The 69,331-nt window shown below is 59.0% G+C and overlaps 1 protein-coding gene across 1 annotated transcript; it reads left to right on the top strand.

Moving 5' to 3' along the window:
* Nucleotides 1–9,152: 9,152 nt before the first annotated feature.
* On the top strand, nt 9,153–56,810 carry LOC116150635 (tensin-3-like). Its single transcript, XM_064480478.1, is given in 20 exon segments — nt 9,153–9,195; nt 9,343–10,581; nt 11,849–11,857; nt 21,639–21,808; nt 22,618–22,744; nt 22,835–22,882; nt 27,566–27,589; nt 32,709–32,717; nt 37,282–37,453; nt 38,609–39,246; nt 39,788–39,812; nt 39,814–39,872; nt 43,154–43,285; nt 46,168–46,263; nt 46,562–46,639; nt 47,357–47,434; nt 50,958–51,126; nt 52,537–52,605; nt 52,692–52,718; nt 53,922–56,810. Coding segments are annotated over 20 exon segments (3,357 nt in total). The 3' UTR covers nt 54,067–56,810.
* The last annotated feature ends 12,521 nt before the right edge of the window (nt 56,811–69,331 follow it).

The following is a 69,331-nucleotide window of genomic DNA, read 5'->3' as shown; positions in this document are numbered from 1 at the left end:
ATCTTCCTCCTTCTGCCCAGACTAGAGAGGGAGGCCAGGTCCCTGGGAGGGAGGGGGACATGCCCCCACCCTGGGGATGCTGTATTCTGGGCTGGAAGGCTTTCCTTTGTGGAAAAGAGGGGTGAGCAGTTGTGGGCTGAACGGTCTGCCGGGCTGGTTGGAAGGAAGGTAAGCAGGGAGCCTGTGTGCATGTGTATGCATGTGTGTGTGTGTGTGCACACGCTCACACACTTCTGCTAGGCTGTGTCCTTGAGACCAGAGGGGCAGGACGGCGCCCCGGGAGGGCAGAGGGCGTCTGATGACACGCAGTGAGCTGAGGGCAGTTTTCACCTGGCAGCGGGGAGGTCAGGCGGCCTCAGGGAAGACAGTTTGCAGGTCAGGGGCGTCGGGGCTTCTTCTGCCCTTGGAGGTCAGTGATGGCCAGAAGCCTGTGGCTGCTCCATGGCTGGCTGGCTGGCTGGCTGGCTGCTGAGTCAGCCCCGGGCACCCCCATGTCCCCGGCCGGCCATGGCTCGGTGTGTTTGCTCAGTTAGGTGTGCTGTTGACGGGAGGCCCGAGCGTGGGTGTTGGGTGGGCAGGACAGGCGCCCATGGGAGCGGCCCTGCCAGCGTTCCGTTTGTGTGGGCTGTCCGGGCGTGGTCACTGGGGTGGGGACACACCTGCCCCAGCCCCGCTGTGAACCCCAGCAGCCCTCCAGCCCGTGTCCCCAGCCAGGGTGCCAGGAATCTGTGATGCTGGTGGCGCCGCCCCCCCCTTTCTGGCTGGAAAACCCCACTCTCGCCCTAGTTTTTCTAGTCTGGGTTTCTCAAGGCACTTCCAGCCTGCTTTGATTTTAGGAAACTTTTACAAGGGAGGGAGCACTTTCCATCCGCCCCCTGGCAGGCCAGGGGTCTCAGGGTGTGAGCTGGCCATTCAGGAGCAGTGAGTGGTTTCTGGAACTTGGCCCTAGCAGAGGAAGGGAGTCGAGGTGTCTGGAGGTTCCTGGCCATCCAGCACCATGTTTGGCCTCTAAGTTCGAGGAGCAGGCACTTTGCATCTCTCCCGGTCTCTGCTGCTGTCACAGGACTAAAGATCGTAGGCTCAAAGGCCCTGGCGTGGCCATCACTTCAGAGGTCTCGATTTTCTTGGGAATAGAAACTGATTCAGTCCACGTGCAGGGGAGTCTGTAATTAGCACAGAGGCAGATTCCTGCTGCAAGAAAAATAAAAGCAAACCTCGTTTCCCAAGAGGTTACAAACACCACACTTGCAAACGTCCAAGTGGAAGAAATGAGAGAGAGATCTCAGCGTGAGTGACTTGGTGAGATGACGGGTCTCCCCTAAGAGGGACACCGGCCAAGCCCAGGCGTTTCCTGTGGTTGTGAGGCGAGCCCCTCAGCCCTCCGAGGGAGGAGGCATCTCGGGACATTTCCAAAGCCACCTGCAGTTCCACACCTGGTCAGAGGGCGTGCAGGGCCACTCACCCCCTGGAACAGCCTCCTCTCTGGGCCCACACCCCTTCCAGCTGCCCGGTCGGTGATACCCCATCCACGCCTCAGAGGCCGGGACCCCTCGGTGCATGAGACTGCGGGCACTGAGATGCCTGCCTGCTTCTGGGCACCTTGCAGGGCTGGACCACTGCCACTGGGCCTGTTCTCAGAACTGAAAGGTGGGCAGTTTGTCGCTGGTCCTGCAGCTGGTCACTGAAAGCCCCAAGCCTGGGAGAAACGGTCTCTGACCCCTAGGCTGAGGGTTCCCAGGTGCACCGAGGGGGCGAAGGCGAGGCTGACACCCTCCCCCTGAGCCCTGTGGGCCGGGGCACGGCCCCATGATCCCCCGGGTCCAGCAGGGGCTGGTGAGTGTTGAAGCTGTGGACAGTGCAAAGGCCCGGGGGTCGCTCAGGGTCATCAGTCCCTGAAGAAGCAGAGATGGCAGACTATGGGGCTCAAACGGTGTCCCAGCTGGTGAGAGCTGGAGGGGGCTGTCTGGGGCCAGAGGGCCACCCTGTGCAGATGTGCAGGACAGTTGACACCTGGCAGTTTGGGTCACTAGAGACAATCAGTGACATAGAGAACTTTCCGAGAGGGTTTAAAGATTCCATTTTTTCTTTACATTTCCATGAAAAAGCAATTCCTCACCATAATCCATCCCAGCTAACGAGGCTGAGTTAAGAACAGTCATTGCCTGGACACCATGAGGCATTTTTGTTCCCGGGCTCTGGGCCAGCGGGAGAGCAGGCAGGAAACGGTCACCAGTGCAGGTGTGGGGACACGCAGGATGGGGGTCACACAGTGCCCACCCCTGCTATTCCCTTTGCCTTGGCCTCTCCAAATCGCCACGGCCACCCCAGGACAGCCCTCGTCACACACCCCGTCACCAGGCAACTGCTCTGCCAGTTAGGGGAGTGAAGCACTGAGAAGTTGAGTAACTCACCCAAGGCCACACAGCTGTGAGGAGTTTTAATCGGGACTCATGCCTGGGTGGGACTCTGCCAGAAAGTCTAGAAGGGGACAGAAGATGTGCCCATAAATCACATCGAAGAGAAAGTTAAAACTAGCTCTGTTCCACAAGGTGGGCACAAAGGGACCACAAAGCTGCCCCGAGGAAGAGAGGCATGCACTGTCTCAGGGAGTCCAGGAAGAGGAGGCAGGAAGGCCCTGGGAGGGAGGGGGAGGGTGGAGGGATGGTGGGGAGGGGGACACGGCAGGGTGGGCCCTTGGCACGGTGAGTTTCATTTCTGTCTTGAAGTCATCATCCTTTTTAAAGTCGAGGCATGGTTCACAAACAGCAAAGTTCACTCTGTTTTCCATGCACTTCCAGGAGTTCAGCATCCTCTCCTGAAACCCCCGCTACAACTAAGATACAGAATGCTTCTGTCGCCCACACAGTCCCTGATGCCCGTCTGCCACCTCCCCTCCCCTCCTGCCTTCCCGGCACCCATCTCTGCCCATGGTCGGAGCCCGCAGTAGAAGCCTTTGGAATGTGGGTGCTTCCACTCAGTGCTCTGGGGGCAGGTGCAGGTGGTGGTGTCATCTGTGTCCTCATCTCGCACTCTTTCCCTGGGAGGACCCTCCGCGGGGCTCATGGTGTCCAATATGGGCATGTCTTGCTGCTGCCTGGGTTTAGCCGGGTGGCCCCGGGCCATGAGTTATTTCAGGGGTGAGCGGGAGGCGGTGTTGTAGGACCAGAAGTGAGCACAGTGGTCAGCAGTCTGTGTCCAGAGAAACAGCCCAGCTGTGGTGAGTCAGGGCGGGCTGAGAGCCTTCCCGTTACCAGGCCCCCCCACCAGGCACGGTGGGCGCGGTGTGCGGGAACCCGGGAGCAGGCCATTCATGGTCAAGACAGAAACACGCAGCCCGCCCCGGGCTCCCAGCAGGCGGACAGTCCTGCCACCATCCCCCAGAGGCCTCACCGCCCAGACCGCTGTCCCTGGGCCATGCACCATCTCAGGATTTAGGGAGGAAAACACAGCGTGCTTAAGTGGTTTCTGAGGAGTGTGTGTGTGAGAGAGAGAGCTGCAAAGAAAACATTCAGGCAAATTCCTTTCCAAAATTAAACTGTTAATTTCACACTGAAGTGGTTGGTCAGGTTTAGAATTCCAGCGTCTTCAAAAAGGAAAGCGTGGACGGCGGAGGGTGTGGAGGCAGGCTTGAATTCCAGGTGATCTATTCAGGAGACTTTATTCTAGGGAATACTCTGTTTTCTCCTCTGAGAAATGGGCTTGTGGGTGCCTGCTTCATGAGAGGGCTTCAGGAGTTGGGTGAGGCCATCCCGGGAGCAGAGCGATCCTAGCACATCCTTCAGCAGAGCCTGGCTCCAGGACGTTGGCCACATCGCAGGAGTGGGTGTTCCCCGCGGTCCCTCTTCCTCTGATGATGGGCGTGATTCCTGCGGCCTCACCTGGATGCACCCTTTCCTGCAGTCCTGCTCCCCTTTTCTGCCTCCGCTGACCCACCAGAGGCCAGGAAGTGTCCCTGCCCCCCTCCACCTGGCCCTCCTTTCCCGGATCCCAGGCTGGTCCGCTCGCACACGGTCAGGACTCTGCTGAATATTCCGTGTCCGCCTCCTTTCCCAGCTAACTAGCAGCCGTGACCAGTGCCAGGTAAACCTTTCTGGAGAGGATTTTTCTGTTTTCCTCCATTGAAGACTTGCAGGGAGGCTGTGGTGAGCGCTTTTGAAATGAAAAGTTGCTTTTTAAGCGAACCTGTCACAAAAGTACAACATAAGCTTCGTAGACTCGATACGTAAAAGAGAGGATGGTTACAGGGAGCTTAATGAACCCCTCAGGTTTTGCATCAATTTTTTTTGTGGGAAGTGGGGCCTGGGCAGCTGAACGTATTCCAGGTCAGTTCTGCACCTTTTTAGTGGCTGAGTGGCTGGTGCATGCAAGGAGGTGGAGCTGAGATGCAACCCTTCACACACCTGTGGGCACACACCCGTGAGCACACCTGTGGGCACACACCTGTGAGCACACACCAATGAGCACACCTGTGGTCACACCTGTGAGCACACTCCTGTGAGCACACCTGTGGGTGCACACCCGTGGGTGCACACCTGTGAGCACACCTGTGGGTGCACACCTGTGAGCACAGGTGCACATTTATCAGTCTGTGTTCAGCTAGAATGGGGATTTTTTTTCATTTTCGTTGTTTTGTTTTTCCTGTCTTCCCCATTGTCTTTGCTTAGTTTTGCCGTATTTTCTGGTTGTCTCTCTCCCTCCTGGTGAGATCGCCCCCTTTCAGCAGTCATGGGATGGGGGGTGGGAGTCTGTCCTGCAGCCCCTCCTGGGGCAGGACCATCCACTGGTTCTTTTCCAGACATGAACCTCCCTGGTGGGTCATCAGCAGAAGCGGCCAGAGCTGTCACGCTGTTTGATGGTGCACTGGGCTCTGGCTGCAGGGAAACCATTACCAGACAACACGCAGGCCTCCCCTGGAAGGGCCGGGGCTCTGGTGGTGGGGGCGGTGGGCAGGGGGGATGTGGAGGGAGGGGTCCATCCCGAGCTGAGATGGGCAAAGGCTCCCGTCCTGTGTCTGCAGTGGAGAAGCTGGGGTCTTGGGCATGTCACTTCCCTGACTGGGGACCTGGGTCCTCATTTGCAGAATGGGGATCAATTCAGACTACCCTACATGCCCCTGAGCTGGACACATGGTGTTCAAACAACTCGTTCAAATGTCTGAAAGGATGCCTGGGGCAGGAGTGAACAAACCCACTTTGCAGAATTCGCGTCCTGGCCCCACACCCACACCATGGCTTCCACCTCCCCCTGAGTTCTGAGCTGGAGCAGAGCTTCGCATCCCCGAGCCTCCTTTCCCTGAGGGAAGCCCCTGGGGTGGGTGGTGGTGGCAGGGCCCCAGCCCCAGCCATGCCAGGGACCCCAGAACGGGGTTTGAAAGTTAACCTTCTGCATCAATTTTCCTGAGCTGGGCCACAGTATAAGGGGCACTCCACCATCAGGTAAACCAGGGTGCCCTTAATGACTGACCAGAGTTCTGGGGGGCTTCGCACGGCAGGAGTGGGGCTCCTGTCCCGTTTCACACGGAGGGCTTGGCAGTCGGCTCTGCAGTACCCCCCCGGACCCCCCCAGGCTCCCCGAATAAGTTGTGCTCCTGGTTGTGATTCTGGCCTCATTGCTCTCACCCTGCAATTCTCACGCGGGGGTTTCAGAAGACAGGACCCCAGCCCGGGTGGGCCAGCTTGTGCCCTGTAGGTGTGGTTAGAGGTGGGTGGGCCACGTTCAAGTGGGGGGACATGGGTGCGGGTGGGATGGGCGTGCCCCCTGCCCGCTGGCACCCGCCATGTGCCTGGGCCTGTCTGGTCCCCATCACACCCCCGGGGGCTGCACAGAGTGTCCTGACGCCCCTCAGACCCTTGGCCCCTCTGCCTGCTTGGCGGGCACACTGGGCTCACATGGCACGTACATTCACAGCGTCCATTTCCTTCGACATCTTGGAACCTCGCGTTGAGGGGCTTCAGCTCCTTTCCAGTCTTTTTCGGGGCATTTGAGTACCAGCCAGGAGGGTGGGGAGCGGTGGCATCCCTGGAAATGTAGCTGGCGGGGCTGTGCCACCCGCCGTGGGGAGAGCTTGTTCTGATGTCCGGTGGGGAGGCCCAGGGGCGGCAGGGAGAAGGGGACATGGGCGCGTTGACCTTCGGGGAGGGTGGGCTGGTTTTAGCTTCCTTTGCCCGCTGAGGCAGCTGCCCATCTTTCCATAGTGGCTCCTGGGGCTTTGCCACATGAGAACACGCTAGAATGTTCTGCCTCTCAGTGACTCGGTGCCCCCGGGCACAGGGCTGGTCCCTAATGATGGGGACACCATGGGGAGTGAAAAGGGGACTTTGCTCCAGGAGCCCACGCTCCTGTGGGGGTGACGTTGGACAAATATGTGGGATGTCACACGTCAGGGTGTGCCACAGACCAACACCCCGTGGGCGGGAAGGAAGGTCAGGAAAGCCCATCCCGAGGAGGCTCGGGAGCACACCAGGACCGCTCTGGAGGCAGGGCACGGCTCGGGCAAAGGCCCTGGGGCAGGTGCGCCCGCTGTGGTCTGGGAGCAGCAGGGTGGGCCGGGCGGCGGTGAGAGCAGGTGGGGCATGCCAGGCCTCGTCCACCCTGGGAGGAGCTTTTAGTAGTTATGGCTGGGGGCCCAGGACCTGGGGACTTCGTACGTGTCCTCTCATTCTTGTAACTGCACTGAAGGATACAAATAATCTTTCTCCATCATAACGGGAGATTTGGGGGCTTGAACATTCATGTTGTGCCCAGGAAAGCAGAGCCAAGGCAGAACAGGACCCCCCCACCCGAGGCTGTCGGGGAAATTGGGCATCTCGTTTGTCCATCGGGAAAGTCAGTCGGACTCCTTTGGCCAAGAATGCAGGGCGGGGGTGGTGGGTGCTGGAGGCCCTTTCCTCCTCTCACCCCCGAGTCCGACTCCCCCTCCCTGGGGGCGCAAAGCATGGATGAGGCCCCGACAGCCCCCGCCCCCCCTGGGGCCCTGTGAGCTCCTACAGAGAGCTTTGGAAGTTTGGGCGGGCCTGTCACGAGGGTTCCCTGATTTGGTTCACACTTTGCTGTAGATGTGACATTCACCGGGCGTTTTCTGCTACGGGCAGTGATCTGTGTGCATGGTAGGAAGTTGGGAAGAGTCCGTGGAGGCATCTGGCTGGGTCCCGAGCTCCCGGGGATGGCAGCCTGTGCCCGCCTGGCTGCGCGGTCCAGGGAGACCCAGGTCTGGACGCTCAGCCCCCTGCTTACTCCAGGCAGCATTCATGTTTTTATCCTGAGTTCACTCTTATTGTAAGATTTCTCCTACTAATGCAAATAACAAGAATGAGATTCCTCGTAGCTCCCCAGCCAAGGGACTGTCCCATCCTGTCTCCTGCAGGCTCTCCCGGGCCTGCCGTCTTTGGCCTGGGGCTGCCCTGGGGCCCCAGTCAGACTGGTGACCCTGCACTTGTGGGCACCGCCCTAACTCAGATCAGAGGCATTTTCACCCAGCTCATTCTTGGCTTATTTTTTTTCTCCTCTTAACTCATTGTGACTGTCCATTTTCATTCCAATTCAGGGAGAGGGACGTAGACGCCCAGCCTTTGTGCTATGACATCTGTTTCTAGAAATCGCAGACTCCCACTGACCCCACCCCTCACCCATCCAGCTGTGAGACCAGTGGTCTGTCCTCTGGCAGCCCGCCCTCCCAGGCCTGGCGCTGGTCTGACCCTCCGTTCTGGGGGGCCTGGGGTTCTCAGGGAGTGGAGTGTCATCCCGACTCACACTCAGCAGAAGAGACGAGAGAGGCCTGGCCCCCGGGCTGAGTGCTGGTTGCATTTTCCTGGCCACCCTAGCAGGTCCCTCTCCAAAGCCAGGTTAAGCTGGTGTTTCCTCAGGGCTAGAAGGACACTGGTTCACGAGCTGTGACCTCTCGGCCCACGCTCGGCAGACGCAGGGTGGTGGCCCCGGGGCGGGGTGGGGTCGAGCCAGGATGTGACAACGGCTGTCTGTTCTTCAGCTCCAGCCCTCCTGCATGACCCAACAGCGACCTGAGTGATGACCTGGAAACACACATGCAGGTCCACGTGGCACCTTCAAGGTGGTAGGGGTGATGCCGGCAGGTGCTTGCTCCAAGTGCTCAGTCCAGATGCTCCCCTGAGGCACGCATGTCACCAGGTGCCCGTCTATGGCCTGGTTTATGGACAGCGCTGTGTGCGCCGTTTCTCCGCCCAGCTCTCCCTGCCGGGCACGGCTTTAGGCTGAGTCACTGAGATTCCACCCCGGCCAGGACCCCAGTGTCCACTGTCTGCATCACTTCTCACCCTGCTTTCCCTGGGGTGCAGTTGAAACGGGAAGGAAGCCCGGGGTTGCGCCTGCCCTTGGCCCCTCACCCTGAAGACCCCACAGGTCTCTGTGCTCAAGTGTCACCTCAGCGCCTTCAAAAAAGCTGGGGCCACTGACGGTGCAGCACACCCAGCACACTGGGCCTCTGCGGAGTGAGCGGCTCCAGGCCCCGTGGCTGCTGGGACTCAGCACCCCCCGGGGCCCACACGGCATGGGTCAGGCCCTTGCTTGGAATGCAGTTTCATGGTTGGGGAAATGGGGACAGAGGAGGGTGGTGGGGAGGTGCTGATGGTAAGCCTCCTACCTGTGGGGCGCCCTCCCTCCCAGTTACCGGGGACTTCGGCAGCAGTTTGGGGCTTGGGGGGATGGCTGACTGAGCAGCACAGTTTCCCATCAGAGGCCGGACTCTGTTTTCCCGGCCATCCTGATGCGTGGAGGTCTGTGGTTCCAGACCTGGTCCAGTGTTCTCAGGCCCTGCCCTGTGAACATGACACCTCCGGGCCCAGAGATGCTGCACTTACAGGAAGGCCCAAGGCCTTCCACTGAGTTCCGTTTTAGATTTCAGCAGCTCCCGACTCAGAGGCTCTGTTTGCTAGGACTTTGGTACCCAGCACCTGGGGAGGCGCTCAGCAGAGTTGGCAGGAGCTCCCTCTTGTCTGACACACGCCGTCCATGCCTGAATCCGGGGGGTTTGTGAGCTGAGCTGAGCTCAGCATTCAGACGAGGGGTGACATTAATAGTGAGTCCTCCAGTCGGGTGACGCCAAGGGTGGAGAATCCCATAGCTCTCTAAGGGACCCCGTGCCCTTTGCATGAAAAGGTGGAGACGAGTCTGGGGCCGAGATGTGTGAGTATGCTAACTGCTTGGCGTTCACGTCGCAGGGGCGTATGCAGAGCTTTGGGGAGTCTCCAGCCCTGACTGTTCTGGATTGTCTGCTGTAAGATTATTTACGTCTTCAGTCAGATGAGCAGACCCCTTCCAAGAGCCTGGAGTGCCTTTCATCCCTGACTCACCTTGTTTTCTCCCCACCAGTGCTGCACACGCAGGGCCCCGTCGATGGCAGCCTTTATGCCAAGGTGAGAAAGAAGAGCAGCTCGGACCCCAGCATCCCTGGCGGGCCCCCGGCTGTCCCCACCACCAGCAGCCCGGTCCACAGTGACCACACCCTGTCCGTCAGCAGTGACTCCGGCCACTCCATGGCCTCAGGGAGGACCGACAGGACCGAGGAGCACCCAGGCCCAGGACCCAAGAGGGGCCTGAGCCCCCAGGAGAAGGCCGAGCTGGACCAGATGCTCAGTGGCTTTGGCCTGGAGGACCCCAGAAGCCCCCTGCAGGACATGAGCAATGGCCACAGCAAGTGCAGCAGGACCCGCCACGTGGTGCCGGCCCAGGTGCACGTGAACGGGGACGCTGCCCCCAAGGACCGGGAGATGGACATTCTGGATGACGAGATGCCCGGCCACGACCTGCGCAGCGTGGACAGCACAGGGACGCTGTCCTCAGAGGGCCACGCATCCACCCACCTGGGCCCCTTCACCTGCCACCAGAGCAGCCAGAACTCACTCCTGTCAGACGGGTTTGGCAGCAGCACCGGTGAGGACCAGCATGGAGCCCCTGCCCCAGACCTGGGCCTGGGCGGGGACCCCCTGTATGAGCGCGAGTGGGCCTTCAGGGGCCGCGAGCCCAGGCCGCCGCAGCCCGTGCTCAGGAAGCCCCCCGCGCCCGCCCCGACACAGGCCTACGGGCAGAGCGGCTACTCCTTGTAGACCTGGGTGCGCCAGCAGCAGATGGTGGCCGCCCACCAGTATGGCTTCGCCCCCGACGGGGAGGCCAGGCTCAGCGGCCGCAGCCCGGTGCAGACCCAGGCCAGGGTCCCGGTCACCCCGACCCGGGGGACCAGCAGTCAAGTGGACGTCCAGAGGGGCGTGGGCCCCGGGCCACATCCCCCCGACACACAGGGACCCCCTCCCGGCAGAGTGGCCTTCAAGCCCAGGGCTCCGGACGTCAGCGTCGTGAACGGCGCCATCCCGGAGCTGAGCGCAGACCCCTCCCTGGGCTCCCCAACCCTGGACATCGACCAGTCCATCAAGCAGCTGAACAGGCTGATCTTGGAGCTGGGCCCCACCATCGAGCCCATCCCCACCCACATGAGCGTGCTGGGCAGCCCAGCCAATGGCCCCGTGCCCCCAGATGGTGTGGGAGGTGGACTGCGGGCCAGCGACCACCTGCAGGACACTGGGGGAGGCCCTGGCAGGGGCCCCACGAGACAAGGTGAGCTGGCATTTCACGGGAGGTGTGCTGGTCTGCGTCTGGGTTTGCAGGATGCCCAGCTCCTTACTACGTCTGGAGCACGGGCTTGTGGGGGCAGGGGAGGAACTGCCCCAACTGGGTGTGGGAGATTCTCTGAGCCAGGACTGGGGAGGCTGTACCTGGGGCAGCAGCCTACAAGCCAGAGGAAGAGGGTCTCGGGATCGGTGACTGAGGGGCAAGTCCAGAGAGTCAGGGCTGAGAGGTGCAGTGGGAATCCAGGCCACAGAGCAGTGGGGGCCATGCTCCATGGTGGCTGGGGCTGGCAGGCTGTCACCCCTGGGACGTGGCGGTGCAGTGGCAGTGCCAGGCATTCCTGTCCCGCTGGGAGGCCTGGAAAGGCCAGGGTGGCTGTGGTGGACAAGGTGACCTGGGTGCGTGGCTGCATGGACGTGGGGGCAGGCACTGGGGTCTGAGACAGGCTCTTCATGGCGGGAGACACAGGCTGTTTGGCCCAGGAGAGGTGGCCAGGGCGGCCTGGAGGAGAGGGCACTGGGACAAAGTGGGGGTGTCTGGCTCTAGGAACGGTGTGAAGTCACAGGGGAAGGTGTGTCTAGAGGCTTCCACATGGAGGAGAATGGGGCCGGGTCGGGGGTCCAGGCATGGGTGCCCTGAGGCCTGGGGAGGTGGAGGGAGAGGGGCTGTGAGGACCCAGAGGCCACCTCAGGGCTGGGTGTGGGGTGCCCGGTGAGGCCAGGCCCTCCCTCCAGTGTCAGCTTGCCCGTATATCCCCACCTGGGGCATCACTGGTTCCTTGGTGGCCCTGCCTCTAAATCTGAGGACAGGAAAGTTGAGGAAGGAAGAGCCCCACGGCTGCCTCCTGCTCCCGAGTCTGCCTGCATGCCGGCCGAAATCCGAGCTGGGATCACCGATGGGGATGGACCGCACTGCCCTGTCCTCAGGCCCTTCGTCCTCTGAGGCCCCTCGGTGCAGGGACCTCCCATCTCACAGTGGAGCCTCCGGAGGTGTCAGTTAGTGGCCTGCCCAAGGTCACACGGGTCATTGGCAGAGAACAGGAATCGGCCCCTGTGGCTGCACCCAGGGGCCCTGCCCGCTTGGCAGTCCAATGGGGAGGATTTCAGACCCTCCCGGGTCCAGGTGGCTGGGGGAACTTCAGCTCTGCAGACCTGGGTCCTGTTTAGGGTGCCCTGTGTGACTTGAGTAAAGGACTTCTGTTCACTTCGTCTGTTAAAAGAAACCCTGTCCCATGCCCGGGTGATGGGCGGGCCAGGGAGCGCAGGTCTGCACGCAGCATCCTGCACCTGCATCAGGAGTGACATCCCGGCCCCCCGAGCACCTGCGACCCTGGGTGTTGGTGCGCAGAGCTGGGCGAAGCTGGAGGGGTCCCTGGGAGGAGCTGACCACAGCCGTGATGGCAGCAGCTGAATACAGCCGGGCCTGGGTGGGAGGGTTTGCCTTGTGGACTCGCTCGGTCAAGTACGTTCAGGAGATTCTGAGTTTAAAACATGCTTCAGTGGGAATAAAACTGTCTCAGCTTGCTGAACCTACTTAAAAGAAAGCACTTGGGAAAGTTAAAATCAGAAATCTTATTTTTCCTTCGATTGAAACCTCCTTTGAGACCTGGAGGAGGTCAGAAGCATGCGAGTGTATTGGGGGAAAGAAGTCCAAGGCTCCGGTTACTGTCTAATGGCCTCTCTCTCCCGTGATGGGTGTCAGTCCTCATGACGACCGTGAAGCAGAGAGCCCGGGGTTTGAGGAAGTCCCTCATCTCCTCCCCTTCCACATCCTCATCTCCCCTTCTAGGTCCTCGTCTCCCCTTCCAGGTCCTCATCTCCTACCCTTCCAGGTTCTCATCTCCCCCTCTTCCAGGTCCCTCATCTCCTCCCCTTCTAGGTTCTCATCTCCTCCCCTTCTAGGTCCTCATCTCCTCTTCTAGGTCCTCATCTCCCCTTCCATGTCCTCATCTCCCCTTCCAGGTCCTCATCTCCTCCCCTTCCAGGTTCTCATCTCCTCCCCTTCCACATCCTCATCTCCTCCTTTCCCATGTCCTCATCTCCCCTTCCAGGTCCTCATCTCCCCTTCCAGGTCCTCATCTCCTCCCCTTCCACATCCTCATCTCCCCTTCCAGGTCCTTATCTCCTCCCCTTTAAGTCCCTCATCTCCTCCCTTTCCACATCCTCATCTCCTCCCTTCCCACATCCTCATCTCCCCTTCCAGGTCCTCATCTCCTCCCCTTCCAGATTCCTCATCTCCTCCCCTTCCAGGTCCTCATCTCCTCCCTTCCCACGTCCTCATCTCCCCTTCCAGGTTCTCATCTCCTCCCCTTCCACGTCCTCATCTCCTCCCTTCCTGTGTCCTCATCTCCCCTTCCAGGTCCTCATCTCCCCTTCCAGGTCCTCATCTCCTCCCCTTCCAGGTCCTCATCTCCCCTTCCAGGTCCCCATCTCCTCCCCTTCCAGGTGGCCATGCTTCAGTGACTTGATAAACTCACTACTGTAATTACTGGAATTTTTATTTTGATTTTTAGATCTTCTCCAGTTCCTTTTATCATAAAAATAATTCAGTGTCATTTTTGAAATGAAAGGACTTTAATACGTCAACAGATCTGTAACACTCAGCATGTTTGGTTATTAATTATGCAGATCCAATTGGAGTGTTTCTTAATCCATTTCTTGCCTGGTAGGAATCTCGGGCATACGTTGGGCTTTTTCCCCTGTGCTTTTAGAGCTCTGGTGGTGTCTGGGGAGTAGAGGTGAGCAAATTGGATGCTCATCCTCAGAGACCTTCCTGAAGTTTGGAGGTGAGCTTCTGGTAGGAGCACGAGGGCGGCTCATGGCTCAGGGACTGGCCTCCCACCCCAGAGCCGGTGTTCCACCCACAGTGAGCTCCTGTGTGAGGGCAGTGCCAAACTGGGAGGTGCAGCACACTGGGACTCACACGGCATCTGATGCAGCTCGTGGACAGTGCAGGGGGCTCTCAGAACAGCCTGCACGCTGACTTCTGGTTCTCCTTCTGGGACATCTTGTCTTGATAGAGATCCTGCCAAGAATGCACATGTCTGTAGCTCTCAGCTATTAGAACTGAGGGGGCAGGAGACCATCCTTCCCTCCCTGGCAGGTACAGAGACATTTTTGTTTGATTTTTAAAATTTTTAAATTGAAAAGAATTTTTTAAGTATAGTCCAATTACAATGCTGTGTTAATTTCTGGTGTACAGAATAGTGATTCATTTATACAGATAAATATTCCTTTTCATGTTCTACTATTATAGGTCATTACCAGGTATAGAGTGTAGTTCTCTGTGCCGTACAGCAGGACCTCATTGTTTACCCACTTGATTTTAATACTTAAATGTCGGTATTTACATCTCTCAGGTGCAGAAAGTTAGATCAGCCAGGGAGAGGAAAAGAGTCATTGATGCAAGGGAAGTCATAAAACTGTAGAGCTGCCCTGCTGACCCTGAGGCGTGGAACATTGCAGAAGGCTTGGGGGTGCTGGAAACCTGTGCTTTGAAGGCACTCCAGCCCCAGCAGGTTTCCTTCCCCCAGATCGGGGAGCCAGGGCTGTGCAGCTGAGCCGGTCCACACATGGCTCTCAGTCCAATCTTACTGAGTTGGAGGGCGCAGCGAGTCTGAAAGGCCCCGTGACACGCCGAGGAGGGTGGCTGTCACCCCCAGAGGTGTCATTCCATGTCTGTGTGCCTGAGGCTCAGCCCTCTTAGGACGGGATAGTGTCTGATCAGAGCCACCTCCAGTCTTGCTTACAGATGGGAAATAGGCTGGAAAGTTCCAAGACGCTGGCTCTTCTGCATGAGACCCTCCCTGGCCTGCCTGGCATCTTGACCCCAGGTGCTGACTGCCACACGTGTCTTCATTCTGGCTGTAGATAAGGGGTCGTCACAGAGACCCCAGTGTCATGAAGTTAGTAAGGATCATACAGGTCATGCCCTGAGGTGATGATGATGGTGGTGATGATGGTGGTGATGGTGGTGATGGTGGTGATGATGGTGATGATGATGGTGATGGTGGTGATGGTGATGGTGGTGATGGTGATGGTGGTGATGAGGATGCTAGTGGTAAATGTGCTGGTAAGCCCTGCTGCTCTGAGCACCTGTACTACTCCAGGCATGACACTGAAGCTTGTCGGTGTCACCCTGGCCTTCACACTCACCATGATGTGTAAACTGAGCTTCTGTGTATCTGACTCTGCATCCCATGGCTGTGTCCTTATTGCACAGTCTCATGTTTTGCCACCAGCCGTATAACCCCTCAAGGGCAGTGCCAGTGACGTATTCATCTTATTTCCTGGCACGTGCTGATGTTGTGAATAGAGGGTGCGGTGCTGGCGGAAATGCAGAGGACTCTCCCGGGTCCCCTGTGGCTCCACTGGGTTGGCATGGGGACCTCAGCGAGATTCATCATGGGACAGGTCAAGGAGTCAGTCTCCCCACAGGACAAGAGAGAGGCCCTGCAGAGGTGGGGTCTGGTCTCAGAGAGCCTCGGAGGAGCTTGTAAATGGGCTGAGATGTGGGGGCATCTCACGGTGCCCCCGTGGCTACCCGGCTCTGGTCTGGGCGCCCTGGGACCTGGTGCCACCCCACACCCCAGGTCTCCCCGCTGCTCTGCCGCCCTGCCCACAGGGGTTTCTTCCATCACATCCTCTACATGGGGGGAGATTTCAATGGATGATACCCAAGAAACAGAAGAAGTCTGTGACAATTAAGGATGGATGGCAGGCAGCGCTCCGTTTCCCGCATACCTAAGGGCAACTTGCCTCCTGTTGTCCAAATACCGTGTTTCTGTTACATCAATCGCCGCCAATAGTCGCAGGGCCACGGCAGCCCTGCATTCTGCTTACAGACACTCTGGGACGTCACAGCCAGTGCTGCCTTCGAGGACCTCTGCAGACACAGGTGTCTTGCCTGCGTCCAAGGACTGATTTATGCTGCAGGCAGTTCAGAGCAGTGACAAGTACCGACTTCAGCCACTGACAGTGGGAGCCCATCAGTTTAAATTACGTAAAGCTACACGTGCCCCACCACAGGGATCCAGTGTGGAAAGCGAGGACCTCAGCCGTGGGTTCCCACCGTGTGGGTCTCCGGGGGCGTGTGGTGGGGAGGCGGAGCGCATGAGCCCCAGGTGGTGGGTGGGGCAGAGAGCCAGGGGCACTGGGGAGCAGGAAGCATGGACTTTCCCGGAGGATGGCTTCCCCGGGCTGTGCAGACGCGGGGAGAGCCGAGGTGTGGGAAGTGCACGGGTGTCCCAGGGCTGGGGGGCCAGGTGCCCGGACAGGCCCCTGACCCGGTCAGGAGATGGAACGGCTGCCCTCGGGGTCACCTCCTTTCCCCGGGGACGCAGACTCTGCAGGCATCTCAGAAAGGGCATCTCAGGCCGACCCCACAGCAGCAGGACCCCCGCCTGCCAGGGACCCCAGCCCGATGCCGCAAGACTGCGCCCCCTCTGCGGCTCTGGGGAGCAGCCTCGTGCCTGCCCAGGCAGGGGACAGAGGAGCTGGGCTGCACAGAACCAAGGAGGCGCCATGCGCGGGGCGCTCCTGGCTCCTCTGGGTAGACGCACCCAAGGATGGGCTGTCCTGTCTGTTCAGACAGGAAGCGCCAGGTCAGAGAGGGTGGGTGACTCAGGCTCAGACCCGGCCTGGGGCACTTCCTGCGTGGCCACCCTGTGTGTGTTCCCAGGCATGTCCAGGAAGAGGGTCCCAGCTCAGGGGCAGAGCCCGAGGTCTGGGGACGTGTGGGGCCAAGAGGGAGGGCTCTGGCCTCACCTCTCCACCCTCGGGCCTATCCTCCTTGCCCTTCCAAGTCCAGGGGACCAGCTGCAGACGGGGCTGCTCCTGGGTCCCGGTGGCAGGCCAGCCCGGTGTCCCCGCACGGCAGCTCTTTGTCCCGCCAGGCAGAGGCCCAATGTTGGCAGTGGCAGGCGGTCTCAGGGATGAGAGGGTGGAGGTCACGCCCCCGGTCACCCGGGAGACAGCAAGCACTCACCCCCTGGAGCCACGGTTCGGTTCTCTTGGTGGGTTTCAGACCGCGAGGGGGCCTGGCCTCAGACAGACCTGTCTTGAGATGTCAGGCTCTCAGGCCTCATGCAGCCTGGGTTTGGGCTCATTCATGCCGTTTTAAGAGCTGAGCAAGTCCTCAGGGTCAGCCCAGGGTCACGTTCTCTCTGAGATGCCTCCCGACCCGTCTCTTCCCCTTGTGCCCAGGGGTCCCAGCTCCTCCCAGACACCACTGTCCCCGCCCCCATCAGGAGCTCCTGCAGAGCAGGGGGCCCCGGGAATACGGGGGGGGCTGCTCCTGCCAGGCCCACCAGGGACCCAGGATGGGGGAGGTTGCGGGCTGAGGGCCAGCGACCAGGGCCAGGGGGTCAGTTGTGTTCCTGTGAAGGACTCTTCCCTCTGTTCGCGGCCGCAGACGAAACTGGAGTTTCTCCAGCTGAGCTCTCATTGCCTGAGATGAAGGGGCGGGTGGGGTATGCTTGTGCCGTGAGATCTAAAAAGACACTCCTGCCTGGGGTCAGGACGCCGGGCGCCCCACGTGGCTTCAGACGGATTCTTCAGGACTGTGAGCAGGGGCCATGAGTCGGGTGCCCGCAGGCACGCGGAAGCTCCGCGCTCCGGGTGGGAACTTCCTTCACGGTGGGAAGTAGGGTAGCTCTTGTTGGAGCTGCTTTCTGTTTTTCTGCAGAAACACCCTTTGAATTTGGGGTGAGTGACTCAGTTCCTTTTGCCCCCTACGACCCTCGCTCCACACATAGGGGTTTTGGGGCCCCACGAGGTCACCTTGATGGGCGTGTTCCCACGTCCCTGGATGCTGGGCTGGCCTGCAGCTCTGGTTCTGAACCCTCCCGGGCCTGCGGTCCTGCTTTTAGAACTTCTGTCTACTGGCACCATCTTCACCATCGTGAAACCAAGGTTGTGGCTCCCGTAAGCTGCTCACACACGCAGCCATCAGAGATCTGTGGACCACCCTCACATTCTCACTGCAGAAAAATACACGTGACATAAAATTGACCATTTTCACCGTTTTCAAGTGCACAGTATCGTGACATCATGTGCCTTCCGTGTTGCGTAGCTGTCCCCACTGTCTGGGTCCAGGACACTTCTGTCATTTCAGGAGGAGTCTGCACCCACTGCTGTCGGCCCTGCTCCACACTTCCCCAGATCCCACCGCCCCCGGTCTGCCTTCTGTCTCCGTGGATCAGCCTCTTCGGGGTGTTCCATGTCAATGCAGGCATAACTAACATTTGTCGGGCTCATCCCCGCTGTGCTCAGGGCTGAGTGGCATTCCTCTGCACGGCTGCACTGCGCTGTGCTCCGTCCGTGGGTGGGGACCTCCAGTGTTTGTGAGCAGGGACGTGTGAACGTTCATGCACAAGTGTTCGTTCCATCACCTCTTCTCAGTTCCCTGGGGCACACACACGGGAGTGGGGCTCCGGGCCACGTGGCAATTCCTTCTTTCCTTTTTCTTTAACAGTTCTTTTCTGCTGGGGATTGAACCAGGACCCCGTGCCTGCTAAGCTCACGCTCTACCCCTGAGCTATAACCCCCTCCCCCAGTGGCTCTTTCATTGACGTGCTGAGGAGATGCCTCCTCAGGTGCTGGCAAGCTCTCTTTGGAGACCCCGGGCGTCCGTTGTCGGGGGCATGTTTCTGGAAGCTCTATCTCGGCGTGGTGGACACGAGCTGGTCTGCACGGACGTGACCCCCGATGCACGATGGGCCTTCACGGGCGAGACATGGAATTTGCCTCATCCCGGGGTGGGTGGTGGTGAGCCCCCTGGGTCAGAACAGGGAGGAGATGATGGGAAGACGGCCCGGGACCCGAAGTCCTGTGCCGTTCCTCCTCACCGCCATCAGCTGTGTGTGCCTGGGGCTGCACCTTCCTGGCTCACCTTCTGTGGAAGGAGGCCCCACAAGTGGACAGTCCTTGTGACCGTCCTGAGGTGTGTGGTGGAAACATCATGCTTCCTCAAGTGTTTGCGGAGGCGGCCGGTGAGATCCAGGGCTCTGGGGTGGGGTCAGAGCGGTCAGGTAATGACAGAAAAGGAAGAGACTCAAAGAAGCAGAAAGGAGTGGAAAGTAGGCGCCAGCCTCTGCCGCTGGCGCCCTGAGGGCAGCAGTCCCATGGGGTCTGTGCCGTGAGTCACAGGCACGCCTGCGCAGGACACGGTCTCCTGCGCTCCTCGCAGTGCAAGGGTGCGCCTCCTAGCTTTCTGGACATGATCATTTCCATTAAAAAACGTCTTTAGAGGAGAGGCTCCCTCCTGCCCAGCTCTTCTGCGTTTCCCGGTGCGGAGGACTTCCAGTCCCACAGTCCTCAAGGCAGCTGCCCTCCCCGGGCCTCTGGGCACAGATATGCGGAGCCCACTGGCCTGGTTCCCACATCCCCTGAGGCCCTGGGGTCGGATGGGGACTAACTGACAGATGTCCCCTCTCCCTGGGAACACTCCCTGTGGGGGAGTCCGTCTGCATTTCTGCGTCAGGGAGAGCAGAGCCACTTGAATCAGTCTGGAAGCGCATTTGGGCGTTTCTTTGTCGCTCTGCCCTTCTCCCATTGACACTCGCTCTGCAGAGGAAGCACGTTTATCTGAATGGGGAGCCTGGAGCTAACTTGGGGGCAGGCCGTCTGCGTGCATCCCTGGTGGTGGCTTTTGCTCCCAGGAATGCGAGGGAGTTTCCAGAACCCGTGGGCAGGCCCCTGTGCGAAGATGCTGCCCCTGGCAGCCACCCAGGTGGAGGCAAAGGTCGTGCATCCGCCCGCTCGGCACTGCCACCTGGGATTGTGTCAGTCGCAGGAGCTTTGCACATGCCCGCGGGCTTCCCCCAGGAGGTTGGGGTAAATTGGCCTGGATCCTGCTTGGCGTCAGAGTGATTTTAAATGCTCCCCCGTACGTGACTCTATGCTGGAGACTGGCCCTGGTCCTCCCACTGGTTTGTGTGTTTGGAAACGCTGGGGAATTTTACGAAGACGCCAGCCTCCTGGCCTCACTCCGCAGGCTGTGACTTCACAGGGCAGGCTCGGCCCGAGGGTCCAGACCGCGAATGTGATTCCCGTGCGCAGCCAGGCGGCCTGAGCATCGCCGGGAGCCTGTCTGTGTTCGTCTGTGTCCTGGCCACCTGGAGTCTGGCCGCTGCCCGGGGACGGGGCACTTCTGCCTGCTGGGGGCGGTTCCAAAGCTGGGAGGACTCAGACGTCATTACCCGAAGTTCACGAGGGGTGAAGGACATGAGAGATGGAGGGGGCATCCATGGCAGCGCTGGCACGTGTGCAGAAGGAGGGGTCCCCGATCTCAGCCAGGGGTTCCCCCTACTCCGTGGTCCACATAGATCATTCCTTTTTTGTTGTATTTTTGTGTTTATTGCATTCTTTATTGAAGTGCGGTCAGTGCACAACGCCGTGTCAGTTTCTGGCACGCGGCACGGTGATGCGGCCACACATGTGCTTAATCACAGACGTGCCCACAGCCCTGCCTGGCTGTGGAGGTGTGTCCTGCCTCCCATGGGATGTTTCCGGGGCCTGGAGGAAGCCCAGGAGTGGGGCCACCCACAGCTCCGCACCAGCTGCAGGGACGGACGGCTCCTGAGACTGCCTGCTCGGCTCTGCGTGTTTCCTCATGGGCCCTGGTCCCACCCGGACATGTTTTCACAGTGGTGCCTTTGAGTGCATCCTTGAGGCTGGTCTCATACACAGGACCGCACGCTGGACGGGGCCTCAGTTCCTGAAGCCCTCTGGCTCAAAGGTCAGGGCTGAGGTCATATCACGTGGAGGTCAGGGTGCAGGTTGTCCTCTGCAGGCCAGCAGCAGACCCCTGGGGAGGACCCACACCCTGCTCCCAGTGCGCTGGCGTGGCCACAGCGGGCCACGTCCGCAGGACACCGTTTCTGCCCTGCCTGTCGGACAGAGGCCATCTCCTGTTCCCCCGTCCCTTCCGGGAAGGCCTCTGCATTTCTCAGCTTTGATGGGCCACAGGAGGCAGGTCAAGGGCCGCCCCGCTGTGCACCATTTCAGAGCAGCGCATTTGGGTGTCTCCCTGGGTGATGTGCTTCACGTGCTGTGACCCGACAGCCTTGGGGGGCATCAGTCGTCCCCTCCTGGGGTGGCCAGGCTCGCAGGGTCCTCCTGCCCATCACTGACTGACACCCACGAGCGTTTCCACCCTGATCCACCTTCCAAAAGTGCTGGGCCCCCACCATGCACCTGTCCTGCCCTGGGAATGGTGTCTGGGCCCTGCCTGTGCCGGGGTGGGGGCCAGCCTCCCTCCGGGGCCCCGCACCCCCCTCCCACGCCCTCTCTGTAAAAACGAGAAGGGGTAAAATGTTTCTAAAAGACACAGTACAACATGTAAAGAAGGCGACCGACCGTGTAGGCAGGTGGAAATGTGTACACGTTCGTGACCCAAGAAAAAGACGTCTGTGTCTGGTCAAAGTGGCTGTTCCCTCTGTGGTGGTCCTGAAGCGGCATGCAGGCCCTCTGGCCTCAGAGGTGCCTGCAGGTGCTGCAGGAGGGGGCGCTGAGCTCGGGCAGGGGTCTCAGACTGTGAGTCCCCGTGTCTGCGGCCGCCGGGGCCCTTCCAAGCTCGACCAGCATGGATAGTCCTTCTTGCTGACGCTGGGGGGTGGGAAGCGGGCTCGGTCCAGGGCCCCGGGTTCCCCCACCCCGTGCTTCCTGAGCCCCCGCTGGGTGCCCGGCCGGCTCTCGGTTCTGGGGAGCCCGCTGGACACAGGTCCTGGTGGAACCGGCGGTGGGAGAGACTGACAGCGGGTGGTAACTGGTCATGCCGGGGGAGAGCAGCCGGAGCCCCGGGGTTCCCTGTCAATGAAACGTCCAAACAGGCAAACCCGTCAAGACGGAAAGTGGGTTACTGGTTGCTGGGGCCGCGGGAGGGGGCTGGGGTTTCCTGTCGGGCGAGGAAGGTGCTCTGGAACCAGAAAAAGAAAAAATAATGAATCGAGTGTCTCTGAGAGGTTAAAAGTCGGTCGCAGTGACGGGCTGGTGGTCTGCCCCGCGCGGAATGCGCCGGCAGCCCACGTGTTTCCCTCCCTGCAGGTGACGAGCCCCCGAGCGGAAGGTTCCAGAAGCTGAGCGTTGGGCAGTATGACAATGACACCGGGGGGCCCCCAGCCTTCTCCAAGTCCAAGTGCAGCTGGGGGAAGCCCACCAGCACGGAACAGGCCCCAAGCCTGGTGCCCTTACTCTCTCCAGCCAGCGCCAAGGAGGTAGCCACAGCGCGCCCGGGGCCTGGCCCGAGGCAGGGTGTGGGTGCAGAGCACGGGTGCGCGGTCGCTGTCCCGAGCGGGCCCTGGGCGTGCGCCTCGTTCCAGTCATCGGACCTCTGTGTTCTGACCCGTGGGAGGGATGAGGGCCCGGAACTCCGCGGGCGGACAGCAGACACCAGCCGCAAACAGACTTCCTCCAGGTCCCAACAGGGGGGCCCAAGTCCCCACCCAAGGCCCCTCGGGGTCCCCGGGAGGGGGGCAGGGAGAACGTGTGGGTCAGTGTGGACGTGGGACACCCGCCCCACCCCCCGGGGAGAACATCAGAGCATCTTCCGGGAGGCATGGTTCAGGCTTTTAACCAGAATCGAAGTAAGACGGGTCGGCAAGCCCCCAGACCAGGAACCCTTTCAAGTCAGGTTTCACGTGCTGTCCAGGCGGGAGCCCTGGGGCCCAGAGCAGACGGGGAGGAGAACATCACCGTTAATGTTAACCCAGGCACCGAGCCAGGGCCCATAGAGGAAACGGGTCCATGCAGCCTCTTCCCTGAGCTGTGGGATCAGTGCGCCGTGTGCGTACCTGCCTGGGGACACACTGCGGGTGAAGGTCACTCACCTGCTTCGTTCCCCGGGTGCTCACCCCCGCACAGACTCCCCACCAGCTCCACTCACTGTGTGGCTGTCACCGGCCGGAGCACCTGACGCTTCCCCACCTTTATGGCCACTGCACTTCCTGGGTTTCCACCCCTGCCTCCTGGGCCTGCGCTCAGACCAGGGCTGGCTCACCTGACCCCCACCCCGTGCCACTTCCAGACGGCGATCCCCGTGTACCCCCAGGACCTGGATGGGGTCGACGGCAGGGTCTTCTCACCCACTGGCAGTGGCAGTGAGACCCTGCCCCCCACGCCTGCGTTCCCCATGTCTCCGGAGACGCCGTACGGTAAGGAGGGAGCAGAGCTGGCCGCCTGCACGATGGCCCCTCAGGGAGGACTCGGGGATGGACGGCGCCTCACTCTGCTTTCTTCTGTAGTGACGACCCCCCGTTACCCTCCATTCAGCCCCCCGGGGCCCCCGATGGGTGGCAGCAGCCTGTACAGAGGAGCTCAGGTTAAGACCCCACTCTCTTCCGCCCTGGGCGTCCTCTCATGCAGGAGCACCACCACGTGCCTGGGTCGCACCGCAGCAGCCTGGACGGTGAGGGCAGCACTGGCCATGGGGTGGAGGGGTGCAGGGGTGAGCTGGGGTCTGCTGGGGCGTTGGACCTCTGCCGCCTCTGGGGCCCTGTCCTGGCTCCTACGTCCTGGGTGTGGTCCCCATCCTGGGTCTCCCAGCACAGGGGTGGGTCTGCTCCCTCCTGGGCACCTTCCACGCCCCTGCACCCACCCCACGGAGGTAGCGTGGATGCGTGCTGGTTGGGCTACTCAGCTCCGCCTCCCGGGTAGACGCCACTTGCCTGGAGAGTCCATAGTCAGGTGGTGGAGGGGCTGCGGCTCAAGCCGTGTTCCCATTTAAAAATCACTCTCCTCAGTCATCGTGGGTTCTCCATGTCGCTGCTTTCTGCCCCGGGAAACGGGGAGGGGTTCCCTCAGGTGCACCTCTGGGAAGGTGGGAGGCTGACTGTGTGTTTAATCCCACTTCTTGTCCTTGGGACGATGGCCGCTCCACTGCCCCTCCCTCCTGAGGAACCCAGATCCAAGGTCGTTTAACAGAAGGGCCGTCTGTCCTGCAGAGTTTCCCGTGTGGCCCGGTGTGCACACGCAGAGACCAGCTCCTTAGTAAGCATGAGTGCGTGGAGGGTGTGGAGAAGCTTGTGCTGTGTTGGCGCCTCTGAACGTCGAATGCAAGGACGGCGGAGAGGTGCCCATGCTGCCGTGTGTAGCCACGTGCATGTTCTTCTGTTTCAATAACTCAGACGCAAAGGGATGGCGTCTCCGTCTCCACACAGCCCTGTCCCCCATCCCCCACAATGGGCAGCTCGCTGGAACCCAGTTAGTGGGTTTGGGCCAAGTCAGTGGGTGCCACGCCGCCACAACCGGGTCCACCAGAGACACGCTGGTCCGGCTGCTGTGTGCAAAGCAGTGCCAGGCGGGTGGAGTGCTCGGGCCGCAGTGGTTTCTGGAAAGAGGGGAGGACAGGGCTGCACTTGGGGGAGATGTGGGTGGTTCGAGCAGCTGACCTGACTTGGGGCTCCGTGGCTGTTCCCAGTTTGCCTGGTTCTGATGTTATGGTCTCAGCTGGGCTCTGACTTCTGACTAGTGTGTCTTCCCACATCGGACTGAACCGGGTGCTGGCTTGGCGTAACCCAGACGTGTCGGGTTGTCCCCCAGCCAGCCAGCCGATGAGGTCAGGGAGAAACAGAGCCAGACGCCAGTCAGCGGTGCGGGGAAAGGTTTACTTGGGGCTGGGGTTGTGGGGGCATGGGGTGGGGCACAGCCAGGTCCCAGGGCTGGGCGGAGCCCCAGGGATGCGCCCCATCATGTGAGGGTCCCTGGCTCCATGCAGGAAAGAATTCAAGAGCAGTGGAGTGAAGGTAGATTTATTCAGGGGGACGCACCCCACAGACAGAATGCAGGCTGTCTGGAGAGGCCAGAGGTGGCCCCGGAGCACGGGGTCGTCCAGGAAACTGAGATGAGCACCGAGGTGCCCCCATAACTTCATATGCTAACAGGCAGGAGGGTTATTCCAGCTCCTTGGGGAAGGGATGGGGTTCCCAGAGATTGGCCCCCCGCCCCGTAGTTGCTGTCCCCCCACCCCTGCCGCGTGTCACGGTCTCACGTCACCACCGGTGTGGCTGCGGTGTGCAGTGGGTCAGGAGTGGTGCCCAGCCCTGCCTGTCGGGGTGGAGGGGTGGCAGGCTGTCCCCGACGGCCCTCCAGTTCTCAGGGGCACTGGGAGGGCGGGCTGGCGGGTACGAGCCTGCAGGAGGCAGAGGCCTGCATGGGGTTTCCGTCTCTCCCCCCTTTAACTTCCAAACTGTCCTCCGTCTGCTCCTCACTCACCCTTACGTTCTCGGCATCCAGCGTCCAAGAGGTTCTAGGTGAAAGTCTGTGTTGTTTTTAAGGCGTGAGCACCTGTGAGTGAGTGGGAGGGAGACGCTGTTCCTTCGGGGAGCCATGCGCACGGTGGCTGCGGATGTGGGCGGGAGGGTCGGCGTTGCCGATGGGACGCTGTGTCTGCACTGGGTGGTGACTGCACAAGGGGTGAGTGGGCGCCCACCTCCCTCTGACCCAGGTCCTGAATGCTTCCTGGGGGCAGCACGGTTTTAGGGATGAGTTTTCTGAATGTGACCTTTCATGGGAGTTGCTTCTGCCTGGAGCACGCCCGCGCCATCAGCCGAGTCCCCGCTGCTCCCACCCCGCCAAGCAGAGGGGACAAGGAGGAAGGGCAGGCCAGTCTGCAAGCGTCCGCACCAGAGCTGCCCTGGTCACAGAGAGGCTGGACACAGCACAGAGGTGGCATCTCAGAAAGCAGGCCCGGCTGTCCCCTCTGCCCACCCCTTGGGCTGCCCCGCCCACACCAGGGGAAGGACCCACCCTGCGGAGTGCTGTCCATCTCAGCCCTTCCTGGGCCTGGCTGCCCTGCCAGACGGCCGCCTTCCTCTCTGTTCGGGGAGCCGTGGGCCACAGGAAAAGCCCGTCCATCTGCCGGCTGGGCCTGCCCTGGGCTGTGGCCGGGCATTTCCTGCAGACCCTGCAGGCCATAAACAACCCAGAGGAAGTGCCCTGCGCGGCCCTCGGGGTGTAGGGTCCTTGGGGTCTTCCTGGCCTCGAACTTGGGGAGGTGGGCCAGGCGTCCATCCTGTGAGAGGTGAGTGCCTGTGAGCTTCCACTGGCTTGGTGAGTGGGTCAGAGGGTCACGGCAGGGCTGGGCAGGGGTGACTCTGCACGGCGTGGCTAGAAGGTGTCCTGGAAGCCCGCCACATGCACCATGCCCAGTGCCTCCGTGCAGCCCTGGAGGCGGGGCGAGTGCTGGCCCCCCGGCCTCCCAGGAGGGTCATGGGTCCCTCTTCCAGGGAGGACTTCAGGGAGTGTGGCGTCCGCACTAGGACTTGGTGGACGAGTGGGACTGTGCCTGGCCCATGAGGCAGGAGAGGCGAGGGGTGAGCACCCACTCTGTGCTGCACTAGGTGGATGTAGACCTCGTGGTACACTGCCTACCACCCAGGGCTTCGATGTCAGAGGCCACACCCAGGACAAGTCCCTTCTGCTCTGCTGAACGGACTTCTTACGGTCAGATCTGAGGCCATGAGGGATGGAGCATGGACTTACCTGACTGAGAGGGGACAGTGTCCCAAGTGTAGGGTCATTTGAAATGGGCTTTGACGAGTATATAGGAGCTCGCCGGATTGCTTAGGGTCGGGATGGTGGAGGTCTTCCATGTAGAGGGAAGAACTTGAGCAGAGCAGAGAGAAGAAAGGGATCTAGTGTGTTTGAGCTAAGCCACCGGCCAGGTGAAGCCGGCTGATTGGTTGGAAAAGAGAGTCAGCCAGCAGGAGGGTATGGGAGCCACTGCTGCAGGAGGAAGCCCTGTGGGGTTTGAGGAAAGCGCTCACCCCCAGCTACCCCGGGCAGGGGATGGAGTGAAGGCCTGGGGCTGGTGCCCGGGCAATGAGAGGTGGTGCCCTGGTCCCAGGGAAGGGGACAGGGCAGGAGGCTTCGCTGTGAGCCTGGGATCCCAGGGAAGCGCGTCTGCCTCTGTCAAGGCGCAGGTCCTGGACGGGGGCCTTGGGGGGCTCGTTCGGGGTGGCTGTCTCCCTGGGGTCCCAGCCCCACGGACACTCGCGCTAGCCGCTCGGGTGGCGCTGGCGGCTCGGGTGGCACTGGCCGTGGGCTGGAGCCCAGTGGTGCAGGGTTCAGCTGGGAGCCTGGAGAGATGAAAGGGAGGGAAAAGGAAAAGGGGGAAGAAACGGAGAGGAAGCAAACCAGGCAGGGAGCGGGTGGGGCCGGCCGTGCCATCGGAGGGAGGCACCTGCTGGGCAGGCCGCCCAGACAGCCAGATTCTTTCCTCGGAGGAGCTCTCCCGCCGCCCTCTGAATGGGCCTCCTTGGAGGTGGCCGCCCCGCGACCCGCCCCGACTCCCCCGGGACACCGGAACCAGAGTCGCCCGGCTCCGGCGGGTGGGGGCCGCCTCTGGGGACAGCCCTCCTGTGGTCACCTCCCTCTGCCCGGTCTCCCGGCCTATCCTAGGACCGCCCGGCGCCCGCGGCGCCCAGGTACACGCCGGTCCCCTCCCCGCAGCCTCTGGCCATGTCTGTGCGAGGCTGAGAACTGACCTCCCGGAGGTGGGGGAGGGGCAGAGGGGAGCGGGAGGGGCTGGGATGCGGGCGCAGGGCCCGATGGGGGACAAGCTGCGGAGGGGCCCGCTCTTCCCAGTGTCCCCGGGTCCCACGGCTGTGGGACAGGACGCCTGGCCCTGCAGTCAGGAGGCGCCTCCTTCCAGAAGAAAGCTCTGCTTTGTCTCAGCGGCCAGGGCTCCCGGGGCAGAGGGAAGCCTGCTTACAGATGTGCGGTCTGGAGCCGGCTGCTTCCCGGCTCGGATCACTCCTCCGCCTGCCCGGTTCCTCCCCGGCCCGGAGGGGTCGCCGGCTGCCCCGGGAGGACGCAGGGCCCAGGTGCTCCTGCACCTTCCTGGGAGACCAGTGCTTCACTCGGCGCCAAAAGCCAGCATGGGGGTCAAAGTGGGGGCTTCTGAATGAGCCTTGCCTTGCCTGTTGGAGGGTTTCAGAGCCCAAGACTTTAAAGCAGAACACACAGTCAGCGAGGTAACCCGCCCAGTTGTCACCAGGGCTCCCGGAGGCTCACCTCTGCAATCTCCAGGTGAGCCTGGCGGCTTGTGGCCCAGGCTGCCGCGGCGGGCGGGTAGGCACGGGCCTGGCCAGAGTGACGCGGCCTGTGTGCATGTCTCAGCTGGAAGGATGGGGGGCGATTCCGGGGGAGGGGGCAGTCGCGCTCAGCGCAGCAAGCCTGGGCTGGTGCTCCCGCTGCCCGCTTGCCTCTCCAGCCTGAACGTCCTGCGAGCAGTGCCTTCCAGGTGTGGGAGACTTAACTTATCCGTGGCTGAAGGGAAGATAATGTCTCTCCAGACATCTCCAGTCACTTTAATGCCATCTGTATGCATGGCAGTAATTTTCCATGCGCTCCATGTGGGTGTTGACATATTAGAAACTGTCCGGGTGGGACAGAAATCTTTTTCCAGCTCCAGAGGTGAATTTAAGAGCATTTTGGCCCCTGTACATCCAGGGAGAGAGCGGTCTCTCTCTGCTGCTGATGGTGGCTGGCAGGAGCCCGGGAGCCTCGGTCCCAGGGCTGCAGGCTACCCCGGAGGCCCCAGGCCCCGTCCACGCACGGGAAGCTGGCTGGCGGGCCCCTCTGAGGCAGGCGTTCCGCTGTTTTTGGAGCAAAGAGGCAGTTCCTTTAGGACAGGGCTGTTTTATTGCATTGAGGCTGCTGACTTTGAGATTTCCCTGATGGAGGGGCAAGGGTGTCTTGTTGGAAAACACAGCTTTCAGGCATAGAGATGAGCTGACCGCCTTTGAGCAAGCTGCATTCTCTCTAAATGAAGTGTAGCTGATTTACAAACTAGTGTTAGTGTCCGGTGTACAGCACAGAGATCCATTTATATATATATTCTCATACTCTTTTTCATTACAGGCCATGACAGGGTACTGAATATAGTTCCCTGTGCTGTTCACCTTACGTATAGTAAGTTATTTGAACAACTTTGTTTTTTCCTTTTTAATTCTTAACACCTTTCTGGTGGTGTGGTTCCTGTCTGCAAACCACATATGTTTAAGATGCTCAGGCTGATGGATTTGGTGGAGGCGTCCGCACCCAGGAAACCACCACCACGGTCATGACAGCCAGCATTTCCATCCATCCCCAAGAGCTGCAATTCCCCGAGCAAGTTTCTTGAGCTCCCATTTCAGCACTGCTCTCCTCGTCCATAGGAGGGGGTGACCCTTTTCTGTACAGCAGTAGGCGCTCCTCAAAAGCTGCTGTCTCTCCAATTTCTGTTACTGTCCTCGCTATAAAGGAAGTTGGTATATGTGACGTTGCCCAGATTTAAAAATGTCTGAGACATTCATGATTTCAGAGCCTCGGACACTCCGATCGGCGCCTGGGGACGGGGGGGCGCGGCTCTGAGAGCAGGAGGAAAGTGAAACCGGGTGGAGTTTGGGTGTGATGGTCAGTGTGCATTCTAGGCAAGCAGTGCGCACACTGAGGACCGTTAATCGACAGTCATTCTGCTGCCGCCCACTTGCCCACTTCAGCTTCCCCTCCCTGTATTTGAAGAAAATGGTCAAATGACATCCAAAGGTGTGAAGAGCTCAGCTGAGTTGGAATCCCCACGTGGGTGTGAGGGGGGTGTGGCCACAGGGTGTTAAGGCCAGTCAGGGGTTGGCCCTGGCCCCGGGGCCCCACCTGCTTTGCAGACGGCCCACCTAAGCGTTGGCACCGCAGGTCTGATCTTGGGACTCAAAGGTAACCGAGTGCAGTTCATGGAGGAGCTGGGTGTCCAAAAGCCCCTCCCCTGGACCCCACTCTCCCGTGTCCTGCTTCAGGCTGGTCACTGCCTTGTCCCGGCCTGAGGGGGCCGGGAACCAGTTCACCTTCCAGCTCTGCTGCTGAATACCAGGCACCTCTGGTATCTGATGTGCAGGTCGCCTCAGGCAGGGCAGGGGCCGGATTGGCTACATGAAGGCCAGGTGGGCCTCACAGATGCGGTGGGAGGGGGCGGAGGGGTGGGAGGACTGGGATGAGGGTGTGACGGCTCTGGGATGCACGGGCAGCCAGCTCTCCTGGGTGCCCGGGCACACAGAGACACGCTCCTAAAATGCCGGGGGTCCCGGGCAGCCCTGTGAAGGTGAGCGCACGCTCTGGTCCTGGAAGGTGTGGGTCTCGGGGTCCCTCCTGGGTGTCTGTGGGTGTCTGTACCCCACCATCCCGTCCCTCCGCTCCTGAGGTCCTGCCGCCTGTGGGTTTAGGTTGTACCCTGGACTTCTCTGGTGTGCACGCCTGAGCTCTGGTTGCCCCCTTGTTTTCAGGCAGCGCACCTGCCTGGCGGTGGTCCTGAGCCACGTGGGTGTTTGGATGTTCAGGCTACCTTCCCGCCGGCCGTGACCCTGGGGCAGTGGGGTGGTGGGTGCAGGGCCGGCCCTCGGACTTGCAGCCCTGAACTCGGTCTGGAGGCTCGGTGGGGGGCGCCAGCTCTCCCTGCACCCTGCGGACCCCGCCCCACTGGGCAGCCAGGGCCACTGCTCCTGTGACGGGGTTGGGGGTGCTGGTGACATGAAGGGTCCGGTTTCCACTCAGTGTGGTATGGTGGGCTAGGCTGTGGGTCCCCTGGGTGTTGGGTCAGAACAGGGCAGGTATTGCCGAGGTTTGCTCCTGTTATGATACTGTTTTTGTTTCTGTTTTGGGTCTTTGGTTAGCCGCAGGCTTTCCCTGGAGCTGTTTCTGTCTGACGGTCCGGGATCCCGGGAGGCAGTCAGGGCACCTCTCCAGCCTGCATCCTTCCTTCTGTCTGTCAGCATCCCCGTGCCCGTGGCCGTGTGGTGCCCAGGGCTGTGGCTGGACATGGTGGGACCCGGGAGGAGCGGGCTGCTCTGTTTTGGCCAGAACCCGGTTCCCAGGCCTGATACTCATTTTTTAAAGATCAGTTGGTGGGGGGGGTTGTAGCTCAGTGGTAGAGCGCGCTTAGCACGCGCGAGGCCCTGGGGTTAGGGTTTCATGGGGACGGCGCTCCTGTTTTGCAAGAGTCCCGGAGAGCGGTGGGCGGAGGGCTGCCCCACACGTGAGCCATCTTCGCACCCGTGACTGCGCACAAGAAGCGTGTTGTGTCTGTTTCGGCTCAGCTTTTTCTAAAGAGGAAAGCGTACGAGGGCCCCAGAGGGTGGTCCTGCCTCAGGCTAGGAGATGCGAGGGCCCCTTCCCCGGCCCCCGTTCCGCAGCCCCGTGTGCAGGCTTTGGGGGGCCTGCAGCCCCAAGGCCATTCCTCCTTACAGCCTGCAGGAGAGCAGGGGTGTGTTTTCCTGAGCCTGGTTTGCAGCGTGCTCGTTCCTTGCCGGTTGCCAAGTGCCCTCCATCCTCAGTGGAGAAGCTGGCTTCTCTCCGGGCATCTTGCAGAGCAGACACTGCTTGGGCAAGGCTCACTGTGAAGAGAAAGCTGTTCCCACATTAGGATTCCCTGCGTGGCACCCGTGGAATGGGGCCCAGTGTGTTTTCTTCCCAGTGTGTTTGGATCGAAACCTCTGAACAGAAACGGGACGTCTTCAGAAGACGAGAAGGAACAAGGTCCCAATTGCAGTGGGTGGTTTTGACTGCATTCTCGGGTTCTTGTGTGTTACTGAGTGAAAGGAAGGTGGTGGTGGCGTGTTTTTTGGAGGGGTAACACCAGTTTGGATATGGGGACTTCACAGAAGAGTCCCCGGCTGTGGGCAGCGCAGGGCGCCTGACGTCTGCGCTGCTGGCACCTTGTCTGGCTCTGTCGGGGGTGATGAGGGCATGGACGCTGTGACAGGAGGGAGCGGGTTCATCCTCAGGAGGGCCCCCCGCTGGCCTTCACCCACAGGGCACGTCCGTGTGATGTGACTGACATAAGGATTCACAGAGGAGAATTTTCACTCAAAGCCAAGGAAGTGTGTGTTTATCCATTGGGGACCATTGATCATTTCCTTCTTACTCCTTTAATAATTGAAGTGCAGTCAGTTACAGTGTGTCAATGTCTGGTGCACAGCACACAGCCCCAGTCATGCATAGACATACATGTATTCTTTTTCATATGCTTTTTCATTATAGGTTATTACAAGGTATTGTCTATAGTTCTCTGTGCTGTGCAGAAGGCATTTGGTTTTTTTTAAATCTATTTTTATAAATAGTGGCTAACGTTTGCAAATCTCAAACTCCCAAATTTATCTCTTCCCACCCCCTTTTCCCTGGTAGCCATAAGTTTGTTACTAAGTCTGCCAGTCTGTTTCTATTTTGTAGCTGAGTTCACAGTGTCCTTTTATTCTCTTCTTTTAGATTCCATATGTGGTATTTTTCTTTCTCTTTCTGGCTTCCTTCACTTGGAATGACGATCTCCAGGTCCATCTGTGTTGCTGCAAATGGCATGTTTCATTCTTTTTTATGGCTGAGTAGTATTCCATTGTGTAAACACACCACACCTTCCTTATCCAGTCACCTGTCGATGTGATCATTTCCTTCTGTGAGGTCTTTGATTTTCATCAAAAAACAGCTGTGGCATCGCTTTTTCAGTCTTTAGGGAGTTTTCTCTGCTAAATTGTCTTTATATCTGGCTGCCTGTGCCTCATTCCCCTGCTTGAAAGAAGGTTGGCGAAATTGTCTGTTGTTTGTAGACAAATGAGAGGATTATAAGCTTCTCTTTAAAAAAAGATCACTGTTATCAAACTTCTTGTACGCTCTTGCTTTTAAAATAATAATTTAAATTTAGAGTTTGGCAGCTGGAAGAGGACTGTTTTACCTACGAGATGTTTTGTGGGAAACTCGTGGTAACCAGAAGGCAAAAATCAAGAGCTCAGACATGAAACACAGACTGAGCGATTCCCCGTGGACAGAAACCTCCGATTTACAAAGGGAGATGGAAGGAGAAGGAAACAGTGGAGAGGTGAGCTTGGAGCCAAACCCACCCACCAATGCGTCGACTCTGCTGATGGGATTCTGAGGGTGAAGCAGCTGGGGTCCCAGAGAGGGGCACCATGATCCATGGTCCGCGACCGGAACCTGGAGGTCTGGGCTCTCCTTCCAGCAGCCCCGAGGTTCACACCTGGAACTAGAGAGAAAGGAGGAGACCAGAGAGGTTTTACCGCTTCATTTCGCAGAACTCTCTCAAATGGTGGAGACAAGAGCTTCCCAGTTTGCTGCCTCACCCCAGAGTGTGACCAGGAGGAAGGGGTGGAGGGATGGAGACAGGGGGTGGAGCATAGATGTGGGAGGCAGATGGACAGCAGTCGATGAGAGATAGATGGAGAAGACAGATGGATTATAGGTCAGAAGATGGATGGATTATAGGTCGGTAGACGGATGGATAGACAGTCAGACAGACAGACAGATAGACAGATATATAGACAGACAGACAGATCGGTAGACAGTTGGATAGACAGATAGAGAGACAGAGAGACAGACAGACAGACAGATGCAGGTGGTCTCACTCACTTCTAAAAGTTTACCATGAATTTGTCTGTTTATTATGGGCCAGAGGTGGAAGCTGAGTTTCCAGGCAGTTAAATAACAAAACTAAAGTTTCTTCACCTGGATGGGCAAGTACAGTCTTGACCTCAGCTAAATTTATTTTCTTTTTCGCTGTCATAGAAAAGATTGAACGGCAATTTGTAATTATTGAGAGTAATTTAATGCACAAGTGAATACTTTTTATGTTTTTAAGATTTTTTTAAACGTAACTAGGAAGACAAGGAAATGTTTTTGTTTTGTTTTTTGTTTTTTTGTAATGTCACGTGCCTGACTTTTGTTAAAGGTGGTGGGTCCTGCGTCTCAGAGAAGAGCTGCGTGGGGGTGAAGGGTGATGTTTTGCCCTCTCTGTCATTTTTTCTGCCTGGCCACTCCCTCCAGCCAGCACCGGGCTGTGGAGGACCGGGAGCCGGGGCCCCACCTGCGAGCAGCGTGAGTCCCCTTTCTTCCTGGGAACTGACGTGTGATGTAAACTGTGGGGAGCAGACAGCACACACGTCAGCCATCTTCCCACGGAGCCTCGGTCAGCATTCGGACCCCTGCCCGGCCCGACTGGGTAAAGGAAGTGCAGGGAGGGGGCTGGACATCCCCAAGCCCAGCGGGAGAGGCCCGCTCCCTCCTTCCACCCGCGGTGCCCCAGTACCCCGTCTGCTGGGAACCAGGAAGGGGGACGAGGCGGATTTCCAAACTGAAGGTGTCATCGTCTGTCTCTGGGCTTCACCAGGGAAGGCACAACGTGAGAACATGGTGAGGAGGAGCCGGGAGATGCCGGGACTGAGAAGAGGCCCAGAGCAGGTTGGCCCAGAGCTGTGACGGCCGTTAACGGAGGAGGTGATCCCAGGAGCAGGGGCTGCGCGTGCCCTCCGGGCCGTGACCTCTCTGCGTGGCCCAGCAAATGCTCGCACGTCCCTGAAGCAGGTGCACCAGACTCGATGGATAAACGTTCTTCTGATGCCACAGTTCTGTGCTGTTTCTTGTCGCGGGACCCTGGGGGCTGATCAGCTCCTCTCCTCTCCCGCCTCGGGCCATCCCCCGATCCATATTTGCACATCGCGCCCTGAACTTTCCCCTTTCACCTCTTGGCCTCTGTGGACTCACTCACTGATTCACAGAACCACTGACCCGAAGCCCCCGCCAGCTGCCAGCTCCTGTTCTGTGAGCGCAGAGCCCGGGAAGCTGCCCATCGCACCCCTACCCACACACCTTTTGGTCCATCAGAATCCCGCCAACCTTCTGGGCTTCTAGCAGTTACCACTTCCTCCAGGAAGCCTTCCAGCTCTCCCCAGACAGAAGCAGTTCCCCCTGCAGGCCTTTCTGAAGCTCATGGGCCCCTCAGTGTGATGCTAATGCCAGTCTCCCCATGTGGACAAAACGCTCGCCTGGCGGGTAGGGGCCTGGTTTCCCACAGCACCCAGGGTGGTGCTGGCAGGTAACCGCTCGGCAGACACACCTGAGGAGGAAGGTGGACCCAGGCAGACGTGAGGGAGGAGTGCGGGGGCCCTCTGCGACACCATGCGTCCGGTTTCCTATCCCAGCTTTGATCAGCAGGGCTGAAGGGTGGGCTCTGAAGACCATCTGGTTGGTTAATTAATTCAGCACCCATTTGTCTTAGAATATATATATATGTGTGTGTGTATTGGCCGGGGGTGTCACCCTGGCTTGCTCGCTGCCCCCTGCGTGAGCCGAACGGCTGTGTCTGCTCTGGGGACTCATGGGTGAGTCTGGGCAGCAGGCGGGCACCCAGCGCAGCCCGGGGTGCCCACGGAGCGTTTGCAGGGGATGCGGGAGGCAGTGCCCGTCCCCAGGGCTCACAGAGTGGGTTGTACAAATGAAACACCAGCCCCGGACTTTCCCATGATGAAAAGTTGACTAAATATTAAAAAAAAAAAAAATCATGCTGCGTTGGGCTCCCCCCCTTGAAGTGTCTGTCTTTGGTTTCCCTAAGTTTTATGACTAAGTGAATATGCGTACTTTCCTTTTCATTGATCCTGCTTAGAAGCCATAAGTTGGTTTTAAACCTGTGGTTTGATTTCCTCGGTCTGTTTTGGGAAATTCTCTGGGAAAATCTTTTCCAGTCACTTCTGCCTCGTTACGTTTCTCCCGCCTCTTCTTGGACTCCAGTTACACACGTGTCAGCACCTTTCACCACGTCCCCTGGGGTTTTCTGCTCTTTTCCGTGTTTCCATCTTTTCCCTCTCACTGCTTCAGGCTGGAGATTCACGTCCGACTTACTTCCCAGGTCACTCATCATTCCTCCTCGTCTGATCTGCCCACGGAACCACCGACCCCGTGCTCACTGGGGTTAATTTTGTTTTGAAGTTCTGGGGTTTCCACTGGATTGTTCTTAATGGACTTCAGTCCTCTGGTGAAATTCTCCTATCTGTTCTTACATTTTCAGCTCAAGTGTGTTAGAGGCTATGTCTTTTAACTCCCATGTTTATACTGGTTGTGGGCATTTTTTATCTTCTTTTTTTGTGTCTTTTTATTTCTTTGTTTTGTTACATGGCATGCCTGATCTGGTTTTCTATTAAATATTTGAAATATCAAATGCCTAAAAATGATAGATGATTTGATGGGTGGATGGATGGAAGGATGGATGGATGGATAGATGGTTAGATGGGTGGATGGATGGATGGATAGGTGGATGGATGGTTAGATGGATGGATGGATGGATGAATGGATGGTTAGATGGATGGATGGATGGATGGATAGATGGATGGGTGGATGGATGGATGGATGGATGGATGGATGGATGGGTGGATGGATGGGTGGGTGGGTGGATGGATGGTTGGATGGTTAGATGGATGGATGGATGGTTAGATGGATGGGTGGGTGGATGGATGGTTAGATGGATGGATGGATGGATGAATGGATGGGTGGATGGATGGATGGATGGATGGATGGATGGATGGATGGATGGTTGGATGGATGGGTAGATGGATGGGTGGATCGATGGATGGATGGTTGGATGGATGGTTGGGTGGGTGGATGGATGGATGGTTGGATGGTTAGATGGATGGATGGATGGTTAGATGGATGGGTGGGTGGATGGATGGATGGATGGCAGACAGACAGACAGCAGCAGGCTCTGGATGGTGGTGTATTCCCCAGAGGACAGGACTGTCTCTTGGGCAGACTCTTTAGCCCTAGGCAGGCTTACTTGTGACTGGTGCCTGTCCTCCGGGGCTGCAGCCTTTTGGGACCTGCCCTGGAATCCTCGCAGTGTGTGCAGAGTCCTCTTCCTGCTTCAGTGCCTTGAGCTCCCCCGCCCCCCAGGAAATGCCGAGCTCCCTGCTTAGCTTTTCTTTCCTCAGCTGCTGTGTTTGTGTTGGTCACCAGGCAGACGCCTCAATTCCTGGCTGCCTGGGTCATTCTGGACCCGTTTTTACCTCCCCAGAACTGTGGGGTTTCACAGGCCTGTCTGGCCTCTGTTCCCCCTGCTCCCAACGGGTCCGGGGCTGGGGACAAACCACCAAGGACAAACCACTTGTCTCGGTGCCGTCCTGGTCCTGGAACTGAGTAACACGAGTGAGACGGAACTTTGTAGTATTTTCTGATCAGTCCCCCCTTGTTCTAAGGCAGAAAACAAAATAACCTGTTCTCAAAATATTATTTTCTTGAGTGTGGTGGATCTGTCGGGTTCTCAAATCTTAGTGTTTTTCTTAAAAAAGGCAACATTTAAAAAAATACCCAGAAGTAGTGGTGATGCGGGGCCGTCAGCCAGACAGACACCTGTCAGTGGGACGTGTGATGGCTGGGTGGTTAGATGGATGGATGGACGGGGTGTGCGGGCGTCAGAAGGCAGGCTTTCCTGGTTCAAGGCCTCTGGCTCCCCGGTGGCGGATGGGGGCCAGACAGGGTGGTCTCTGCCCCTCTCTGGGGCGAGGACATCATTGGCAGGGCTGTGCTGGAGGTGGGAAGTGTTACCCCAGAGCACGCGGCCCAGCCTGGGGCACAGAGGGAGGTCAGGCATCCCCGGCCCGCAGCCGCTGTGCCAGCACTTTATGCGAAGTGTGTCTTTCTTTGGGGGCCCGGTGGCTGGTTTGCACGGGGGCTGTGCCCTTCCCAGAGTGGAGGCAGCCAGCCTCATCAGCATGGCACCTGCATCAGGGTAACTGGGGCCCACGCTGTCACGGACGCGGGTGACCACTGGGGTTGTTCCTTGTGCTTGGAGAAAGGCAGCCGAGCTTGGTGGCACTTGTCACCTTCTGCAGCAGAGAGCTTCTGCAGGGACCCCGGTCCTCACAGCCCACCCTGTGTCTCGCCCCAGAACCACGAGGCTGCCCTGAGATTCTCGGTCACTCCGTGGGGATGTCACAGAGCCCGGCTGGACCCACACCAGCCGTGTTCTGGGCCGACGTGCTCACGGCGCCCTCCTTGCAGCGGGCCTTCATGTCCTTCTGCACGGTGTCCGGCGGCAGCCCCGGCCAGCGGAGGGAGAGGTGAGTGGGCCTTGGAAGCCAGCACAGCTGCCCCTGCCAACGCCGAGCGCCAGTGCCGTGGCGGGGAGGCGGGTGGCCCCCACATGACACCACCATCAGTCTTCAAAGGGGCCGTCAAGGTACGGACTCCTGGGAGGGCACCCTGGCAGTCAGCAGGCGGGGTGCCCACAGGGGGGCCCTGCCCTGAGAGTCCGGGGACAGTGCCAGCTAGCGGCTGGGCATCCGGAGGCTGTGGTCTGAGCTGAGGCTGGAGAGGGGTGTGGGGGCTAAGCCAGGGCTCCGTCTCTGGGACGCGGAGGCCAGGCCGGGAGGGAGCCCACCTGCCCGGGGCTGCAGAGTGCGGAGGCCTGCTTTCCCCGGGGACATGGAATTTGTGCTGGGGTGTGGGAACACCCCCGCCATGGGATCCAGGGAACAGGAAGGAGGGACCACGGACAGAGGAACATCCTGTTTCCGCTTCTGGAAGGACTGCCGTTGAGCAAATTCAGATGCTCCGGGTGGGACCCACTTCTTCATGTTTCCCTTGTGTGTGGGGGCCCGGGGCTCAGCCCTAACCCCCCTTCGTCCCTCCCCCATTCTCTTTACAGAAAGGGGGGCTCCTGTCAGGACTTGGCATCACACACAGAGCACGTGTGTGTCTGCTAGTGAAATATTTCTGTGTTTCTAAATGCAAGGGGATTTCTGAGATGCTTAATGCCGGCATTTCCGATTTCCGACATGGAAATCTCCTGTTCTTATCGGTACCCCTTCATCAGCTGGGTGTCCAGCAAGCACGTGCTGGAAACTGACTGTGCAGGCACCTCTGTCAGCATCAGGGGAGAGCGGGACGGGGGGGTTGAAGCAGACACGTGGTCGATGCCCCTGTGATGGGACCAGAGGGAGTTCCCACACACGTGGACGCAGTGCAGATTTGTCTTGAAGAAGAGAAGGGTCTGCCAGGTGAGGGCTGAGGGAGGCGGAGGCAGGGCAGGTGTGGAGCCGGTCAGGGCTGCCCGGGGTCCCCGAGGCTGCACACTGCGCCTCTGGGGTGAAGGGTTGAGTGGGGTCCGGAAGGCGGGCCTGAACCCTGACACTGGGGTTTGCCGGGTGGGGACCCTGGCTGGTGTCAGGGCCTGGCCCTGGACTGGTCCTTCTCTGATTGCTTTGTCTGTCCAGCAGCCCTCCCGCTGAGCACCCGTGGGTGGAGACCAGCCCCAAATCCTCGCTGGCCCTGCTGGGGAATGGCTGGCCGGCAGGCAGCCTCCTGGGCAGCAGAGAGTTCCCGGGGCCCGGCCAGGATGGCTCCGGGTGGCCCCACTTCCCACCTGCCGAGCTCCAGACGCCCTTCCACGGCCACCAGCTGGCCCTGATGGACCCCCCGGAAGCACTAGGGCCGCCGAGCGGCCAGGCCTTCCTGAGCTTCTGCTCGGCCCCCGGGGGAGCTGGCCTTCCTCCCGGGGGGGACGCGGGGGCCTTGCTGGCCAGTTCCCACGAAGCATCCCCGGCCCTCGGCCCCCCGCGGGCCGCCGTGGAGCCTGCTGACGACGGCTTCCTGTCTCACGGCTTTCTCACAGTGGTGCCAGGACACAGCAGTCACCACAGCCCGGTCCTGCAGGGCCCGGGGATGACCCTGCCAGGGCAGCCACCCCTTCCCGAGAAGAAGTGGGCCTCGGAGGGGGACCGGTCCTTCGGCTCAGCCTCCCCATCTTCCAGCAGCTTCTCCAGCCCTCACAGTGGGAGAACCATGAGCATTCCTTTCCCAAACGTCCTCCCAGAATTTTCCAGGGCCTCGGAGGTGGCCACTCCATCCCCAGGTAGGTGCGTCCCCGCCGGCAGGAGGCCCACCTCTGCCCACGCCCGCACGCTGCGAGGGAGGGCCCTGGGGTTGCAGCTGGGCTGCCCTGTGAGCTCCTTGGAGGAAAAATCCAGAACCTCCGGGGGTCCTTCCCGTGTCGCCAGCCCAAAGCCAGAGACTCCAGCAGCAGAAAGAGACATTCATTGGTTTCTTCCTCTCACTTGGAATCCCTGTTCTGCTAAAGTAACGTCAGAGACACATGGGACGGAGCCACTGGAAACTTAATTGTGAAATGTTCAGACGTGGAAGAGGTGGTCAGACGCTGGTGGGAGGGAGCAGCGCCCGCCACACGGTTTCCTGCCTGGCCAACTGTGTGTTTGTGCCATGAAGCGGGCACGCCCTGCTCCAAGCCAGGGCCTCCCCTGTAGGCAGATAGAGTGCGCTCCCCAGACACCCCGCCTGCACCCCGGTGGGACTGTGAACTCCCAGCACCCTGTGGGGTGAGAGGCTGCTGGAAAGAACGCCCTCCGCAATGACTGTCATTAAATTCTGTTTTGCAGATAATCCAGGTGAGAAGCAGGTGACCGAACTTTGTCCAAGACACATCCAAGTTCTGGTACAAGGCAGATATCTCCAGAGAGCAAGGTGCATGGGCGGGACGAGGGCTCGGCGCCGAAGGAGGCGGGACTGGGCGGGGGACCCAGGGAGCTCTCGCCCAGACAAATGGTTCCCCACCTTGGGGAAACTGCTGGGACCTTGGCATCAGGACTGGAAGGTCTTGGTCCTAACGAGGGAGGCACTGGCCACGAGTGGCCGGTGGTGTGTGCGGTGGAGTTTCTGGTGGCTTCTGTCAGCACAGGCTGGGCGGTGTCGCCAGTGATGACTGCAGACTGGGACAAGAAGACAGCCAAGGCCTCGAGCCACGGGGGCCAAGGGCCGGGGGGCATCTCTAAAACTAGGCCTTGCACCCCTGCCTTTGTCCATGTGGAAGACCAAGCACCTGACAGGCGATGGGGCCTGCGGCCAGCGTCTCCCGCGCAGCCCGACCCCCTGGGTGCAGTCTCAGGACAGTGGGAGGAACTGAGAGCAAGTTAGGGTTGTTGGGCACTGTTTCCCCAGAACCCGAGTGGAAGTGGGGGCTGGCAGCCTGTGGAGCCGTGGGCCCCCTGGGTGGCCCCTGGGCAGCGGACTCCCTCTGAGAGGATGCTCTGGCCCCGGCTGGGGGCCTGGCAGGTGCCCAGAAGGATGAAACTCCTCAGGGGCTTCCTGGGGGCTCTGGGCTGAGAAGAGGGTGGCCTGGCTTCCACTGCTGCTTGGAGCCAGCCCTCAGCCTGGGGAGGAAGTCACTAGCTCTCGGGGTTACATCCCCAAAGTGCCTGGATCTGAGAGGTTAAACAGGCGAGAGATCAGCTCTGTCCAGCTTTTTATTCAAAATTCTTCTACTCAATTAAGCAGATCATAAAAATGCTAAGAATGTCCCTTTCTTCCCAGGACCTCAATGGACCCATTGTGGTTTCATATGGGGAGCCCGTGGCCTGGGGGGCTGCCGAGGCCCTGAATTGGCCTTTGTGCCGGACTGAGCTCACGGCCGGGCTGCGCTGTGGCCAGATGCCTGGTCCAATCCCCTCCCTGCTCCAGTGGCAATAGTCCCCGTGACCGTGGCCCTCATCCTGCCCACAGACTCTGCGGAGTGCTTGTCGAGGGCCCTGTTCTGGAACGTTCTCAGCAGACCCTCCTACGTGTCTGCATGAGCTCAGCCCTTCATCCCAGGGTGGAGGGCTGGCCTGCCCCATTTGGGACTGGCACTCAGAAGAGGCAGGTGTGGCTGGCGTTTGCCTGGCAGTTCCTGCCTGGGGGGGCCTGGGGAACAGTCCTGGGCAGAGGGCACCTCCTTGCTGGCCCTGCTGGGCACACAGAGGGTGGTGGAGTTACTGTGGTCGTCAGTCTGAGCCACAAATTTAAGAAAATTTCTTCTGGGCCATCCCCCCACCTCAAAATAGCTGATATGCAGCCTGGGCATTGATTTTTTCCAGCCAAACCTCAGGAGAGGAGCTTCCTCTGTTTCCTGGGTGTTTTGTGTGGACCCCTACTTGTTCTGTCGGGGGTGCCACTTCTCCCGAGGGAAGAAAGCCACCAGAGGTTCTGTTGTAACCTTTGGAATGTGCCTTTTCCTGGAAAAGCTGCAGTGAAATTTCAGGGAGGTGGAGGAGGGGAAAGGCCCCGGGGCTGTTTTTGGGCACAGCTGGTCACATGACTGTGGCACTTAGGGCCTTGGCATTTTTTAAAGGTGGACATAGAACTGGCAGGAGGTCAGGGCTCTCAGCCTCTGCTCCCCGTCCTTAAACGCAGCAGCTGCAGGGAGACAGGTGGTAAGGGCGTGTCTTCTGCAGCCTGGCGGTGTTCTGGTGGGTGTGAGCTCCTGTCTGCTTCAGGAAACAGTGAGTCAAGCCCAGACCTCAGGCTGCCCTCCACATGTGGCCCCCATGTCCCAGGTGGCCTGGCCTCTGGGGAAGGGGCTGGGAGCCGGGAGCCGCCCGGAGCAGCCCCAGCTGGCCGTCTCTGCCCCCCACGAGTCTGGGCTGCTTGTGTCCTCCCCCGTGGGGTGGAGTCACGACTTAGAAAGGCAGAGCTAGTGAGGTTGTCACAGTGGAAAAAAATACGACTTCTGTGAGTGAGATTCCCTTACTTAAAGAATAACAGTCATACACGTTCAGCCCCAGATCTGGAAAACAGCCTGTGACCCAGACCCTGCTCCGTCCAGTCCCCAGCGCAGGTGGGAGAGGCTGCCGGTCCCTCTGCCGTGTCAGGGTCACCCCAGACCTGGTCCCTCCACCCCTCCCCACGTGCCGTGTGCAAGCCCCCACCTGGGGGCCCCGTCCTGCCCACGGGGCTGGGGGCAGCCCCACGGAGAAGTGCAGAAGGAACCCCGTGTCTCACCAGGCCAGGAGGTTGGGGCTGGAGTCGGTGCATACGGGGCTGGGACAGGGCGTTTCCCAAGATGAGACAGGCTTCCTGCTCTCCCGGGTTTGTGTCCTGGGCCCTGACCCGCTGCAGACAGGGCTGCGGGCTCCACAGAAAGGCGGTGTTACAGCTGCAGTTCTGCGCTGCACTACACTTCAGATTGTTAGTTGTCTTTCTATAAAAGGTGCAGGTCTGTGAAGGAAGCTCTGGGCTCTGCTCCTCTCTGGGCACCGTCAGGTTTGCCTGAGGTTACCACTGCCCTGACCCATCGCTCTTTCTTCCTGTGTCATCAGTGGAAGGCCTGCGAGAGCCAGGCTTCGACCCAGAGGCGAGGCAGGGAGGGATGTTCTTGTTGACAGTCAGTGCTCACCTGGGGCGGGTGGAGAGCGCGGGGCCAGGCTCAGCCCTTGGCCCTGACCGACAGGTGACTGCCACACCGAAAAGGGGCTCACAGCCCCACCTAGGTGGGAACCACTGACCAGAGCAGCCACATCTTCCCCGACCACCAGATGGAGGGCCACCCGTGGCCACATCTTTGCCGTTCCCTGGGGCAGAGAGGGAAATTTGTAGTAAACATGCAGTGACTTTGGGGTCACATGTGCATACTTGGGAAGTGCGATCAGAAACTTCTTTCCTTCTGTTGAATGTTGACAGTGTCCTTTCTAATATCGCAAGAAATGCCAGGCCAGGAGACGGCCCAGGTGGCCTCCCTTGGTACTGGGCGCCACTGCTTGTGGGGACATGCGGTCTGGGTGTGTGTGCCTGTTTCCTGGTGGGGGTGCTCACGGGGGCTTTGCAGGTGCTGTGGGGTTGACGGGGGTAATGTGTGTAGTATGTGTGTGTACATGAAAGCCGCACCTCCGTCTGGTGCCCCTGCAGACCCCGGCCATCACCGGGCGCGGCCATCGGAGAGGCAGGCCGTGGTCCCCACTGTGCACACACTCACGCCTCTTTCCCTCCTGCAGCCATCACCATGCTGAAGGACAAGGAGCCCGGGGCCTTCATCGTCAGGGACAGCCACTCCTTCCGGGGTGCCTACGGGCTGGCCATGAAGGTGGCCATGACCCCGCCCTCCGTCCTGCAGCTGAACAAGAAAGGTGGGTCCTGGACGGCTCTGCTCAGCCCCACCTGCGGCTTAACCTTCCTGCCCATGAGGCCCTGGGGACAGGAACAGCCCTCACGGGTCTTCTCAGCATTTCCTGTCTCGGCTCTGTTTTAGGAAGTGCTGCCCAGCTCAAGAATGGAGGTTAATTGTCAGCTTTATTTTTCTGATTGCTCTGAGCAGGTGACCCAGCCCATGGGTCAGATGCTGGACACGGTGCCCACTCTCAGCCTGTCTGCCTCGGTCCCTCTGACTTCCGAGCGTAAACGTCTAATAAGTTCCCCTGTCTTCTCCCTGGCTCTCTGTCCAGTGCACACAAGCACACGTGTCCTCCCCTCTTACACCAGAGGCGGCTCACCACATGCCTGGCCTTCGTTCCTCCTCCCAGCTGAGCGTTCTGGTGGATTGAACGTGAGCCGGTGCGGGCCTGGTGTCACCAGGTCACCTCTCGGGGGAGAGGACGGAGCCTTCCGCCCTCCAGGCCAGGGCTTCGGCCGGTGCCGAGGGCCAGCGGGTACCATGTGGTTCACTCGGGCCTCTTGCTCTGTAACGGGCACTCCGTGGCTTGACATCGTCAGGCCCAGGGAAGTGCGTGGTGCCTGCGCACAAGGCGAGCGTTGTCCTGCACCTGGTGGGTGTGCAGCAGACCCAGGACGCGGGCCTGTGGGGAGCCCGCCATGCCCTTCCCTCCCTGGGCATCGTAACCCAGCACCACCGTTCCTTCGGGGCCCCAGGTCCCCCGGCTCCGCCCCACGAGGCCCGTCCAGCTGGCCCCGTGTCCTGTTGGTGGCCCCCCGGGAGCCCGCAAGCCACCAGCTCCCGGGAACAGCAGACGCGCTGTGCTCGGCCCAGCCTCTTCCCCAGAACCCTGGTTCTCTGCCGGGAGCAGTGCCTAGAAACCGAGCTGCAATCGCCAGGTTGCCCTTCGCTGCTGACTCTTGGCTTCCCTCCAGACCAGAGCTGGGGTAGACACCATTTTTAAAAATTCCTGAACTAAAGCTGATGTCACCGGCTCGCATACAGGGTCACGAGGTCCTTCCTCGCCTTCTCCCTCGGGGACAGGCTTGGCTTCCAGCAAATCAGTTTACGTCCTCCCTTCTCTGACCCCTAACACTTACTCTCATTTTTCTTTTTCTGTCACCCTCCTCTTTGCCTTTTTTTTTCTTATCGTTATGCTGCAAACGCTAAAGAATGGGAGTTTTTTGTTTTTTTTTTTAAATGGGAGTTTTTTTTTACCTCTCTTTCCCCCTAAACGGAGATTGTGGACGTCAGCAAGTCACATGGCTCTTCTGGGGGGCACCTGGGCTCGCCTGGGGGCAGCGGGCATCAGAATAAACAGGTTCTGAAGCCCCAGTGTTTAAAAAAGGTGCCGCTGCCCGCTTCCCTCGGACTCATGCCCAGCACCCAGTCCTTGGGTGAACTCTTTGCTTAAAGCTTCCTGGAGGAAAAGTGCCTGGAGTGAGTTACACCCTGCGGAATGTGAGACTCAGTGGCCCAGGGGTTATCAGGACGCAGGTGGTGGATGTGTGCACAGCAGCGGGGAGGGGCTGGGAAGGGGTGAGCCCGGGGCCGTGGTTGGAAGTGAGGGAGGGAGATGCTGTGTGCACACCAGCCAGGAGAGGGGAGCCTGGGACGGGAAGGAAGGAGGGACCACCACACACTCACTCCTGAGTGGAAACCAGGGCTTCTGGAGCTCAGGAGCTGCGTCAGCTTGACTGTGGGGGATGCAGGCGCTGGGCTGCAGGGAAACCTGTGGCTGACGGTTACAGCAGGAGTCTGGAGGCAGGAGCCAGAGCCCCGCAGCTGCCCGGCTCCTCTGTCTCCGCTGAGGCTTTTAAAGTGAGGCCACCTTTACCCCTCCTGCATGCATCGCCTTTCAGGGAACACAGACAGTGGTGTGTAACTGTCCCCTCCAGGCGTACAACCCGCCCACCTCTCAGGCTGACCTGCCTCAGCCTTGAGGCAGAGGCCACAAATAGGGGCTCTTGCAGGGGCAGACATCGGTGCTCACCGGCTTTGCCCGGCCCCTGGATATGGCATTTCGATTTCAGAGCACAGGGACAGATCTGAGAGGAGAGCTGGCCAAACCCGGAAAGAGGCCCACGGGTCCCCACACCCCGCTGGTTTCCCAGGGAGTGGGCAGCCACAGCCACACGGCTGGGTTCCCGCAGTCACTTCGCGCCCCGGAACCCTTCCTGCCGGCTACCTGTCCGGCGCAGTGCCGGCGCTCAGGTGGCTGATGCCATCTCTGTGTGTAACATGCATCACGGGCGCCAGCTGGTACTGCGTCAGAAGCATGAGTGGTCACGCAGGCTCATCCCCACGGAGGACCAGGAGCGCCGTGCTGGTCAGCGCAGGGTGGCGGCTCCTGTCCCTTCTGCTCATCTGTGCTTTCTCTCCATGGACCACCTGCTGTTCCCTGGCATTTCATGCTGTGCTTTCTCTCCGGGCTCGTGGGCTGGGTGAACGCAGGTGTGCGGGGGCCCACCTTCCGGGGGCTCCTGCAGCTGGCTCGGGGCTCAGTTACCCAGGAGACTGGCACCACCTGGCTCTTTCCCACAATGAGTTCTGGGGCATCATGCTGGGTCTGGGTCTTCCTGGCCTCCCGCTCAGGAGGGGAAGGAGCTGGAGTCCACGTCCCTGGCTCTTAGCTGCTTGTCTGGTCCCTGGGGACGGTTCTGCAGGATGTTTCAGATGGTCCCCCGGGGACTCCCCAGCTCCAGGCATGGTCACTGGAGGGGTTCTGGCCACCCATCCAGGCGGTGACCCCTCCCAGCTCAGCTGCCTCCCGCGGGGCCGAGCTCTCCTTCCCACGTCCCCACCTTCCCAGGCCCTCGGTCTGTAAAACTTCTCTTCCTTTTGAATCTCTTGCCCCAGCTGGAGACTTTGCCAACGAACTGGTCCGGTATTTCTTGATCGAGTGCACCCCAAAGGGAGTGCGGTTGAAAGGATGCCCCAACGAGCCGTATTTTGGTGAGTGGCCGAGAGCCCGTGGTCGGCGTCCTGATCCCACGAGCCCGTTCACAGTGGGAGCTGCCTCGGATTCCACAGGCGGTGTGGCTGGTCCTTTACAGATGGGCGGGGGGTGTCTCTGCCGAGAACCAGCTGCAGTCCCCTTCCCCCGACCCTTCCCCACATGCCACGCTCCTCAGTTATTGAGGCTTTGCCCAGAGCCCCCCAGTAACGGAGCGTGCGTGCTGCTGAAGATAGAGGGGCCCCCTTTCAGAAGGTGCAGCGTGCTAATGCCTCTTTTGTCTTCGCCCGTCTGCAGGGAGCCTGACAGCCTTGGTGTGCCAGCATTCCATCACGCCCCTGGCTCTGCCCTGCAAACTGCTCATTCCAGACAGAGGTACGCTGCCGGCTGCCCCGGGCCGCTCTGGCTGGCTGGGTGGGCTCTCCCGCCCACACAGATGCAGTGAGAACAATCAGACCGGAAGTTCCTTCTGCTCCCACGCTGGGGGTCCGCCCTGAGTAGCCCACCCCGGTCACGTAAGAGGTGGTCCCTCTTCACACACAGCCCTCGGTCGTATCTTCACATCTTGGGCTTTGGGAACAGTTTCAGTGGAGCAGAGTCCCGTGGCTCAAAATTACAACATGCCTGGACTCAGGGACCTTCAGGGCCATTTACGTGTGAGTTTTATAATTCTTCACGATCACCAGCTGTTGATATTGTTGGCCAGAGGTGTGGGAAGGGCTTGGCTCTTTCCCTTGATGTCTGTCTGAAAATACCCACAACACAGATTTAACACAAAGTGGCGTCCACTTCCCCGGACAGCCTCGAGGTCACAAATCGCGTCGTGGTCCAGAAAGACGATTCGTTTAAAATACAGGCAAAGCTGACTTGCTTTCTAAGATGCAGTTGTTCGTCTCCATTCACCCAGAGACGAGGAGGATGTTTCACTGGGCTGCGCCTGCCCCGGACATGGTGACGGTTTCTCCAGGCTGGGCTGTTTTCGCCTGGGGAGACCCCTCTCTCCGCGAGCTCAGTCACGGGCTTCCCCGCTGTCACGAGGGTTCTTGCCAGCGAGCCGGACCCATGTCTGTGTTTTCTTGCTCCTCCCAGCAGATCCGTTGGAGGAAATAGCAGAAAGCTCTCCCCAGACCGCGGCCAACTCCGCGATGGAGCTGCTGAAGCAGGGGGCAGGTGGGTCCCTGCTGCGTCCCCCACACCTCCCGGTCCTGGGCACTGCCGGGCTCCTTTCCTCCCCGTGCATCCCGGGAGGTTTCCGTTGGGAAGCTGCACTGGGGCTGGGGGGCCCAGGGGTCGGAGCGGCAGGGCCAGGACTCCGCAGGCTGATCAGGACCAAATTCCGTGGAATCAAGGTCGAGTCCTGGGTTTTGTTCGTGGGGTGTGGTGAGGCAGGGCTTGGTGACCTGCCCCTCCAGCTGCAGGCGTGCAGATGTACACGTGACCAGTGAGTCCACAGAGGGACTCACGCTGCCGGCAGCCCAGGCTGACCCCAGGCGGCGACTCCCCGGAGCACTGTGTTCTTAGTAACAGGCTTTATTTTTCAGCACAGGTTTAGGTTCACAGCAAACCTGGCAGGAAGGTACAGGGGTTTCCCATGTGGCCCTGCCCCCACACGTGCATAGCCTTCATCCCAGTCCCTGAGCCTGCAGGGGCCCGTCATCATCACCAGCACCCACAGTTTACACGAGGGCTCCCTCTCGGCTGTGTAAGGACATGTGTCCAGCATTGCTGTCCCACAGAGCAGTGTCTCTGCTCTCCACCCACTCGCCCCCTCCCTCACCCTGGCCACCCCTGGTCCTTGATGGCCCCGTGGCTTTGCCCTTTCCAGAGTGCCACATAGTTGGAATCATACAGCACGTAGCTCTTTAGACTGGCTTTCTTCCCCGGGTCATATGCATTCAGGACCCCTCCATGTCCCTTCACGGCTCTGTGGCGTGGTTCTTTTTATCACCAAATGATATCCCATCGTTGGGACGGACCACAGTGTATTTGTCCATTCGCCCGCTGAAGGACATCTCGGTTGTGTCCACGTTTTGGCAGTTGCGAATAAAGCTGCTGTAAACAGCCACATGCAGGTTACGACGTGGACGTAATTTTCATCTCCTTTGGGTAAAGACCGGGGAGCCCAAATGCTGGATCATAGGGTAGGAGTGTATTCATTCTGTAAGGAGGCACCAAACCGTCTTCCAAAGTGGCCACACTGTTTGCATCCCCACCGGCAGTGCTGAGTGTCCTGTGGCCCCACGTCCTCCCCAGCGTGTGGTGGCGTCTGTGTGCTGGGTCGTGGTCCCTCTTGTTGTTTTGATGGCATCTTGTTGTTTTAATTTCGCATTTCCCTGGCAACATTTGACATGAAGTGTCTTCTCAGGTACTCATTTGCCATCTGTGTGTCTTCTTCGCTGAGATGGCTCCGAAGGCTGTTTGTCCATTTTTAAATAAGGTTGTTGTTTTCCTATTGTTGAGTTCCGAGTGCTCTTCATATGTGCTGAATACAGTTCTCTGTGCAATTTGTCTTTTGCAAATACTTTCTCCCAGGTGGTGGCTGGTCTTCCTGTTCTCTTGACAGTGTCTCTCTTGGGGCAAAAAACGTTTTGTGGGAATGAAATCCATTTTTCAGTACTTCCCTCCATGAATCGTGGCTTTTGTACTGTATCTAAAAATCATCACCAAACCAAAGTCATCGAAATTTTCCCCTTTGTTGTCTTATAAGAGTTATAGTTTTGGGTTTTACACTTAGGTCTACGTTCTATTTTGAGTTAATTTCTGTGAAGGGTGGAAGGTCTGGGTCCAGATTCATGGTTTTGGATGTGGATGTCCGGTTGTTTGAGCCACATTTGTTGGAGACTGTCTTTGCTCCTCTGTCAGAGATTGGTTGGCAGTGCTTATGTAGGTCTGTTTCTGGGCTAACCATCCTGCTCCATTGATCTGTCTGTCTGTTATTTCACGAACACCACACTGTCTTGATTGCTGTAGCTTTTGAGTAAATCCTGAAGGCAGGTAGTGTCAGTCTTCCAACCAAGGTCTTCCCCTTCAGTCCCGTGCTGGCTGCCCTGGGTCTCCTGTCTCTCCGTAGACACTTCAGAACCAGTCTGTTGATGCCCACAGAGTATTGGAATTTCAGTGACTCCACAGATCAGCTTGGGGAGAAACGACACTTTGACTCTGTTGAGTCTCCCTGTCCATGAACATGGGACATCTCTCCATTTATTTAGTTCTTTGATTCCATTAGTGGGACTTTAGCCATTTTCCTCATATAGATCTTGTACCTATTTTAGCAGATTTACACCTACCTATTTCATTTTGAGCAAGGTGCTAATATACATGGCATTGTGGATTTTTTTTAATTGAAGTATGCTCAGTTGCAGTGTGTCAATTTCCAGTGCACGGCATCACGTTTCAGTCACACGTACATAAGTATATTTGTTGTCATGTTTTTGTGGATGATAGGTGTTTATAATTCCACATTCCACTGTCTTCTGCTGGTGTCCAGGAAAGGGACTGACTTGTGTGTGGTCACCTTGTACCATGTTGTGTGTGATCATCTGCAGCCTTGTGCAGTAGCTCACTCATCTCAGGCAAGGTCACTCCTGCAGCATTGGGTGCCCAGCTAGTGACCCCAGCTTGAGAGGGTTGTGGATGAGCCAGAGACCACAGGGCTGTTGTGGGTCTGCGGCTTTGAGGGACGGACATGGCTGGAGAGGACTAGGGGCCCCATGACCTGAGATCCCTGGTTGGAGGCCTTTCCCACAAGGTGGACATTGACTCTCAGAAGTGCTGGTGAGGGAATCCCTGTGTCGGCGGGAGGCTGGACTAGGCTGCCCCCGTTCTCCACCTTTCTCTGCCTGTGGAGTTCTTTGTAGCTATGACTCCGGAAACAAAGGAATATGCAAGAAACAGGCATTTTCTTGTTGCTTCCTCTGCCCAATGTGCATCGTTCTTCTGTGCCGGTTTTCTCAGCAACGCTGCTCAAGTAAAACCTCTCTGTTTTCAAAGGAGACTTTTACTGCTGGACTCTCTGTAGACCATCCTTAAAGAATACACTCTCCGTGGCCAGAACAAAGGTGACAGGAGTTTGCCCAAAATAGCGAACACGCTAGAACCGAGACCCCGAAAGGCAGCAGGGGTCTGTGTCAGTCCCGGTTCCAATCCAGGCCTGCCGCCCCCACAGGACCCTTGGCCTGCAGACATCAACATTATCGTGATAATCTCTCCCCAAGTCAGTAGCCACAAAGGCCAGATGAGCAGGTGCTGAAAAGTCCCTCGGGGACCAAAACATGGTCACATGAACCGCCGTGCCCCTGCCACTCTGCTTTTGTGTAAAAAGGCTTCTCCTGGCCCAAGAGGAATGGCCATCCTCTCTGCAGGGCCCAGTTGAAAGGGCCAGTCCTGGGTGACAGCCCGTGGCAGCTTGGAAGCAGCGTCCCCACGGCAGAGGCCATGAGCTCGCCGCCTGCGCCTTGTTGCCGGGGGTCATCCCCATCCAGGTGCCAGGGCAAATTACGCAGCAGGTGGACAGTCGTCCGGGTCTCCTTGGCCCCAGACAGGGTGACTCTCACACTGGCCTCGGGGCAGGTGTGTCTCTGGGTCGCCACTGTCCACGCCAGTGGAATTAGGAGCAAAGGGCGTTGGCCTCAGCCGCACCTCACCCGGGCCGTGGGGATGTGCGGTTCACATGCCTCCCCTCCGTGTCTTCCAGCCTGCAGCGTGTGGTACCTGAACTCCGTGGAGATGGAGTCCCTCACCGGACACCAGGCCATTCAGAAGGCCCTGAGCATCACCCTGGTCCAGGAGCCGCCCCCCTTGTGCACGGTCGTGCACTTCAAGGTGTTGGCCCAGGGCATCATGCTGACGGACAACCAGAGGAAGTGCCTGTGCAGGGCGGCAGGGGCGGGCGTGGAAGGTGTCATTTTTGCAAATGCAAACATCTTTCAAGTCGTTTCTGAGAAAGACTCAGACTGTGATAGGAGCCACTCCCCTGCCGTTCAGTGTCACTGCTCCTGGCTGGAGGTCATCCCGTCCAGGCGAGCCTGTGATCTTTACGTCCACGTAACATCAGTGATTATGTAATAACATAGTAACACAAGGATGCTTGATGCTAACAGGAAGCATTCATTTCCTAGACGTGAGAGCGCGTCAGTACCATCTGAACGCCCAGACGGCAGGCACCACCTCCGCCCCCGGGGCTTCCCTCTGAGCAGGGCTTCCGGCGGGACACCGGGGAGGGACACTGGGGAGCCTGGCCCGAGTGTGGGGGCGCAGACAGAATGGCGGCAGACGTGTTCCTCCCCTGGGCGGGGCCTCGGACCAGGGTCAGAGGCATTTCTTTGTTATGCAGATGGCCTCGCTGATCAGGGGGCCATGCCGTCAGCCCTAAAGGTGGTGGCAGGAGCTTCATGGGGCAGTGGTGGGTTGGGGGGCCGGCAAGGAGCCCGGCTTCTTTCTTCAGAGCATCTCTGTTGCTCCCAGCTGCGTGCTCTTCCTGTGTCTCTGGCTTCCCTGTGTCCTGATAAAGCTGCGGGGGCAGGCTGCATCCACTGCACTCAGAGTCCTTCCTGTGGCAAGAGACGGGACTGAACTCACTGGCTGATGGGGGCAGAGGGCCTGGGTCCCCGGTGACAGCCAGCCTCGGGGTCCCCAGATGCCTGGGCTCCGCCTGTGCCCTCCCTGATGCTGGCCCCTCCTCTCTTGCCTTCTCCTATGAGAGCACAGCCGCCAGCCTCTGGGGACACCACCATGCTGGACGGGGTCATGGAGCCTCATGACCCCAGGCCCATAGGAGCAGGGCAGGCTGTCAGGGAAACGGGGACCCGGGACCATGGACAGAGGGGTCCCCTGGGGAATCGGGGAGCCAGGACTGAGGACAGAGAGAGGGGTCCCCTGGGGGCTCCCCCGCAGCTGTGCGGGGCCCCTGTTAGCAGCACGTCCCTGGGATTTCCTGAGCACAGCCCTCGACAGTTTGGCCCCTGTCCTGGGGCTGTGGCTGGCTCTTCACATGCTGTTTCACAGGCCAGCATCCAGATTGGAGACCGGGGTGGTCCCCGGGGGTGAGGGCAGGCAGTCGGGCGTCACTCCCTGTGACCTGTCCCCCACACGTTCTGCAAAGAGCCCCTCACCCAGGCCCTGCCCACTTGCCTAGAGCGCCAGCTTCAGGTCTGCTCAGTTCCACCGGGTGAAAACGCAGAATACGCTTCTGCCCCGAATCTCCTCACGGGGGCCCCAGTGCCTCACTGTCCCCGGGATACCCAGTGACGGGCTCGCCCGCCTGTCCCCCACAGGCTCTTCTTCTGAAGGCACTACCCCGTGAGCAGCGTGATCTTCTGCGCGCTGGACCCCCAGGACAGGAAGTAAGGAGTGTGTGTGTGTCAACCCGCTCCGCACCCGCCGGGCCAGGGGCCTGAACCTCACTCTCCCTTTCTCTCTGACTTGCCAGGTGGATCACAGATGGCCCCTCCTCAAGGTATGTCGCCAGCGGCCTCCACAGCCTCTTAGTGGATGGTCACCTCTGAAGCTGAATTCTTTCCCAGATGCCCAAAGAAGAAATGACCCCATAACGCCAATGGGTTGGGGTCTGGCTTTAAACAGAAATGAAAGTGTTCATAGACAGAAAGTGTCCACAAAGGGTTACCTTTTCTGCTTGCTCTTTGAGCAGTATGTACATCCAGCCCATAAGATATGGTACAGAGAGCATGGGGCGGTTGGCACAGCATTTCCAGCCTGGCCGCAGGACCTCGGGCCCTCCAGAGCCGTCTGCGTCATTCCCCCAAACATGACTGCCACGGCGTCCAACCTCGGGGGTCCCCTTCCAGGATTCCAATTTCACACTTCTCATTTGTCTGGGCATCTGATAAAGTGCCGGGCAGGTGGGGCGTGACCCCCAGCTCTGGCCAACAGGGTGGATGGCACTCCCCACTGTGTGGACGGGGCCACCCCAAGGGGGCCACTTGGCGCCATTTGCCAGTCCCTCCCTTGGCGTGGAATCCACTCGGCTTATACAAAAAGATTCCCCGTTTCCCTGAGAAGGAGGAGAAGGACTTTTGCCAAGGATTTGGATTCAGATAATGGTAGTTACTGTGTTAAGTCAGGGCTTGAGAAACCCTGTTCAGATAAAGGCTTCAATTCTAAGGAAAATAGTTCGACCGTGCCGTTCTCTCAGTGTCCTCTCCTGTGTGTAGCCTGTAACTCAGGAGCACGAGGCCTGAGAAGGGGGCCCTGCTGTATTTTCACCCCCCATCCTCTGGCCCGGGTGTGGGAGGAGTGTGGGCATCGGGCAGAGCCCACCGGCATCCACACCGTCTCAGGACCAGAGCTGGGATGTTGGCACTCACGAGGTCTGTGAGGAGAGACCAGGCGGCCCCTTAGGAAGAGCCAGGTCCTCCCCTCCAAGACTCAGGTGAGGCGCTCAGGAGCCGTGCAGCGTCTGGAGGGCTCTGGCCAGGCCTGGGGTAGCCGCTGCAGTGCAAGTCCCAGCCCTGTCCCTCGGGATCCTCCCCTGTGACACCTGGGCTCAGCCCCACCCCCACAGGGTCTGCGAGGTGGAGGGAGGCGGGGCAGGTGGCTGGCGGGCTGGCGCCTGGGATGATGCAGTGGCCGGGAGAGGGAGCAGAGGCTGGCACCTGATGGGACGAGGCCCGCTGCTCGTTGACCCGCGTTCCTTTTGCAGGGTCTTCGGTTTCATGGCCCGGAAGCAGGGCAGCACCACGGACAACGTGTGCCACCTATTCGCGGAGCATGACCCTGAGCAGCCCGCCAGCGCCATGGTCAACTTCGTGTCCAAGATCATGATCGGCTCCCCAAGGAAGATCTGAGCCTCCCACCGGAAGACCCCAGAGGGGCCAGCTGTGCCCCCGACCTCCCCGGCCCAGGAGGGAAGGGGCCCCTCCAACTTACACACCAGAACAAGCCACCCCACGGCCCAGTGGCCTTCCCGGAATGACACGTTTCTGCCACCCAGGGCCCCAGAGGAGGAAGACGGGTGCCGGATGGGCTCCCAAAATTGCTTTCTTATGTCTACGAGGGGAGGGGAGCCCGGCCCACTTGGCAGTGGCCCGAGTGGCTGCTGTGCCTTGGGGTAGCCATCTCGGGGGGCTTCTGTCCAGCGGACACCCTGATGCCTCTGTCCTCTGGCGATCACCACGGAGAGGCTGATTGGTGGGCCTGAAAAGGGGTGCATGCCTAATGGAGGTTCGTGCAGGTCAGGCCCTCCGGATCACTGGGGCGTGAACAAGGGGTCGGCGTGATGGGCGGCGAGGCCAGGAGGTCCCTGGGTCCCCGTGGAGGGACTGCCTCCACCTCCGCTCTCCCAGCTCTGAATGGCACGCTGGGCCGTGAGGGGAACGCCGTTTCCATAAAAGTTACATTTTAATTCTGCCAAATTATTTATGGGAACAGTTTGCCAGTGCTGTGCAGTACTGAAGTCCAGTTACTGCCCCCTCCCCAGCTGGGTTCTCGGCGGAGCGTCTGCCCCGGGGCGGATCACCGAGATTCGGAGGCTGTGGGTCCCCACTGGCGATGCAGTGGGCCGTGGCTGCTGCCCGCAGCCTTTCCGAATTCCTGACCATCCACGCGTCCTTTCTGGGGAGGACGGCTCCAAGGGGTGGGACGCGCTTAGTTGTAGCCTCAGTCCCCACGCCGCACCGTCGTCTTGGGGTGGAGACTGCCCTGAGGACACTGCCCCGGGGACCTCTCGGTGGTCTTGTCCATGCCTGTTGGCTCCTGCCCTGGTCCTGCGTTCTGGCAGGAGGATGAGACCTGACGAGTCTCGGTCCTTCCAGGGAGCTCTGACTCAGCTCTGCTGCGTGTCCGCGGCCCGGATCAGGTGTGTTATCTGCGCGGATTTGCGCACTGCAGTGCCGTGGTCCGTCCGCCCGTCGGGCAGTGGTCCAAGGTCCCGCAGATGCCACGGAGTGAGAGACGGAGCTGGGCACCACCGTCTCCTTCCCCGTCACCTGGGCACTCGCCCCCGGGCTCTCCCTCTAACAAGGGCCTCCCGGGCGCCTCCGCATCCCCATTCAAGCACCAGCCCTCAGGTCACCAGGAATCACCGCAGCCAGCGGTCACCGCACAGGGCTTTGGAAATGCGCTTTGTGGACTGTTTCAAAGTGGGCAGAGACAGACTCGGCCGCAGCAGAGGTGGGATGGGCCGAACCGCAGTGGGCATCGAGCGTGTGCACCTGCACGCGTGGGTGTGCGTGCCTGTGTGAGTGTGTGAGCGTGAGTGTGTGAGAGCAGGCACTGAGTCCACTGTGTAGCTTCTATTAATGCACCAAACGCAAGTGCCTCGTTTCTGTGCCAAATGTTTGCCTTGGTCTTCGTGGACCACCTTCCCCACCACGTGGCTGCGTGGCCGGTAAGAAGATTGTACCGGCATCTTCGGAGGCCCGACGCCTTGGTCCTCAGCAGTGGCCTGTCTGGCATTTCCGTTTTCCATTCTCAGCAGGAATTCAGCCCAGGGGGCAGCAGTGTGCGCTGCCCCCAAGACCTGCTCCCCTCCCGAGATGCTCGAGCCCAAGTCTGACGTAAGGGCCCCAGGCAGGTGCCTCGTCCTTCTGACGAAGCAGGAGCGGGGAGGATTGAGAAGCACGAACCCCGAGTCAGAGAGAGCCGGGCCTCCCCGGCCGAGCTTGTCCAGAGCATGCAAGCCACAGCATTTGCTTTATAGACTAACCGGCCGCTGAGACGCGTGCTCTCAGCACCCAAGGGCGTCGGAACACTTCCCGCCAGCAAACGGCTCCCTCGGAGGTGAGGGACCGAAGGGAGCCAATCCCTGGTTCCCGAGGAGCTGGTACGACAGTGTTACATACGCAGCCGCGAACTCTGCGCTCAGGCCTCGGGGAGCCCCGCCCCGGGGCCCACGGGGAGGGAATGGCCCCCAGCATCCAGCCTCCAGGTGCCGGCGGGCACAGGGGCACTGTCCCGGGGCGCGCACGAGGCCCGTGCCCGCAAGTGTCATAGCCAGGGTCCCTTAACCCACCCGTTGACCCGCGCTGTGTCCCTCCAGTGTTAACCTGTAATCTCCTTGAGTCACACAGCGCCTGAGGGCCCCCCACCTGCGCATCCTCCGCATCTGACCTCACCGCGCCCCCTTATCTGCCCTGCCAAGTAGTGGGTGTTTCTACTTCCGCCTTGTAAAGAGTGTACCCAGTATGTAAATGAACGTTCCACGATAACCCTCTGTATAGCGCTCTGCTTTGCTCTTTAAATATCGCTTCTATTCAGAGTATGATAAAGTTATAAACTTGGTAAGCCTCGGGGAGGCAGGTGCTTGTTTGTGGTGTCGGATGGAAGCTTCCGGAAGGGTGTCTGGGGGTGTGGACGTGTGTGTGCACGCCTGGGTGTGCCTGCGTGTGTGTTTATTTGGGAGTTTTATTTGGGACTGTTTATGGGTCAGTAAATTCAGTTATACATTCGTGTGTGTTTTGCCTCCAGGATTATAGTCTGAGATTTCTGCCCAGTGACTTCAGAAAATTGTATTTGTAGGTTTTAAGTAGTGAATGATAGTAACTGGTTTTGATCATGGGTTCTGCTATGTTTTAGGGATTTTTTCTTTTCTTTTCTTTTCTTTTCTTTTCTTTTCTTTTTTTTTTTTTTTTTTTTTTTTTGCTGCTACATTTTTGATGTTGGTATAAAGCTCGCTGTTCCACTGGCTGTGGGAGAAAGGTCCCTGATTAGACCAGTGTCTGATGGGACTTCCCAGATGTCTGCTGAGTTTGTTGGTGACCCAGAATAGGAAAAGCCTGGTGGGTTCACCTAATCTTTCAACGGATGCTGGTGACAGTCACACCCAGCTCTCCTGGGTTAGCAAGGTTCACCCCACAGCGAGGCGGGGGCCCACTGTGCTGGGTTTCTGCCCGCTGGGGTCTGGAGCCATCCTGAGCTAGACCTGCCTCCCCTGTTTGGTGAGGACACGGGACCCTGCTGCCTGCCCTCCCTCTGTGTTCTGGAGCCTGGAGCTGCTCTGTCCCCTCAGGAGGCCAGGTGACCCCTGGGCATGCCTGGACCTGGTCTGCCAGGGTGGGCAGTCACTGGGCAGCCCAGGCCCGCCTGCCTCTCCCGGTGCAAGCTCTTCCACGGAGTGGGCGCCGTCCTCACCAGGCTCAGCCTGGGGGTGACCCTTCATATGGCTTAGAGCGGGCTGCTTCTGCTCCCACTCAGGAGAGAAACTGCCTGGCCCATGGCAGACGTGGACAGATGGCAGCTGACCCCACCCTCAAACCTCAGGTCTCCACCCACACTGCATGACTGTGCTGGCATGGCCCTCTGGGCACAGGCTCCGAGGACACTGTACTGGGGAGGGTGCCCTGCAGTGGTCCCCATGTCAATGCCAAGCATGGAAGGGAGGGCAGGTGGGGAAGGGGGGCTGAGTCTTGTCCACAGGAGGGTTCCACTGGGTCCTGGACCCTGGACCAGTGTCATGGCAGGGCTCTGGGCCTACTGTCTTTATGGGCACACTTTCAAGGACACAGTCTGGATTTGTCACAGTGGCTCCAGGCTGCACAGAGGACCATTGGAGACCCAGTGACCACGAGGCCTTGTGGAAGGACCCCTGCCTCGTGCCAGAGTGTCATGCTCCCTGTTCATCACTGAGCCATCCACCTGTGATGCCCCCGGCCCCGCCCACTCGGGTCTGGATCTTTCAGGGATGGCCGGTCGCTGGGGGGTAAACATTGGGTTGGACCCTTTATCATGGTTTTTTTGTCTGCTAGAGGTTTGTGTGTGGTCTCGTGTCCTGGGATGAGGGGCCCATGGACCTGGGGGTCACATTTCAGAGCAGGGGCAATGGAGCTGGGCTCAGAGCTGAACCGAAGTGTCCAGGTGGGCCTGGGCTTCAAGGAAGGGACATTTCATGACGTATCTGAACACACTGGAGCCTCAGGGCTATTGAACAGATAACAAGAAAAATGATTCAAAAGCAATTGTCTTTAAAGTTCCCCAGGAATCAGAGGCCACGGTCCCAGCCTGGGCAGGGGCAGCAGTTCAGGTGGGGTGGACTGTCCCTTGTGGGGATTCTGCCAACTGACCGAGCCCCTGCAGCTTGTCCCCAAGGACCTAAGACACCAGGGTGGTTCTGGGGACTGACACTCTCTCCCCTACCGAGACCCTGTCTGCCTCTCAGGCAGCCCCGCAGGGGCCAGTGGGAGACACAGCCCCAAACTGTGGAAAGACCAGGGCAGCCGACCCGTGTGGGAGCACAGCCCATGGCTGCCTGGATCCTGGGGCTACACCTGCCCAGGGCAAGCCCTGCGGACACCTGACACTTAACTGGGACCCAGAGTCTTCTAACACAACAGCCAGATCCCCAGGATACAACAGAAAAGGACCTGCTGAACCAGGAGTCAGGGAGTTTACAGCCCAAATGAGAAAAGATGGGAGCTGAGGAAGCGGGTGCTGGGATTGCGTGGCCAGGGAGGGGGGTGTTTAAAGCAACCGCAGAATCGATGCTTCAGTGAGCAAGTCTGAATGGAAAAGCAAAAACAGAACCCCAGCACAGTCAAGAAGTCACGGAAAAACCGAAGTACAGAACTAAAATGCAGAAAACAAACTAAAAACCCACTGGGAACTCCGTAGCAGAGTGGAGATGCCGGATGAACAAATCCGTGACCTTGAGGACCGATGGATAAAATCCCTGATCTGAACAACAGAGGCTTAAAAAAAAGTGAGGGGACCTGGGGACAATCATGTGAGTCACTGAGTTCCAGGAGGTGGGGAGAAGGGAGGGTTGAGGAGTATCTGAAGAAATGGCCTCAAACTCTCCAAATTCAGCCAAAGACACAAACCTGTAGATTCAAGGAGCTGAGTGAACCCCAAACAGGGGAAACCACAAAATCCATGTGAGATTCACCAGAATCAAACTTCTGACAAGTGGAGATGAAGGAAGAATCTGGGAAGTAGCCAGAAAGAAGCGATGGTTTCCGTGCACTGAGTGAAGGTGGGTTTCTCACATCAAAACACAGAGGCCAGAAGGAAATGACACATTTTTTGAGGCTGAAAGTAAAAGAAATGCCAGCTGTGAGGTCTCTGTCCAGTGAAACCGCCGTCAGGAATGAAGGGGCCATAAGGGGCCATTCTCAGGTGAAGGGAACCTGCAAGAATCGTCTTCAGCTGGCCTGCTCTTAACAATCTGCCTAAAAGACGTTCTTCAAGCAGAAAGGAAACGGTGACAGGGATACCTGGAGGGTCAGGAAGGAAGGAGGAAGGAGGGGGTACAGTGGACACTGCTTTTCCTGGCGGGGATTACAAATAAGGCATGGCTGGCGATGGCAGCAAGAATTCCAGCTCCAGCCAGCACTCAAGCCTGGGACGTCTCAAAGTGAAGGAGGCAAAGGGACCTCAGTGGAGGTGGCAACTCCACACGTCAGCCCCAGTGCTGAAACCTGCTGACAAGGACAAATGGCATTTGTGTATGTTGTGAGATTCCACTAAATGATTGAATTAGCGATTCATCCCAGCCGGCCGTTCCAGGGCCTGTGTCCTCCCGGTGGCCCTGAGAAGCCGTCCCTGCACACTGCCCCCTAGGGAGCCATCTCCTGTGAATTGGTCCCCTCCCCCTGCACTGTGACCTCCATGGGGACAGGAAGGCTGTGGCGGAACTGATGCCCGGGTCTCCCAGGACTTGTGCGGGAGGCGGTGGGTGAGGGCTCGCGGGCAGCCCCGCCCCCTGGTGGTCAGTGTGGCTTCACCGCAGCAGGCGGAACGCCGCGGACCCGGCGGAGCGGGAAATAGAGACAGCTGCCTTCATGCTGGAGCGTGGATGTTGCAGCCCAGCTGCGTTCACCTGCAAATCTCGGCTCGCGGGCGTAGTCACCCTGTGCCTTTGACAAGCTACGCGACCAGGCCAGTCTTCTCCTTTATCAGATGGGAACACTGCTTACGTGCTGTATCTTGAGGTCCTCTGTGCTCCCAGGAGCAGGCCGTGTGCGGGGCAGACACCGTCTCCTCCTGGCTCTGCGGGAGCAGCCTCTGCCCCAGGAGAGAACTGTGCCCCAGGCTCAGAGGGCTGCAGTCCCGCCCATATTTCTACCCCCTTGGCCACCAGTGGGCTCAGTCTGCTCTGCAGGGTACCCGTGAATGTGCTGTGCACAAATGTGTATGTGTGCGTGTGTGTGTGTGTGCATCTGAGGCCTTGCACCCTCAAACCCCTGCTGGGTAGTGACTATGTGGGTCCCCAGCGACAGGCACCACGAAGCGTAAGGGCCTCCTGCTCCTCAGCGGCCCGCAGGCTCACCAGGGACCCCAGGGGTTCCCTGCTACTGGGCTGGGGTTTGGCGGGGTGTCAGGAAGGTTCGCAGAGCCCGCACCTCGCAACGACCAGGGGGCTGCAAGGTGAAGCCACATTAGCTTCGCCTTAGAGAAAGTGGGCAGTGCCTTTGCAGAAGCGGGTTGGAAACTGCAAACTCACATCAGCTCCTGGGGTAGGCACGCTGCTGCCCTGCCTGCGGGCGCGTTCCTGTGATGCCGTCGCCAAGTGGGAGCGAAAGATCGTGGAAGGAAGGCTTGAGAGAGGAACACAAAATGGGAACTGTGGTTGTGCCAGAGTGGATTTCCTTTTTTCTCCCTTTTTTCGTAATTTTCAGAATTGGCCATGATGCTAAGCTCTTTTATACGAAGGGAAATGTCTGCTGGTAGGTGCCTCGCGGCCGGGTCTGCGCAGGGACCGGGTGGCCAGCAGGGGGAGAGAGCCATCCGGGACTCGTAAGGGGCGGAGGAGGTGGGAGGAGGGAATCTCTGCGCAGGAGGCGGGGCCGGGGGGCGGGGGTGAACGCGGGGAGGGGCGGAGGTCCTCAGACAGCACGGAGGGGTGACCGTGGGGTGGGCGGGGTCTGCGCAGGAGGCGGGTCCTAGAGGCAAGGGCAAGGGGGACACAGCGGAGAGGGGCGGGGTCCCGGCGCAGGAAGTGGGACCTGGAGAGGGAGTCTGCGTGTTGGACACGGGGGTCGGTGGGGGAAAACCGCGGGGAGGGCGGGGTTCCTCAGACCGCCCTTGGGGCCTGGGGGCGGGGGTCTGTGCGTGGGATGCGAGTCAGGCGCGGAGGAAGCCGCCCGGCCCTGCAGGGTCTGTTGGCCCGGGCCAGGGGCTCCCGCAGGGTCCCCAGGGCTGGGGAGGCGGGATGCGCTGGGGAGGGAGAGGTGTGTATCCGGGATAGAGGGGGCCCCAGGGGCTAGCCCGAACCCCGCGGGAACCCACCCGAGGCGGGGAGGGGGCAGGGGCCTCCGGGGGGCGTCCTCGGGCCCGACACGTGGCAGTGCTTTGCACGACCGCCCGGTAAGGATGCCACCCCGCGCGGTCCTGGGGGGCGCGGACCCCTCCTGCCGGGCTCCTCCCCAGCGCTGGGAAGAAGAGGGACCGGGGTTTAAGAAGAGAACCGTGAGGGAACGCCCTGAGCGCGGGGGCCGCGTGGCTGTGACGCTGTAGGGAGCTCGCTGTGCCGGGAGACCTCCTCTTTGGCGGAGGTCGTTTGTTGGGACCCACAGCTGAGCTTTCTGGGCACAGAGGCCGGATGCGGGTTGAATGTCAAACAACCAGCAGAGTTCCTGGCATTTCTGAGCATCGGATGGAGGCGAAAATGGAGGGGAGCAGGGAGGGGGGAGGGGGAGGGCCCACCTGCCCTTTCAGAGCATCCAGGGTCGCAGGTTCCAGATGTCCTGAGACAGTGGCCTTTTCCACGCTAAGGACGGGCCACCATGGATTTGCAAGTTTTGTATCAGGCACCACCAAGTCCCCGAAAGGTTGAAACAAGCAGCCTTCCCACGGGTCTCAGAGCTGCGAGTCTGCGATCAGGGTGTCAGCAGGGCTGGTTTCTCCCCAGGCTTCCTCCCGAGGCTTGCGGAGGGCTGCCCTCTCTGTGTGCATCTCTGCTGTCGCCCTTCTTATAAGGGTGCCAGCCCCACCCGTGCGATCTCACGTAACCTTAATCACCTCCTTAGAGGCCCTGTATCCAAGTACAGTCCCACTGGGGGCTCGGATTTCTCCCTATGAATTTAGGGGGCATCCAGCAGTGGGGTGCCTGCTGACCTGAGAAAAGCCCAGTGTCCTTGCAGTGGGAGGGAGGGGCTTCCAAGTGGAAGGAAGCTGGAGAAGTGGGACAGCCCAGAGCCCACCTGCAGAGCATGGGGACTCCCCAGGGAGTGGTACCCAATGGCTGGTAACCATCAGCCCGGGGGGCCCCAGGGTCTCTCTGGGGCCAGAGCACCGTGTGCACCTGCCAGGCAATGGCCAGAGGCAGCCTGCGCTGTGTCTTCACGTGGCTGCAGGAACCACCTCCTCACCATTGTCAACTGGAGCAGAGACTGTGGTTCCCCAGCAGCTTTTCAGGGACTTTGCCCAGTGTCCTGAGGCCTTGTGGGAAACCAGGCCTCTCCTCCCTTCCTTTTTTGTAAACAAAGAAATTGCCAGCATGGAAACTGCATCTCCCTTGTTCTTCCTTCAAAGGGCGATGGTAACCTGGGTCACCCATCATTTTTATTTCCGAAGGATGGACGCGCCTGCTCCACTGGCCCTGGAACTTTCCTCCCCCTCTGCCGTTGGCTCTGGCCTCTCCCGATGTTTATTTCAACCTCACGATTAAAGAAAAATGTTAAGTGTGCAACAGCTCTTTTCCAAATGCTGGAAAGATCTGGAACCAGGCAGTCCCTTGGGAGAAGCTTCGAAAAGGGGGGAAAAAACCCCACGTTTACAAATAACACACTTGGAAATAACAGATCATCTCGGTTTGGGACACATGCAACTTTCCTAGACTTTTTTTTTTTTTTTTAACGAGGATCTTCTGAAAATCAACAGAAAGAGGTCAACCATAATAACAATTTCAGAATAACCATTAGAAACCAAACAAAGAAAAACATCTGGAGATGATAAGTAGGAAGCTGTGACAATCTGTATAAGGGTCATTTCCTAAAAGTGACTGAGCAGGTACAGAAGTGCAACCGCAGAGCTCTCCCGTGTCCTCACAGGTGCCCAATTAACAGAATTTTAGTGCAGGATTTTAGAGGGAGATTCGTTGACTGTTATGGCTGCATCGTTTCATTAAACTGCGACAGCCCAGGAAGACCGGGTGTTCTAGCCTTGCTGATAGGGAAGTGCAGGAATTCCCCCGAATTGCAGGGGTAGTGGGTCTGAGATGGGAAGGGGGCAGGGCACAGCTATTCAAGGACCGCTACTGCAATTAACGTCAAACTGATGGAAGATTCAACCCCCAGGAGGCATTGGGGCTCAAGGTGGTGGGAGATTTGCCGTCTAGGAGACCTTGAGCTTCATTATACGCCCACTGTAATATATCAGCATGGTGAATAACACACCCACAGACACCATGGCAGTCCCGAGGCTATCCACAGAAGGTCAAAGAGTGGGAAAAGGCCAACTTCCTGGGAATCCCAGCCCCTGCCCCAAGCTAGTTACACTGGTCCTTCTACTTCTTTGCATATGAAGCCACCAAGCCCATAAAAATGGGCAACACTGCCCCTCACGGCCTCTGTCTCTGTTTGGAGATGGCCGGCACTCTGTCTATGGAGTGTGCACCTACTTTTACTCTAACCTGAGCCCCCAACCCCCACACATCATGGCCTTTCTCTTGCCTTTCGATGTATTTCTCTGAATAAATCTACCTTTACTCAATGGTGGCTCGCTCCTGAGTTCTTTCCTGCGCGAAGCCAAGGACCCACACTTGGCGGGGCACGTCCCATGGGCTCCACCGAGACCAGGGACATGGCCCCCCTCAAGCCCCACGTCTGTTTTTCCTGCATCAGGTCCACAGCTCTTTGGAATCCGTCTCTCTTGGCTGCCAAGCAGGTGTCTCCCAGCTGTGCTGCCCTGGCGGGCCAGGCCCTACCAAGCAGGTCACGTGCTGAGGGGGTACCTTTGGGCTCTGTGACTCATGAAAGGGGGCGTTTGGGGGCTGGTGACGCTCCTCCCTGGGGACCTGGGAGGCGGGCTGTTGTGACGGGGAACATGTAAATGAGACACAGGCAAGGAGGCTGAGCCATTTCCCACAGTCCACCACGCATCCCTCTGTCTCTTCTATCCCAGGGTATTAGCTTTTCCAGGGGAGAGGGCAAAGGAGCGGTAATTCAGCCCTTCATCATCAAAGTGCCCACATGCACATCCCCAGCCCAGCTGGGAAAGACTGCTCAGATGCCTTCAGTCTGACAAACCCAAGACAGACCCTGGTGGCCCTGTAACCAGAGCACCCCTCCGGAATTGCTGTGGGCGGGACGGCCCTCACGTGGTCAGACGCCGGCATCCCCGTGGCAGCTCACCCAGGTCTCCTCCAAGAGGCCACTCCCTTGGGGAAACCTGTGTCTCAAGAAATGGCTTCGTGCTGATGGCTGTCGTGGAACCAAAGGGTGTGAGGTGCCGGGGCAGAGCAGAGAACGCCAGGGACAGCGTGTCCTTAGGGTGTCCCCAGGTCTGTCAGCAGATGGGGGAAGGAGGGGTGGTGGGGGCACGGGGCCCTGAGCGATTTTCATTTCAGCGCTCAAGGAATGTGACCTCACAGGGTTGGGGATTTGGAGAAACACAATAACTGACGCCGGGGGGTTAGAAATAAGAAAGAAAGACGGACATCTTATCTTCTGTGTGCACAATTCTGACTCAGAAGCCTCAGCCTCATTGCGCCCCAGGGGACAATTTTTTGTGGGGAGGGAGCAGCCCTTGTAATCAAAGCCAACGGCATCAGAGCTGCAGCAAAAGCACACGGCAGAGCACAGAAAGCTGTCTGCAACACGTCCCAGCGGGAGCTCTCCCGGGCTCCCCCCTCCGGCCTGTGGTTTTGCCCTCTTGCACCATCTGTCTCTCCGAGGCCTCTGCACCTCTCCCCAGCAACACTTACAGGCCGTTCGATCTTAGCAGCAGCCACTTTGCTTGGCTACAAATATACCTCGATGCTTTCAGAGTCCCATGAGAAAAGTGGCTGACCTGGGGGTTCCAGGGATGACTCACCCTGGGGTGTGGATAAGGACCGAGGACCAGTGAAATCACAGGGGTTGAGGAGAGCCATGGGGTGGGGGAGAAGAGGGAGGGACGGGAATGGAAGACAATGCCCACTGGTCCAGAAATACAAAACTTCTGAAAGTATGCATTAATAATGAACTTAAATTTTTTTTTTAACTTTGGTTTTTAAATTTTTGGGGGGGGTTGTTTTTGAGGGAGAAGTAATTAAGTTTATTTCTTTATTTTAATAGAGGCAGGGGGGATTGACCCAGGACCTCATGCATGCTAGGCCTGTGCCCAACCCACCTCGAATTTCTGAAATGGCAGCATATCTCCTGGTCTCCTTAGAAAAGGCTGGAAGGGGTGACTTTCCAAACACCATGAACAGGAACGTCTCGGGATCGTCTGCTGGGGGTGACGCTTCCCGCACCCGCCCACGGAACCTGACGCCGGGCTTGGGGACTGCTGCGAATTTAGCCCTATGCTCACAGAATTGCTGTCGGACAGAGTCCGCAGAGCGTGTCCTCCGTGACTTTGCCTTTGGCAGTTGTTCTGGGCAGAGTCTTGTCCACCCCTCCTCCAAGTTTATACGTCCAAGTCGTAACCTCCTGGACCTCAGCATGTGACTGTATTTGGAGGCAGGATCCTTAAAGAGGTAACTAAGGGGAAGTGGACCCTGAATCCCACAGGACTGGTGTCCTTGTAAGCACAGGAGCTCAGGACAGAAGGAGACCCTGTGAGGACGCGGGGAGGAGTCGGCGTCTGCAGCCAAGGAGAGAGGCCGTGGGAGACACCGGCCCTGCCGTGCCAGCACCTCTTGGACTGCAGCCTCCCAGGCACTAAGGCACACAGCCCTCTGTGGCGTTTCTTACAGCAGCCCAGCAAACTCACACAGCAACATAAGGTTGTTAAGAGCCCTTGGCGAGAGGTCTGCTTTTGAAAGCGAGTGCCCCTAAAACCCAGTCCCTCTGCCGAGTCTATGATTAAGCCCTCTGCCCAAACCTCACACCCTTTCTTTCCCTGAACCCGTTCCCCAAAAGACTGAGGGGTATCAAAGAAAAGGGCATGGAAACTACATACAGGGCCCTGGGACCCTGCCCTTTGATGTGAGAGGCTTCTGCTTCAGTTTTCCAGGCCTCCCCTGAGTCTCAAAAGGCTGCTCAGCAGTGAATGACTAGGAAGCGAGAAGATGCAGAAACAAAGACTATTTGTTGGGAAGGAAACTGGTAACAATCCAGACTATAAACTGGCCACACAGCCGAGTCACCAAACTCCCAGTTCCCTGAAGATACAGATAAAGGTCTGGCCCACAGCCCCAAGGTGTTTTTGCAGGAAACAGACCCCCGACCAGAGGAAAACTGCTGGCAACAGGCACGTGCAGCCCGGACCACCTGAGGCCAGAAGGCTGGCTGGTGATGCTTGAGACTGGACCTCGGTGCCAACCTAAGAACTGCGCCCGAGATGATCACGCCCCCTCGGGCCCTCCTAACCCCTTCCCTGAACCCCGTCGGGAAGTCGGGGTGCCCCTCCCCACTGGGCATCTGTGGCACACGCTGCCCTTTCCTGCACCACAACCCGGGTCAGGAGACGGCTTCCCTGCGCATGGGCATGGTGAAGCTTGGATGGGGCTGGGGGTGACGAGAAGTCACGGGGAATCAAGGGGATTCCTCGCCTCGTGGCTGTTTATACAGGTTGGAAGAGGAGGGAGGGGACCTATTCCTGGAGCTTGGCCCCACCTGCTCTCTCTCTCTTTCACCAAATAGGATATTCTTTGTACGTCTTTTGTACCCTCAGCTCCTCGTGAAGGGCCCAGTCTAGGTCCTGACCAGGCGTCTTGAAGGTTCCAGGAAGTGGCCCCGATGTCGGTCCAGGGGCCTCTGTGTCTGACGCTCACAGGCTCAGCAAGCTCTTCAGGGCTGGGGAGGGCCTCGGGTCAATCACTTCTGCACGAGTCCTGGGGTCATCGTGGCCACAGCCTCACTCGCCCAGTTGCCCGCCCAGGACTGGATGAGAGGATGCAGCTCGCGGTGAGGCCGCCCCCGGGAACCTCCCGCAGGCTCCCCGCCTCCCCTGTGGGGCCTGCCATGCCCTGCCCCCCACCCCGGGCCATGAACGTGGATGGATGGGAGTTCAGGTCTCAGCTCCTTCCTCGGGGACTCAGACCAGAGGACACCCGTGTCAGCAAGAATGCAATCTTGCTGGTTCAGGATCCCCTCTGCGTGGCCAAGATCTGGAACGTTCTGGAAAAAAGATGCCCACCCTGAGGGCTCTGGAAGGGCCAACACGAGAGGGGCCGAGTGGGGCAGGTAACTTGCAGGAGACGGTGGGGCAGGCAGGACTTTCAAGCAGGGACCTCGGATTCAAAGGGCTCAGGGTTTCTGGGCAGGCACGTTATCCGGGCAAATGCTGTGGAGGTGCTGGCGCAGGAACAGCCGAGTTTGGCATCCTCCCGGAACCCCCCTGAGAAACGCTGCCTCAGCCAGGCCACCTCCGTCGTGGTCCCTTCGCTGGCGGGTTTCAAAGCTACGCTTTGCCTATTCCCAGGGGATGTAAATCTGACTTTAGAAGAGCACAATGTATAAAAGACAGAGCAAATTTAAGGTGAAAAAACATAGAAAACACAAACGCACCTCCTGCCGCCGCTCGCACCATGCCGAGGGTCCGAGTGGAGACCCAGCTGCACGGGAAAGAGGCGTACGGCTGGCCTGTGAGAATAAAGGGAAGAAAGAAATGCTAAGAGAGGAACGAAAGCATTGTTGAAGCGAGAAGGCTTTAAAAATTGAGTCCCTGAAAAGAAGACTCTAAAACACACGATAAAAAGGAAGAAGTGTTCGAACAACAAATTAAAATAAGAATCAGCTATGCAAACAGGTCCACAGAAGAAGGAAATAGCGAAACAGAAAATGGGCCCAGGAAGCCATCATGAAGGGGAACGTCGACCAGGAGGCTGTGGAGAAGGGAAGACCCCCATGGGGGCTTGAAAAGGAGCTAAATGGGCAGAAAACAAGTATGAACGGAGGCGGGTGAACACGGACAGACCACGGGTCTGCGACTCTCTTCTTTCACAGTCAAAGAAAAACGGGGCAAAGAGGAAACCCAGCAGACCTGAAGGTTGGGACGGTGGGTGGTGGGAAAGCAGAAGGAGAGCCCTGAAAACCAGCATGAGCAGAGGCGTGGGATCTCCGGGACAAGGCAGGGTCACGAGGGCGTCAGCGTTTTGCAAACAAAGTAAATATATCCTCCAAGATTAGGAAACAAAAACAAACAAATTGGAAGGAAAAAAAACCCCAGAGTTGAAAGCCAGCAAGTGTGGGTGGTGGGGCTGTCCTGGGCTTGTCCCTGAGCGGGGACGGCAGGGAGTGGGGCTCGGAGCAGGGCTGGACCTGCTGAACCGGGCTTGCCCGGGGCTCTCCTGGCCCCTGACACTCGGTGAATGCCGGTGCTTTTCGGGGAGGGACATCTAGAGCAGAGGAACACTTTCCACTGTGTTGCTCTGTCCTCCGAGTCTGGGAGCAGTGACGGTGACGCTCCTCATCAGCCTGCCCAGGCCGGCGGGCTCAGTTACTGGCTCAGGCTCCCGTCTAGGTGTTGCTGGAAAGGGCTTTCTCCACGTGATAGACATCGCCAATCAACTGAAGTTGACATAAAACAAATGACCCTTCGTAATGCAGGGGGTGGGGAGTGCTTCATCCATTCAGTTTGACAGGCAACAAGGAGAGGTGCACCCAGTGAAACTGAGGCAGCAGAGGGCGCCCCCAGAACAGGCTGAAGAGGACACGGGAGGAAACCCACAAGCTTTCCTGGGCAGCCACCGTCCCCCTCTGCCGCCCTCACTGTGGCTGCCCCGTCCCCGCTCCTTTCACAGCCCACTGAATGCAGCCGCACCCGCCTCCAGGGAGACAGCCAACAAGGAGATGTGCACCCAGTGAACCTCGAGTAGCAGATGGCGCCCTCAGGGAAGGCTGAGGGGAACAGGGCAAGAAATCCAAAGGCTTTCCTCGGCAGCCACCGCACCCCGCTTCCCCCCTCTATAGAGCCGCCCAGCCCCTGCCTCTTCCACTGCCTCCAGGGCGCACCGACTCCGCCTCTCAGGAGGAAGCCAACAATGAGATGTGCACCCAGGGATTCTGGCGTACCACAGGGTGTCCCCAC

Source organism: Camelus dromedarius, chromosome 29 (assembly GCF_036321535.1).
Source record: "Camelus dromedarius isolate mCamDro1 chromosome 29, mCamDro1.pat, whole genome shotgun sequence".
NCBI lineage: Eukaryota > Metazoa > Chordata > Mammalia > Artiodactyla > Camelidae > Camelus > Camelus dromedarius.
The sequence above is the reverse complement of the archived record's forward strand: the minus strand, read 5'-3'. Positions and strand labels throughout refer to the sequence as shown.